Source organism: Rhamphochromis longiceps, linkage group LG23 (assembly GCF_057381845.1).
Source record: "Rhamphochromis longiceps isolate RC_006_pf linkage group LG23, R_longiceps_female_GT1.1, whole genome shotgun sequence".
NCBI lineage: Eukaryota > Metazoa > Chordata > Actinopteri > Cichliformes > Cichlidae > Rhamphochromis > Rhamphochromis longiceps.
The window spans coordinates 39,156,782-39,226,417 of NC_140578.1; the positions used below are offsets into that span (position 1 = coordinate 39,156,782).

The 69,636-nt window shown below is 40.4% G+C and overlaps 2 protein-coding genes across 2 annotated transcripts; both read left to right on the forward strand.

Moving 5' to 3' along the window:
- The first annotated feature begins 11,573 nt into the window (after positions 1 to 11,573).
- Positions 11,574 to 53,398, forward strand: LOC146642540 (FERM and PDZ domain-containing protein 4-like). The gene is made up of 16 exons (XM_085399208.1): positions 11,574 to 11,647; positions 12,713 to 12,835; positions 21,668 to 21,819; positions 23,019 to 23,121; positions 24,850 to 24,895; positions 29,438 to 29,542; positions 29,764 to 29,871; positions 32,246 to 32,377; positions 34,327 to 34,446; positions 34,975 to 35,111; positions 37,721 to 37,847; positions 40,569 to 40,658; positions 40,767 to 40,949; positions 41,082 to 41,220; positions 46,213 to 47,187; positions 49,029 to 53,398. The coding sequence occupies exons 1-16, from the start codon at positions 11,574 to 11,576 to the stop codon at positions 52,379 to 52,381; spliced, it is 5,967 nt and encodes a 1,988-aa protein (XP_085255334.1). The 3' UTR covers positions 52,382 to 53,398.
- A 2,397-nt stretch (positions 53,399 to 55,795) lies between these two features.
- Positions 55,796 to 58,816, forward strand: LOC146642541 (uncharacterized). Its single transcript, XM_085398385.1, has 6 exons — positions 55,796 to 56,182; positions 56,417 to 56,527; positions 56,698 to 56,828; positions 56,940 to 57,101; positions 57,247 to 57,473; positions 58,060 to 58,816. Exons 1-6 carry the CDS (start codon positions 56,116 to 56,118, stop codon positions 58,160 to 58,162), a joined length of 801 nt encoding a protein of 266 aa, XP_085254511.1. The 5' UTR covers positions 55,796 to 56,115; the 3' UTR covers positions 58,163 to 58,816.
- Positions 58,817 to 69,636: the final 10,820 nt, after the last annotated feature.

Sequence of the window (69,636 nt, forward strand, 5' to 3'; positions counted from 1 at the left end):
AATGCGCTGAGAGCCGAAGCATGTCGTGTTCAGATAGTAAAGCTGTATAAAGTGAGAGCACTTCTAGGGCAACTTTTAACAGCGTTCATCAATGTTTCATTTATGAACAGCGGGAAGACCGAATAAGTAGGAGAGATGAGGGGAAAGGCAGCAAATGGAATGAGAGAGGAGAGGGGGGTGAGGACGGCGCGGGAGGACATTCAGGAGCTGGAGTTATCTGGTTAGGACCCGAGACTGTGCAAACTCTGAGTTTTAATGAGTACAATCAGGAAGAGGGAGAAGCCAATTAAGAAATTTCAAGTGACAGATCGATGCCAGATCAATGGACGCTCCTGTTTTACTGACAGTAGTGCAAATCCAGTTAATTTAGATGAGATGTTAACTTGACTGCAGTGTGAAAAGCGTGACTGCAGCTAACGATTATTTTGATAGTGGTCTAATCTGCCTAATTTTTCTTCGATTAGTCGATTGGTCAACTATTATTTCAATAACTCTCATCTCCGCTTCCTGTGGGCAAACTTCCTGTTCTAGGCTCCAGCCTGCCCACCTGTGAATATCACCCTGTTACCTCATCCCACACCAAATGAAAATAATAACCCGGGAATTTGAAAATAAGCAAATGCATTTTTAACTTTATTCAATGGGACTGTCAGGATAAAAATGAAACAAGTCAAAATATTAGGTAATACGGTTCAGTTCATGAATCCAAGATTGCAGTGGACATGCTCTGGAGTGAGGCTTGCTCTTATTTTTTGGATGATGATCCCAGCAGCTGGTAGCCATGGTAAAGATGCTCTCTGTCATGACTTCAGCCCTTTGAGAGGTTCATGAGCAGGTCAAACTCATCTATACGCTCATTGTTAACACTAGTAAAACAGAACAAAACAAAATTAGAGAAGACTGTTACTAATCAACTACCTAATGTTAAGTGGCAGAGGTTTACTATTCAGAATAAACACTAATATTAATGCGAGGAAAAAAACACCTAGGAAGCAGTGTAGCTACTCCTCTTTAATGGTTGTAATGGACGTCACAGCTCCAGGGTGCCGGCATTTAAATACTCATGCACTGCAGTAGTGCTGTCGTGGAAGGAAAGCTTCGCCTTACACAGTCTGTATTTAACTTTGTTTGTTTTGTGAGGAATGCTTTTAACAGTTTTTCAAATCTTCATTTCCATATTTTTCCATTCTTCTGTTTTGCCGTTCTCGCTACACTCTGCTTCGTTAGTAGCAGAATGTAGCGAGAGTGCAGTCTTGGTAGACCATATAGGCATTGCTGCCAACATAACTTCCTGTAGTCTATTGCAGTTTACAAAAACACATTTACGTGACGTGCCGACAATAAAATTCCACATCGACGAATGCGGAATTTTATGAGATGATGTGTTTGCAGCCCTCGTGCAAACACATCATCTTTGATGAGACTGGCAGCTCTCACCAGACTTACACTGTATATTGTGCAATAGCATCTTAGATCAGGAGGTTAAGTTTTCTGCTTTGCACTAAAGGTAGATATGATATAATGCAACGAACGAGGGTACAGCTATCGGGGATAAAATGTTACCTGTGGTTCCTCAAATGGCCACTTGAGGCTGCCTTCAAAAGCCACTCAATCCTCATATGCTCCTATGTTGAAATACACATTTTCTAAATTCAAGTTACATGGTTACTGCCTGATTGTCATCTCTGTAGCTATTTCATCTGTTTAGAACAAAAGTATGGGGGGTGAATTTCATTACAACTACCTCATTTAGATGGTTTAAGGCTTAAAAGTAGACCTAACTAATGGAACAACAAGTGGGAGCAGAAACAGGGAGTGATTACTCACAGCTAATTCAAATCACTGACCTGGACCTTTTTCTGTGTTTATGCCTGCTAATTCTACAAACAGACCATCCAAGAAGTGAGAGAAATTCTACCATTTTATTAGTATAGTATGTTGCTTAGTACTAATTAGCAGGTATCTATGTCTCTGAGATGTAATCATACACTATTGATTCACCGTACTAACCTAGCTTGCTAACGTTAACTGATAACTTGGCACGCCACCGTCTTATCCAAATATGGTCAGTTCTGGCTGTGTGCTCTTCTGACATGTTATACATTTAGAGATGCTCTTCTGCATACACTGGTTGTGATGAGTGTTTGTTTGAGTTGCTGTTCCATTAACAGTTGAACAGTTTGATTAATGCTGATTGACATTAAAAACAGACAGATCAACCAAAACGAGCACCGATACACAGCTTATACAGTGGCTTGCAAAAGTATTCGGCCCCCTTGAACTTTTCCACATTTTGTCACATTACAGCCACAAACATGAATCAGTTTTATTGGAATTCCACATGAAATACCAACACAAAGTGGTGTACAGAAGTGGAACGAAAATCATACATGATTCCAAACATTTTTTACAAATAAATAACTGAAAAGTGGTGTGTGTGTAATTATTCAGCCCCCTGAGTCAATACTTTGTAGAACCACCTTTTGCTGCAATTACAGCTGCCAGTCTTTTAGGGTATGTCTCTACCAGCTTTGCACATCTAGCGACTGAAATTCTTGCCCATTCTTCTTTGCAAAACAGCTCCAGCTCAGTCAGATTAGATGGACAGCGTTTGTGAACAGCAGTTTTCAGATCTTGCCACAGATCCTCGATTGGATTTAGATCTGGACTTTGACTGGGCCATTCTAACACATGGATATGTTTTGTTTTAAACCATGCCATTGTTGCCCTGGCTTTATGTTTAGGGTCGTTGTCCTGCTGGAAGGTGAACCTCCGCCCCAGTCTCAAGTCTTTTGCAGACTTGAAGAGGTTTTCTTCCAAGATTGCCCTGTATTTAGCTCCATCCATCGTCCCATTAACTCTGACCAGCTTCCTGTCCCTGCTGAAGAGAAGCCCCCCCAGAGCATGATGCTGCCACCACCATATTTGACAGTGGCGATGGTGTGTTCAGAGTGATGAGCTGTAGAACTCTGCAGCTCGGCCAGAGTCACCATGGGCCTCTTGGCTGCATTTCTGATCAGCGCTCTCCTTGTTCGGCCTGTGAGTTTAGGTGGACGGCTTTGTCTTGGTAGGTTTACGGTTGTGCCATACTCCTTCCATTTCTGAATGATCGCTTGAACAGTGCTCCGTGGGATGTTCAAGGCTTGGGAAATCTTTTTGTAGCCTAAGCCTGCTTTAAATGTCTCAATAACTTTATCCCTGACCTGTCTGGTGTGTTCTTTGGACTTCATGATGTTGTTGCTCCCAATATTCTCTTAGACAACCTCTGAGGCCGTCACAGAGCAGCTGTATTTCTACTGATATTAGATTACACACAGGTGCACTCTATTTAGTCTATAACACTCATCAGGCAACGTCTATGGGCAACTGACTGCACTCAGACCAAAGGGGGCTGAATAATTATGCACACCCCACTTTGCAGTTATTTATTTGTAAAAGATGTTTGGAATCATGTATGATTTTTGTTCCACTTCTCACGTGTATACTTTTGCAAGCCACTGTATGTGAATACATATAGTAATGTAGCTGCGATGGTTAAAAGTTCCCTTTTGATAGACTACTGAGCCAAAGGATGATTTAGGATGATGATATTATGATACGTCTCTGTTTGCAATTTTTCTAAGTGATGCTGTCAAGCTCCAATTTCCCAGGCATCCATCACACAATCTGACACGCTCCAAAATTTATAGCACAACACGGCACAGATTGTGACCAAGATTTTATTACACGGTGCTTGCTTGCACAGTGTAAAACGCAACGAACCCACAAGCTGTTATCACAGTCTGTATGGGATTTAAGTCTGCTTCCCGCACTCCTCTTTATTTCTGAAACTTTAAACCAGAAGAAAGACAGCCAGCCTTCATCCCGTGCTTTTCTGCGGGACCTCTAAACCAGAGCCAGGGTGTTGTTAATGGAGCCTCCTGCTGAGTTAAAAGAAGGTGTTCTCGAAACATGCACACCGTTACTTCAGGCTAATTGTGAAGCTTTTGCAAAGGAGCCTTTGCGTGTTTGGTAGTGTGAAATCACAGAAAGTAAAAATACATTCTCTTTGCATGCCATCTCAAGTCCATTCAGGTGAAATACCTACGACCAGATTTTTTCCTAAATCACTTTAATAATTCTCTGTCTATGAAAGATAGATTGTGACGAACAATTTTTATTGAAGACTCGACTGGCATGTTATAACGTGAGGGAACTGAAGATGAAGGGAACTCACAAAGCTCCTCCCAACCACTTGACCTACACATCCTTGTATTCTGAGATGCATCCTGCTTAGCTTGTAAAAGAAAGAAAACAAGTCTCCCACAGAAGTGTGCTTGATCTGAAATTACCCTAGTTGTTCTATAGAGTGTAAAGTGGTGGGAATTGGCAAGGCCACTCAAGATGGGGGAGGTGGATTTTACCCTACTGACTGCAGTAAGTATTGTTATAATGTAGGCTAAAGCATCTTGGGAGAGCTTTGCCTTTGTGCAGTTTCACTCAGTCTGCCTAAAGATCTTGAGGGGATTTGAAAATGTAATATCTCCCCTTGTGGTTGTGCGTGTTGTGTGTCTATAGTCTATTCAAAAAAGGGAGGTCAAACAAAATTATTTTCACTCCATGCAGTAATAAGTAGACAGGCCACTGGCAGAGACGGTCCTTCAAATGGCCTCATTCTTGAGGCTGGATCATTGAAATGTTACAGCATCTTGTTTGAATCATAATTCTGCTGATTCGAAGTCAGAGCTGAAACTGTGTGTCAGTAAAGGCCAATGCAGAAATGGCTCAGTGACTCAGACCCTTCTTTGTACCCCATTTTCCTTCAAAGAGTGTCACATAGAGACCGATAATGTCAGGGTTTAGTGGTTCAAAGCAGACATATAAGGTAAGAGCGAATAGCAGAGAACCCGCTTAGACACGGCACATAAGCATAACGTAATTGAGAATCGAAGAGGACAAAAAAGAAAAGAAAATAACAGTATGGCTGATCTCTGATCTTAAAGTAATGCCTTTAAATGTCTTACGATTCTGTGGACTTAGCTGGTCTTAGCTGTTTCTCTTCATATAATCCCAGACTGCCTTCAGGATGTTAAGATCAGAGCTGTGTGGGGGCCATACCATCTGTTGTAGAATTTCTTGTTCTTTTTGTCGCTGAAATGGTTTTTTATGACTGATTGTTTGGGGTTGCTGTCATGATGCTGGATGAATTTGATGCTGACCAGAGAGCTCTATCATAGCATTGCTTGATGGATAAGAATCAAAACCTTTGAAGCGTCTAAAACTTTGACACAATATTGAATGTCATAAATTTCTTAGACTAGCTCGACTCTAACCCCAAGCCTAAGCCTTCAGTTTCAGGTTACCACTATCACAGATTCCAATAGTCAATAATCATTCAAGCTATTTTCTAGTGATTTTTGATTTGCACGATATTATACGAACTCTTCAACAATCATACTGGAGAAAAAAAAGAAGCATTTTAATCCAATCTGATAGACTACTGTATATAAGGCATACGTGCTGTCTGACCCTTAAGGATTATTTTACTGGACAGTAACAGCCCAAATAATCGCTGCAGGACATAAGAAATGAAACATTTGTTGAGCACAGTGTTTGGGGCTGTGCGTTATTGCTGACTGGAGCATGTGGCCGAGGAGCAAAGTCCGTGCCAGCTGGCTCTACCGTTTTCCGTGGGGGTTTGACATATGATACAGCAAAAAGCAATCTGACCAACCGCAGTCTTTGTTACTTTGCAAGCACAGACATTTATTCACCATGTGTGCAAATATATACAGGTGTAATAAGGTCCCACAAACTGATACTGTGCCTTTGTATATGTACGAGGATATAGACTGAGTCTAATAAATCACTCTTTGTTCTTAGTGTTTAAAACAGGCTAATGTAAAGACTGAGAGGATCGATATCTTTAATGAGAGTCAATGAAAGACCGGCCATAACAAATCACTGGCAGCAGAGATTAACTACAGGAAGAAAGCAAGGGGATTCTAATGCACTCAAAAATACCACCATAATCATGTGTCGATTACTTAATGCCAAATTACAAACAACTAATTAAGAAATATTCTATGTAAAGTCCTTTTAAGTACAGAAGAGTGGGGGCACTTTTAATATTTTTTTAATTTTTTCGTAACTCACAGATGACGTGAACTATATTAGTCATTGATAAAAGTAACATATATATTTACTAACAGCACAAGTTATTAGAACAAAAATACAATGTTCATTTTAGCAAGAGTGTTAAAATTTAAACTGAATGATATATTAATATATATCAATATGTAGGCTGATGTTTTTAATACATAAAAAACACACTGTTTTATTTTCATTTTCAGTGTTATTTTAAATGTAAATGTATTCTTTTTTTTCTAATAGTAAAATATGTTATCAGTAGAGTAAAAGGTAGCTGTAATTCTATACAGTAGAACTCCTGCTAAATATGGCATTCATGTTATCTAGCTAGCAACACTTCATGTGTTATCATGGGTTGTTCATGTTAGTTTTTAACAGATTACCTTGAGATAAAACTGATGTAAGTTAAAACTCACAGTCATCTAAACGTTAGGCAGCAGATGAAAAATATTGTTTTCCTCTGTTAAAATCTGTAGGTTTTGTCTTTCTAGTGTGATTTTTTTAACAGGCAACTAACTTTATAATTTGCCTTAAACTTTACTGATGTTATAAAATTCAGGAGCTTAATATGTAAAAAAAAAACAAAAAAAGTTGTTATTTTTAGCATCAAAAGTGGGTTAACCTTCTTGGTAAAATATTTATTTAAGATAAATTGGTTAAATTTGTCACCAAATATGATATTCATAATCTCCCACATGATGGATTTCAAAAACCTTTGTAGGTAACATTTTTCATTGGGTGTTGAAAAAGTCAAAACTTAAAACAAAAACAAAAAAGCTCATGGTTATCAGAAAAGCTAAATGCATTCAGACAGCTAATATTTGTTTCCATTTTGATGTAAATACAAAATTTAGAAAGTGATACATTTCTGAAGAGATTCTCAAATGGAATATCTAGAAAACAAGCTAATTGTAGCATTTAGCTCTAGCATAAAGGTGGTCCATTTATAAACATTTTACTCAGCCTAAAATGATTTAATCAATAAAATATTGTTACAGTTTAATACCGTTTTAATCCATGCTTAATGGTCTTATCGTGATAAAGTCTGAAAGTTATCTTTTCACTCAGTTGTGGCTAACACTCTTTCGCTAAATACAGTTTTTGCCTGTACACATTTTTGAAAGACTGAGAAAGACTTTGATGGAGTTTGTAAAACGACTTTGAGGAGTGGTGTGAATGACTGAGAGAAATCAATCCCTTGGATAAAGTTTTGGAGAGAAACACGAGTTGATCAATTTAAAATAAAAGACACCTTTTTGAAGTCAATACACTGTCCTTTTCAGCAAAGGCAAACCTATGAACAAAGGACCCTGCTGTCTCTTTTGAATGCATATTGGATTGACCGCAGGTTGAAGTAAAACTCTTCAAAGGAGGAAACAGGAATGAGTGGGGGCTTGTGTACACAAACTAAGCTTTACCACTTCAATTAGACAGAGACATGGTGTGGTTTCAGGGTTAATTTTTATGTAAGTTTGTACGTTTCTCCACAGACGTTATTTAGTAAGAAATACCTTCCATTTTGGAAATATTAGGAATTATTGAGAGAAGCAATAAAGAAGCCTGAATCATATGTAGGGATAGAAAACATTTCAGTGCGGTTAATAATAAAAATGTTATTTTAAACATGCTGCTGTAACACTTGTGATGCCGAACAAAGTTACGAATGGTAATTTAGTGATTGAACATAGAATTAAAGGGTTATAATTTTCCATTTTGAAAAATTATTTTGACAGATTTTGATACAGAGCAGCAGAGATGGGCAGTAACGCGTTACTTGTAACGATTACTTTTTCGAGTAACGAGTAAAGTAAGGGATTACTATTGCAAAAACGGTAATTAGATTACCGTTACTTTCCCGTAGGAATGCTGCGTTACTGCGTTACTAAAACCGTGATTTTTTGCGAGAATGTCTCACGACAGTGACGTAAGCGAGTGCGCCGTTAGTGACAACAGCTGTGTGCAGGTCAACAATGGATCACATATCGATTGTGGGAGAGAGTATGAGCGAGCGTTTAAAGCGTGGAAGTACTGACCTTAGTTTGAGTTTGATTCCATAAAAAGTGACAAAAACATTAGCGTCCATCGTGCGTGGGAAGAAAACTTCTTTTTACAGCGAAAAACCCCCTAAACTTCCAAGCAAGCACCGAGTGCGCAACGACGTAATGGGAAACTCACAGAGAAACTCGCGGATTCTTCAACTGACCGTGGCACACCTGCACCAGGGTAAACCTCCGCCTACCGCAGTCCTGCTTTACAGGTGAAAATAGAGCAACAGGACCGCTGACTCTTTGACTTTATTTATTTTCTGCTGTGTTTTACTTGCATCTATTTGAAAGAGTGAGTGTAAACACAAAAAATATTTTATTTTATGAGCTGGAATGTGTAGAAAATAGGTTTAAATGTTAAACTAATTTATTCAAGTCAGAGAATGGTGCATATAATTAAATTTTTGCTTGATTGCATAAAGTTAAAAGATTAAAACTGATAAAACAAGTTAAAAAAGATACTTTTCAATTTGATTACATTTTGTATGATGGATTATGTAGAAAAAGTAGAATTGGGCTGAAAGATCTATCGCTTTATCACCTCGTCAGGTTGTAAATCGTGTTTTTAAAAAGTAACTAAGTAACTAAGTAATTAATTACTTTTGAAAATAAGTAATCAGTAAAGTAACGGGATTAATTTTTTGGGGAAGTAATCAGTAATTAGTTACTGATTACTTTTTTCAAGTAACTTGACCAACACTGCAGAGCAGTAATGGTCCAGGTGTTACCCAGGCTGGACTGAATAAGATTGCTGGCTTTATTTTCCATGTTAGAGTTTGGTTATAAACCTAAATGTCTACAAAACTGTCTGATATACAGTAACTATGAAGTTTTTTATATTATACAGATATATGGTCCTTAATTTCAGTAACTCTGGCTTTACCTTTCCCAGCAAGTTGACATTTTTCATCTTTGAAGGATCTGAAAGACTCATTTAGCAGCAGTTGACAGTACGTATAATCCCACTTGGACACCTCCTTAGTGATTGTTTTATTTTCATTTTTACCCCCAGGTTAATTGTAGGTGCTATGAACTGCTTGGTTAGCTATAAAACGGTTCATTTGGGTTAGAGTTTCCCTTTCGTGGCATTAAGAATATGTGTTAAAAAATACCCAAATTCCCAAGGGTCATTTATAACTGTCCATGTTGTCCATACGTACAAAGTTAGTTGTAAAGTAACAGCGTAAAATGTAAGTTACTGTAACAGTTACTGAAAAGGTGTCACTAGTGTTGACAAAATTTCAATATTAGGAGGAGTAGAAGGGACAAAAGCTATCCAAACCCACCTAACCCTGTATAAAAAAGCAATTGTCCCCTTTGTGATTGTGGCGTGGGTGTGGTCTCTGGCCAGCTGCAGAAGAGGGGTGATGCAGTGAGCTCCCAGGGCGGCGCAGGGGCGGGGTGAACAGGTGTGCTGGGGACCTGTCACTGATTGTCTCTCTCTATATGTTGGCAGTGACAGTCGGAGAGAAGAGCGGACGTGACAGCAGTGGGAGAGAGCGGGAGTGTCTGTGTCCCGATGCAAAACCACAGTATTGAATAAAAGTTCTGCTGTCGCCATATTCGCCCGGCTTATGTTTCTTGGGTCCGACGTTACAGTGATTAATCAAATTTTTTGGGGAAGCAAAGTTCAGTTTCACCAGCTACACTCAGGCCCTGTTGAATGAAAGAGAAATAAGCTAAAGGATCTCAAAAAGCAACACATCAAGCGACTATCTAAAGAAACAGCTGAGAAACAAAGTCACTGACATCGATCAGTCTGGAAAGGTTTATGAAAAGTAAACAAACAATAAAATAAAGGTTTTGGAGTGGACTATCAAATTACAGACTTAAATCTGAATGAGACGCTTTAGCATGACTTCAAACAGGCTGTTCATGATTTTTAAAAAAGAATAAGCTCCAGTGTGGTTGAATTAAAACAATACTTTAAAGAAAAGGGAGCCAAAATTCCTCCACGGTGATGTAAAAGACTCATTGCCAGTTAGAGCAAACACCTGATTGCAGTTCCTCCTGCCAAAGCGCGGCATAACCAGTTATTACGTTTAGAGAGCAATTACTTTTTCACACAGGCCTGGATAGGCTTGGATTAAATGAATGAAATCAGCAGTAAGAAACTGCATTTTGTATCTACTCAGGTTATCTTTGACAAATATTAAAAATATGTTTGATATGACATATCAAAACTACAAGGAATAAGAAATGGGGCAAGTACTCATTCACAGTATGTATGTTTGACATGTTTAATACAACAGGACAGATAATACAGAAATGATACTAGTGGGGTTTTTTTGTTTGTTTTTTTACACATATCACTTTTTGTAAAGCTAATGCTGCTTTTGAGCCATTAAAACTCCTCATGCACCCCCTTAAGTCTTGGCTGTACTTTGGCCACTGTGTATTACCAGAGGTTTGAGACTAAGTAATCAAATTACAATTGCTAAATCATTATCTTTTGAGGGGTTGCATGCTAGCATTGTCATTCTAAGCACATTTAACTTCTTATGCTAACACTAGCATTTATTTTATAACTCGCTCATCTTTTTAGTTTTATTGTACGACATTCCTGTCTACTTAGGGAAAGTTCTTGGTTTTTTTTCCCCTTTTCTACAAAAAGACCAAAAGTGGCAAGTAAAGCAGCGATGGCGTCCAGGTGAACTTTCAGTTTCCTCTTCCTGCTTCCTGCCGTGTGACTCCAGCTCTCAGCTGGAGCGGCGTTTCCATACACGCGGTGCTGGTCTCCCAAAATCCTCTTACTTCCCCCCTCCACACACACACACACACACACATCCTCACATAGTTATATACAGCTGAACACGCTCACACACAGAAACACTCATGCTCACACTCGCAGACACACACAGCGTGGATTTGTTTTCTCTGTGATGAGAGGGATTATGGGATAAAGGAGACGAGGCCACAGCAGTTTAGTTCAGGTTGGACCAAAGCTGCTCTCAGCAGCAGCAGCACCAGCAGCAGCACAAAGACAAATAGATGAATGTCTGGCTGCACACTGGAGATCTGCACAGCCGTTAACGCCATGGCCAGTGTGTCTTCTGGGTGCAAGAGCTTCTGATTGGGATTCTAAAGTGGAGAGTGGATATGTTTTTCTTCCAGATGACTGAAGATCAGCAGAAACAGAAGCATCTAAGCGTAATCCGTGGAAGGAAACCGAATAGAGAGGAGTGGAACTCAAAAGCCGGAAAGTGTTGAAATGGATCTGTTGCTTCTAAGGATAACTCCAAAATCAGCTGTTCATCTTTTTAAGCTCTGCAAAATGCGAAATATTTGTCGGGAGACAGCTGAAACATCCCTTTTAGACTTTATTTAAGGCCAGCATACACCTTGAGTCAAAGGACAGTTTTCTGTTTCATATACAGCACGCTATGATATGACTGACTGATGTATTCAACCCATCAAGAGCACAATATGGGAATGGATTGGCTGGATTCGTACGGCGATAATGTCCTCATCTAGTATGCAATTTCACCTGCTTTAAAAATGTGTGTCAGATAGTGACTGAACAGCTTGCCTCAGTCACTTTTGAGAAAAGCAAGAGCGGGAACATTAAATGTGCAGAAAGCACTGGAGAATCAGCTGTTCGATCAAATACAAGTCTGCATTTTGCCACTGAAATGCCGCTAAGACTAATTCTTACCGTAGCTATGCTCCGGCAGGCATAAACTTCTCCTGGTTTGCGGCAGAGGGAGTAGTCTAAACAAAACAAATCAAACAGTAAAGATGAGCACATGCAGATGCTGCACATTATTTCCGTGGAGAGTTAGGGGATGGGTGCTTAATGATCTGTGTGCGATTAGTCACTGTAGCATGTGAGACTTACTGTAAAGTCACTGAGTCACTAGGATGATACATCCAGTTCTCATCATTTTCTTTTCTGGTATAATTCCCACTGAGGTGCCACAGTGGCTCTTCTCCCATCTCTTCCCCTTTGACTCCGTGGACTCCCACCCTCCTGAAACCCATAATGGCATTGTTAGCTTAATCTGCAATAAGAGAATCAGCTGTCACATCGGTGTGTTCCCTCACCGTGTGCGTACCGTTCTGCTGAGCGACCACCACGGAGCCGCTCGTGCGTGCAGCCATCGATTGCCTATCTGCGGAGTCGATGAGCTGTTATTTGACTGCGGTCGATTGCACTAAGCAGTGCGATCTCACACCGGGAGAGAAGAAGTCTTACTAATTGGAATGAGCAAAAATCAAACTAGAGGTGCACAAAGTGTCTCTGAGAGTTTATTTTGAATATACTAGTTTTATTTAAATGCTGTATGATGATCGCATTTTCCAAATGGAGTAAAATATGGGTAAAATTGTTACACTGTAGTCTTGAAATCCAGTAATGCTATCCATCTTACCAGGTTTTCACTGTCTTGATTAAAGATGACGGTCGCTGTTTGTCTTTATTACCCAAAACAAAAGGCCAATCGATACTTAATCGAACAGTTATTTTTAGTCTGGAATACATTATTTGCTTTAATTCTCTCTTAAAATGTGCTTGCTTTTCCTTTGCTCCATTTCTTTAGCCATAAGAACAAAACATCAGGCTGGCCGCCTCCTGGCCCAGGCTCCTGGGGAGGACTGCAGGGGCCCCCATACAGTTGGGACAGCATGAACAGCGCCAGGGAGGGACGGGAATGCCTCACCAAGTATGTATGATGATAAGCACTGGCATGCATGTGTTTAAATGTGTGTTGTCATTCTGTTTATGCACAGTTATGCACTCATGCAATAATTGTGCATAAATTATTGCATGAGTGCATCACATGTGGATGCATCATGGAAAAACTACAGTATATGAACCATAAGTGTGAAAAAAGTCATGTTCAGTGAAGTCTAAATGTTTAAGGTTTTTGCAGTGCAATTATCTTTATATGGCTAGTTGCTTTGATGACTTACACTGTGGTTAATGTGATTAGGTTAACAGATGATCCTATGTTGGCCATAGGTGTGAATGTGAATCTGACCTGTCCTGGGTGTACCCCGCCTCTCGCCCTATGGCAGTTGGGATAGGTTTAATTGAATAAGTGGAAATGGATAGTAGGCTACTTTGGTAATGCTGATATACAACATCACAATGTAACAGTTTTAGAGTAGTTTACCAAGAGTTGTGAACAGAATCATTAATATAAAAAAAAACATCCCAATTGTGAGAAAAAAAGACTAGTATGTGGAATTTATAGTACAGGGTGGGCCATTTATATGGATACACCGTAATAAAATGGGAATGGTTGGTGATATTAAAGTCCTGTTTGTGGCACATTAGTATATGTGAGGGGGCAAACTCCTCAAGATGGGTGGTGACCATGGTGGCCATTTAGAAACCGGCCATCTTGGATACAACTTTTGTTTTTTGAATAGGAAGAGGGCCATGTGACACATCAAACTGATTGGTAATGTCACAAGAAAAACAATGGTGTGCTTCAACGTAACTTTATTCTTTCATGAGTTATTTACAAGTTTCTGACCATTTAAAAAAAGTATTCAATGTGCTACCCATTGTGTTGGATTGTCAGTGCAACCCTCTTCTCCCACTTTTCACACACTGATAGCAACACCGCAGGAGAAATGCCAGCACAGGCATCCAGTATCCGTAGTTTCAGGTGCTGCACATCTCGTATCTTCACACCATAGACAATTGCTTTCAGATCACCCCAAAGATAAAAGTCTAAGGTGGTCAGATTGGGAGACCTTGGGCGCCATTCAACTGGCCCACGACGACCAATCCACTTTCCAGGAAACTGTTCATCTGAGAATGTTCGGACCTGGCACCCATAATGTGGTGGTGCACCATCTTGCTGGAATAAATCAGGGAACGTGCAAGCTTCAGTGCATAAAGAGGGAAACACATCATCATGTAGCAATTTCAAATATCCAGTAGCCTTGAGGTTTCCATTGATGAAGAATGGGCCCACTATCGTTGTACCCCATATACCACACCAAACCATCACTTTTGTTGTTCTAGCAGTCTTGGAGGGATCCATCCAATGTGGGTTAGTGTCAGACCAATAGCGGTGGTTTTGTTTGTTAACTTCACCATTCACATAAAAGTTTGCCTCATCACTGAACAAGCATTGAAATCTGCTGCAATGACCCGGTTACTGCGTTCACCAGATATCAACACAATTTCGATCCGCTCCTCACGTGTTAACCTCTTCAACATGTCAATGGCTGTGAACAAAGAGAAACTTGTAAATAACTCATGAAAGAATAAAGTTGCGTTGAAACCAAGCACACCATTGTTTTTCTTGTGACATTACCAATAAGTTTGATGTGTCACATGGTCCTCTTCCTATTGAAAAAACAAAAGTTGTATCCAAGATGGCCGACTTCTAAATGGCCACCATGGTCACCACCCATCTTGAGGAGTTTGCACCCTCACATATACTAATGTGCCAAAAACAGGACTTTAATATCACCAACCATTCCCATGTTATTACGGTGTATCCATATAAATGGCCCATCCTGTATATATAAACCATTAGCGTTAACCCGTTAATGGAAATTTGCCGCGTTAATGCGGTTATGGCGTTAACGTCATTTTAACAAGATTAACACTGGCAGCACTAATATATATATATGAACAGTTATATATTTAAATAGCTGTCAAAAAGGAATATAAACAACAGTGGAAATGCAGTATGCATGAAGCAGTGTAACAGTCCCAAAGCAGTGGGGTGGGCATTGTTTCAGCGGCCTACAAAAGTAGCCATTGTTTGAGGTAGTTTGCATTCCATCAGTGCATATGCAGGCTGTTGTCTCTGCAAATTTGTCATGCAGGAAAACACCTCCTGCCATAAGGACATGCTCAACTCACTGGCAGCGAGGTGCTGGCATAAAGAACACTATGCACATGCTCAGCTGCGTGTATAGTCTGTGGGATTCTGTTAAGATTTCTGATTTCTCTATTAACATGAGACGAGTCCCTTCGGTCTCACAGACCTAGAGACCGGTCTCTGTAACCATCTTTTAACCTCCATTCACTAGGGAAGAATGTATATTTTCCCAACTGGCTAGGGACTGGTCACTGGAGGTTGGTGCCTGTCGCTGGCTGAAATTGGTGGTAAAACGGTGCTTGTGTAGAAGATGTTATCTGCAAATACTTGTCAACTATTCAGTGAATGATAAAAAGTGTGAAGCAAAGCAGAAACAGAAAACACAAGTCTTTCTTCATAGTAAAACTGTGCCTTATTACTGCTGCCAACACATTTCAAAAGGCCCAGCTTTTACTTTTAAGGTGAACAGTCTCTGTTTGTTGTTTGCATCATACCCTTCACAAATTTACCACCGGTAAGCTAGCAGTTGGCAAGTGTTTGCAGATAACTTGGCGACTTCACAGGCAACCGTGGCAATACATTTTTCCATAGCAACCTGTAGTTCTAGTTTAACAATCAATTTAATCATTGGTTATTATGAATCTTTGGCTCTCTTCTACAGTGTGTCTTATATACTGTCATCTTCCCATCACCCCAGACAGCAGACCTGAGTCTGGATCTATCAGAGGTTCCTTCCTGTTAAAAGGGAGTTCTTCCTTCCCACTGTCACCAAGTTATTGATCAAAGGGGGGTTGTTTGATTTTTGGGGTTTTCTCTGTATTATTTTTGGGTCTTTACTTTCCAGCATTAAGTGCCTCGAGATCACTGCTGTTGACTGCTGTGATTTGACACTATATAAATAAAAATGAATTGATTTGAACTGATAGTTGCCGTGGGATCACTGACTGGTCTCTAGGCCTGTCTTACGAGGGCTTTAGTTTTCAGGATTTTGAAAACTTAGATTATTACAGTTGTTGCCCAAGAACCATTAAATACTATAATATATAAATAGCAAGCTAAACTATTTCTTAATTACATTTCATATTGTTTTTAATCAAATCTTGCCCATCACACTGGCCTTTTGCCCTTTCCTTGATTCATTTATAGTATGAGGCATTGGAAGTAAATTGGAAGTAAGTCAAAAGCTCGCCACAAACTTTGCTTTCATGAAGCGCAGCCTGTCAAGAGAAGAGAAGAGCCATGGCTTGCTCTGAGATGAGCTGCCAAGTTGCAGATATACCCATCACTCACCCATCCCTGCTGTCCTTTCCTTTGTGTTTCCCCAAAACAATTATAAATAATGTCAAAAATCCAAATAACAAATGAGTTTGTCTCTATTAGCCAGTATATACTTGCCATATTTTTGAACTGGTTTTGCAATAGTGTGTATTTTACAAACCATAGCATTTTCTATTAACTTCCAATATTAATTTGCTTTCTTTGGACAAGAGGTTTCTTTTTTTCAGTAATCAATAAGTCATATGTCCAATGACTCGATCCTAATCATTTAAACAGAGCAGAAAAACTGAATCAATAATTACACGTCTTTATAGCAGCATACACCTTTAAACTGTGTGGAACCTGATAGTCAATACTAGGTTAGCTGGGTCTGTTAAGCCTGTTATATAACTCTAATATGCTCTGCTTTGTTCTTGACTGTATTACATTTTTTTGCCCAGTTGTTGGGTATCTATTGAAATTAACTGATGAAAGATGACTCTATTGTTTAAATGCACTCACTTAAATCTGCGCTTGAAAGGAAGAGAGCCAACCATTGCTTCCAGGAATCGTGTTTTGTTTTTTAATAAACTTCTTAAATTATTATTATTATTTTTTTGCTCAATCGTTCAGTTATTTCTCTAGCATCTATTACCATGTGTCACACTAGGCTGAGGCCTAGTGGTAGAAACCTCAGTAATGGCTACCGCGCCAGTAAGGCAAGAACCTGGAATTTCTGAAACATTACCAGGATCTGACCTTTTGTTTCCAGCTTTCCCTTGACCCCGTGATGCCCTCGTCTTTCCTTCTGCGGGATTAAATCCCACCGATCCTGACGGGGAATATGAACCGGCATTGCAGATTGGAACATGCTCTGTCACGGACAGATTTACTCTGAGATTTCTGTGCCGAATGTACAATAGAGATCAATGTGATAATGGGCTAGGGAATGAGAATGTGGAATAAATGGCATAAAAGAAGTGGGGCAGAGATTCAGATTGATTGGTCAGAGATGAAGGTATACTGTGGATGCTTGGAACATGTTTCATGCTCTGAGCAGATTTAGGCAAAGCTGTAGATATACTATAATAAATAGATATATTTCACTGGTTCCTAAATAAAAGTCTCAAACCACCTGAGACAGTAAAAGAAATTATTTTTGTGAGTATTCATATAGTTGCACATAAATGTCAGTATGCACGAGGCAGAAATTTCACATGATCTACTGTATGGATTGTAGGCACTGAACAATGGGATGGATGCTGGCCAGGCAACAATAGACACCCTGTACTGGACTTTATGTGCAGACAGGAAGCAGCAGCTGCCAAGGGAGCCTTTTAAGCTGCAAAAGAGAAAGGAAGCTAGGATAGAGACAGAGAGAATGAGTTAACCCCACTGAAAGTGTGTATCAGCTCTTAATTAACAGGCAGTCTGCATTCTCAGTGTCTCAGCTGAGACAGACGTCTGAGGTTCAGCGGGCAAGAAGTAATTTAATACAGTACATTTACATTTTAGTGGTGCTTTCACCCCGAGTGCAATGACTTGCAATAAGACAAAGAAAATGGCGATGTGAAAAATTTAATATTAACCTATATTTAATAGAGGTGACCGCATATAGCCGCCAACAGCAGAGAACTATTGATTCACAGCAAGAAGATCTGGCTGATGCAGGGTGTTTCTATTTGCATGTTCTCGTGCTTCCACTGGATTCCTCTCCAAGCGCCAAAACATGCACTAAAGCCCTCCTTAGAAGTAGTGTTGGTCCTGGGGGGCACGTGGCTGCTGACTGCTGCTAAACACACAGGGCAAGTTTCTTAATAATTTCTCTTTTTTTTCTGGTTGTTTCCATTTTCAAGCTTTTTGGAGAGAATTAAATCCTTTGATTTCACAGTAAATGTGAGAAAGGAGTAAGGGTATGACTAAGTACTCACTTCCAGTACTGAAAAACTAAACCTAATGGCCACATTTTTGTATAGCTTATTTGTTGGGATTTTCTTATGGCTTAAAATCCAGGGTGTTTCTGCCTAATTAACTCATTGAACTGGACCGCTCCATTGAGATTGTGTTGTTGGCATGTTTTAAGAGCATTTTTAATATAATTATCCAATAAAAAATATGCTTTATATGTGGAGCAGACAGTCTAAGAAGTTTGTATGCTAGTTTTGGTGAGTAAAAGCTAGTATTTTATTATCTTCTTAGGAAATATTTTGATGTTAAATACCCATTGGCCCGCTGCCTTTTCTAGATGTCTTGACACGGTTGAAAGATCCCAAAATAAAAGCTGAACTGACATCGGTTCAAGTTGCTCCTTTAATATCTCCTGGATGTCATTGTTAGCAATAGAAAGCTAACATGCACTGTGTTAAAGAACTGTTTTATGCTATCTCATTACTGATTGGAATAAAATCAAATAAAACATTTCCTGATTAAAAAGAATGAGAAGAAATGAAAATCAGAGTCAAAACTTCAAACTTTTGGGTCCACCACTTATCTTCCTGAGCTAATGACTTTTATCTTTAAACAAAAGCATTTTGAGTTTGTGATGCTAGCATCGCTTACAGATGCTATAATTATAAAAGTCACGCAACAGATGAAATTTACATTTACAAAAAATATAAATAGCTTAAAAGTGTGTTTTTGTAATGCTAGTCGATGATGGGCGATCGTGGCTCAAGAGTTGGGAGTTCGCCTTGTAATCGGAAGGTTACCGGTTTGAGCCCCGGCTTGGACAGTCTCGGTCGTTGTGTCCTTGGGCAAGACACTTCACCCGTTGCCTACTGGTGGTGGTCAGAGGGCCCGGTGGCTCCAGTGTCCGGCAGCCTCGCCTCTGTCAGTGCGCCCCAGGGTGGCTGTGGCTACAATGTAGCCTGCCATCACCGGTGTGTGAATGGGTGGATGACTGGATATGTAAAGCGCTTTGGGGTCCTTAGGGACTAGTAAAGCGCTATATAAATACAGGCCATTTACCATTTTACCATTTAGTCTGTGTATGTGTGGTCACAACCATCTACTAACCACATTAGTTATCGTTGCTTCAAAATAAAACAAAGAAAGATACATTTGATCCCTTCTTTGCAACACTTATATTTCCTTACTTCCAAACAGTTTTCCACCTCAGTTATCTCTTGAGCTGCATCCGTGTGTCCCTGTTGCTTATGTTAGTTTGGAACTGGTGTTTCCCACTCCTCAGAAGGATTCAGGAAGGCTTAGGTCATCTATGAAAGAGATCTGCCAACTGTTCTTATCCTGAACAGCCTGCAGACTTTCATACAGCTTCAAAAGACAAATTGCCTCCAGACTGCAAATCTGAGCGATTAAGTGAACAGAAGACCTGTACTCTCTTCTATAAGTGGCTTTTAAGCATAAAATGTTTGAAACCTGAGCCAGAGCACTGATTTATGACCAGCTCACTGCACAGCTCATATCATTCATTCCAAGTTTAAGGATCTCTGTCTCAGCTAAAATGATTTCTTCTGTACAACTGAAATTTAGTGATTGAATTCTAATGTGCATTTAGTCATATTCTCCTAGAAAACCTTCTTTATCCTGCGGGACAGATTTGATCCCTGTAATAGTCATTGTGCCCATTATGTCATCGAGAAGAGAAACTATTTGGCAACTTATTTTATGTCACTCTTCGTAAGTAGGTCAGCAAATTGTCTGAACTGAAAGTGAATTGAAGCCAAAGTTAAAGGAAAGGCGTCCTTTTTTTTTTTTTTTTGCCTTTTTAAATAGTGTAATTAAATTTGAGATATTGAAAATTATATTATACAAAATGATATTTCTAAGCTTGTGTTTTTTGTGGGGTAGATTTACATAATCCCATCCAATCTTTTTACACCCAAACAACAAACAGTAACCTTCCTTTATTTACTCAATATAATTGCAAAGCAGGCAGCTTCGTGGGTAGCAGAACAATTTCCCCATCGCTTTTTTCTACATGGAATTTCTAATAATGCTGAACATAGAATTGACTGGAGTCTCTTGAATAAATGCTCTATTCTATTATCTCATGCAATGACCAGGGGCAGCTCTAGAATTTTTCCATAGGGTGCCTGGATGGAGGCCACTAAAAATATTGGGGTGGCACACCAAAAACAAAATTTCCAGTTTTATTATGCTGTTGTCAAATATAGGTTACTTGAAAAATATGTGAAGAAAGAGAGAAAGAAAAAATATATGCCTAGTTGATTTCCTGCTATTAATATAAATTGATATCACTGAGAAAATGGTAAATGGCCTGTATTTGTATAGCGCTTTACTAGTCCCTAAGGACCCCAAAGCGCTTTACACACTCAGTCATCCATCCATTCACACACTGTTGAAAAAGTACATATGAAAACCAAATAAGATTTTGAAACCCATAATAATCTATTTTGATTGATTGATTGATTGATTGATTGATTGATCGATTGATTGATTGATTGATTGATTGATTGATTGATTGATTGATTGATTGATTGATTGATTGATTGAAGGTCCCAACCATGCTTTAATGATTCTCAGCAGAGCTGACCAGAAGAAGCCAAAGATTCACTCTCTGAGAATGGAGTTAATGTTAAGAACAAACAAGCTTTTCTGCAACCTGATCAAATAACTATAAATAACATGGCAAACAAATGCTATCAATTACTTAGATCAGTAGTGCTTTCAGTGGAAATAAGACTTTTGAAACTTCAAACAGCACACAGAGACCTTCTTGTGTTTCAAAACCAACCATTTACTGGTTTTGGTATAGTCTTGCGGGGGGGGCAAATTTTGGGGGATGGCCAGTGCCCCCCCCCCCCCCCCCAGCCCCACCTTGGTGACGCCCCTGGCACTGACCATGGCTTCTAACTGTTAGAAAATTTAGAAGTAATGTTTATTATGTCATAATAGCACTTAGTACTAAAATACAGTACCCATGAGCCTTGACTCAATTGGATTTTTTGCTTCTCAGCCTTTAAATCAGGCTGAAAACCAGCCAGCAGCTGTATGTCTGCTATAATTCAGTTCAGTTCACTTTTATTTACTGTATATAGCACCAAATCACAACAACTGTCACCTCAAGGTGCTTTAAATGGTAAGGTAAGAGAGAGAAAACTCCAACAATCAGACCATAGCAACTTCCTTTAAGATAAAATTTCAGTTTTTAGGGCGCTTTTTAACTTTTGCACCATGCAGACATATACCAAGTTTCAGTAAATAGCTCTTTGAAAATACTTTTGTAGATATAAAAATAGTATTTTATGTTTGTCAAACTGCGTTGTTTTTGACATGTTTATAGATTAAACTGAAGAAATGGGAACGAATTGGGAAATGGGAATAGTGAGTTGGAAAGTCCAAAGAAAAACTCTGAAAGACCTTCAGAAAGCTCAAGATCATTTGCACAGTACTATACATCAATCAGAAAACTGTTTATTAGTGTTGGAATTTTACTTGAATTTCCTTGCGCTCTGTATTTTCTAGCCAAGTATCGCAGAGCAGCTCCCTGGAGGAGGTCCACCTAGATGGGGTCCCTCCTGCCCCTCGTCTGGTGGAGATGAGACGGGACCCTGTCCTGGGCTTCGGCTTTGTGGCAGGCAGTGAGAAACCGGTGGTAGTCCGCTCTGTTACACCAGGTGGGTGTCAAGATTGGCTTAAACTAACAATCTTTAAAATGAATACTTTTATTTATTCATTTGGGCAACTGTTATAATTTTATTTAGTTGCAAACTAACTGTACACTTGCCTACCCCTAACACAGTAGTCAGTGATACACCTCTACTACACAAGTACAGCTTTATTCCGTGTGGGAGTTTTGACTCTCTCTCACTTTTTCGGCATGCCTGTCAAATAATCAGAGACAATACGATATGTCTTTTTATTTTGGAATATTTGAGTCAGTTTTGATTGGATTTTACCACTTGTCTCAGCTTAAAGTGGTCTAAATAATTGATTTAATATTATAATAAATAAGAATATAAAAATAAAATCACAATAAAGCATTTAGAGCAACAAAAACTTCATTCACAGTGCAAAGTCAGAAGTCCAGTGATGGAAAGCCAGGAGAGTAGTCCTCAGAGTCACTACTTACAGAAAGCAAATCTGCCTCTGCTAAGATTTGATAAGAAGGCCAATAATATAACTTAGAAACAAAATAGGAAAATGAGCCATCCAGCTAAGCTAGTGTAGTGTGCAGATTGACTTATTTTGTTAGTTCTTTCTCCCCATCTGATTGGTTCTGATCAGCACATCAAATAGCTGCTGCTGTAGGAAACCGTGCGCTCTGTTGGGCTGTGTTTGCCTCAAGTAAGCAGCCACAGGCAAGAAAAAGCATGAACACAAATTCATGTTTGGAAGTCTATTTTCCACTAAAACTTTGATTTGACTGGCAGCTTGCCACATTGCTGCCAAACAAACAGTTCACAAACCCTTATTAAGTGTCAGCTTCATTGGCTGCACGGACACAGACAGTGATTAGGCATCTCAATAATCAATCAGTGCTGAATCCTAAGCAGACAATTGAACTGATGAATATTCTATTTACAATGGTTGGCCAAGGAAGGAAACGCATGTGCTAGCAGAGAGTAGATTAATGCTTACACCTATTACACGTGTCTAGACGAGCACAAACAACAAAGTATTTGCAAATTAGCTGCATATTTCACATCTGCAAAAATCACACACACACTCATTCGCCTTGTCAATTTAGCTGTAATTACTCTTGATTTTATTTGCAGGTAATCTTTGGCTGGCTAGACGACATCTGTCTGCCTGCTGCTTTCATGGAGCGCTTTGATCAGCTGTTGCTTGTTTGCGTGTGTTTGTATGTTGGTAGGTGGTCCATCAGAGGGGAAGCTGCTGCCAGGTGATGAGATCATCATGATAAACGACGAACCCGTCAGTTCGGCTCCTAGAGAACGAGTCATCGATCTCGTCAGGTAGATACAAAATCCAGATTGGTGAAAAATAACATTTAGAGAACACTTTTCCCCCTCACACTTTATCCACTGCTGCTTTCCCTTGCTTCTTCTGATTGGCCGCCCCTCTTAAATGACAAGTCTGAACAGCCAGTGGGTGGGGCTGTTGAGCCCAAAGTTCGAGCGGTTTTCATTGGATGACTTCTCTATTTGACATCACACAGATACACCAGTAGAAAATACTGTCTGAAACCAGTGTTTAGAGTAGACTGGGATGACTTTTTGCGATGTGGGACTTGCTGTTTGAAAAATTGCTCATGTTTTTTGAATAATTTATATGAGCATCAACCAGGGTAATAGTGTATATAGTCTCACCAGCCACTTTGTATGGAAAATAGCTCCAAAAAAGATTAAATATCCAGTGAGCCACAGTTCTGTAGCTCACTGGATATGGCCAGGCTGCTTTGAGCTGACAGGAAGGCAACGGTAACTCCAGCTCTAAGAAGAGCGTCTCTGAACATAAAACATGTTGAACCTTGAAGTAGATGGGCTACAGCAGCAGAAGACCACATCGGGCCCCAGTCAGTGTCAGCTAAGAATAGGAAACTGAAATCTGTACAAGATCACCAAAATTGGAAAATAAATCTCAATTTCTGTGACATTCAGGTTGTAGTGTCAGAATTCAGCATAAACAACATGAAAGCATGGATCCATGTGGGTTTGTGTTAAATATTCAGGCTGCTGCTGGTAGTTTAATGGGGTGGGGATTATTTTCTCGGCAAACTTTGGGTATCTTAGTACCATTTGAGGACCACAAATTGCCTGTTGCTCACCATGTCCATTGTGTTATGACCACCCATCTGCTTCCAGCTGGATAACGCACCATGTCACAAAAGTCAGATCATCTCAAACTGGTATCTGATAACAAGTTAATTAAACTCAAATGGCCTCCACAGTCACCAAATCTCAATCCAGTGTATAGATGGAGGTATGGATGTGCAGTCAACAAATGTGCAGTCTTATGTCAATATGTACATAGACAGATAGATAGATCACATTGTTGGATAAAGTGAGTACAGTATGGGAGAATTTATACTGCAGACATGTGACAGAGTCACACAGAGTAGCGTAACATAATGTCACATTAAGCAACAATCTGTGCACTAGATTGCCCAAAAAAAGTAATTGAAACAAAAAGATAAATAAGCTCCAGGTAAAGTGTTTAGGGTCCCTTTAAATGGCAGGTTGAAAAAACTAAAAAGTTAATTACAAAAACACAACAACATTAGTGAAACGAAAGTCATAATCATTCATTTGCTTTTAAAATTATGAAGTTTATTTCCAAGTGTTAGCGATGCTTTCCACTCGCCTGCTCAGTAGTTAGTTAACTCAGTTCTGCTTGTCACCCCAACATATTCTGAATAAATAACAAGAAAAATGAGAATCCTTTTGCTCTTTCATTGAAAACAGTGCGCAACGAAACAAATCGTGTTTCACTTCACAGGAAGTACAACCCCTTTTTTTGTAATTAAATGGGGAAAGTAATGAGTGTCTGTGTGCTTTTGGTTTTAACTGTGTCTGTTGTAAGCAGTGTTTGCCCGAGGCGTTCAATTCCATTTCACCCAGGCTAATCAAGATCGTGTTGTTTATTTGCCGTTATTGTTGAGTGGAATCATTGGGTTTTTGTTGTTGTTTATTTCTTTTTTCATGATTTTGATGACTTTACGGTTTTCTGTCTTCTTGTTCCAGGAGCTGCAAAGAATCCATCATGTTGACTGTTGTCCAACCTTATCCTGTGAGTAGATCTCGCAATATATACAGATACATTTGTCAAAATGTGTTGGGATGATTTATAAATCTAGAAAAATGTTCTGTTTTTGGTGACACATACACAAACCACTTTTTCCATCCATTCGTATTTTAAAAATGTGTTACTTTATCATGTGTTAAATTTTTTTATTGTTTTCATATATATAAATATATATATATATATATATATATATATATATATACACACTGTATATGTAATAGTAGAACATGAACTGTGGTTTCTGCATTTTATTTTTGAAGGACTTTTTGTTTACTTTGTTCAACCAAATAAAAAAAATATTTAAAATCACACAAGACATCCTTCTGCAGGCCTCTAAAACTCACCTGCGTTTAAACAATAAGGTGATAGTGATATACAATATTTTTATTGCTGACAACAAATTACATAAAGAGACCAAAATCAACAGTGAAACGACAACACAGTGAAACCAGCTCCTGTATATAATTATAAACACCCATTACAGTATGATTATGAGTAATTTAAGTGCTACTTTAGTGTGTTCCTGATTCAGATGTGTTGTTGCTATGCAAAACAACGCAATGTTGGATGGTACCGGGAGAGAAGATTGGCTGTTATTGGCTCTTTTCCCCATGAAGGTCTCTCTGCTGCCCACTGTGTGTGTGCAGAGCCAAATTAAGAGAGCCATTCTATTTCTTATTCATCCAATTTTACCAAAATTGGCTACAATTCAGCCAAGGGCATAGAAGAGTTGCTCAGACGATAGTCTTCAATTAATTGGAATGAATGCAGAAAAATGCCTAAAATCGGCAATACTGTGCAAAAGTCTTGAGCCACCCATCATTTCTTTTGATGCAGGGTCATTCTGTCTCAAATCAACCAAACCTTCTGTCTCTAATGTGCATACAAATTTCATGGTAGGAAATCTTTATACTTTTTAAGATATTTTTGAAGTATGGTCCGGTAACACACTTTCAGGACTTTTTCTTCTTTTTTGCACATTGAAATCTGAGGCACTGCTTAAATATGAATATAAGCAGTGAATATAAAACATAAAAGCCTGAAAATTCTTTCTTTCTTACCAACAAAATGAGTCAGAAAATGGAACTTGAAACAGATAGATAGAAATGTTTACGCATCAGCTGGTTAAAATATGAAAGAAAAAAATGTGTCATTCAACTTTCATGCTTGGAGTTCATGAATTGAGCAAATATAACAAGTTGTATTGCAGAAAAAAAAAAGATTCTACCATCACAGATTCTGACCATTTTTTCCAAAAGAATATATCATGGAAACTATCTGATATATGAAGCTAAAAGTTCACAGCAGATATTATATATAATCAGACTTTGTACCATAACATTTTTGAGACTGAATGATCCTGCACCAGTTTATTCAAACATGCGCTGTCATGAATGCAAGTATAGTTTTTGTCTAACGAGTTACAAAGTCACTATTTGGTATGAGCAACTTTCTTCTTTAACACACCCTCAATTCTTTTAGGACACCCAGATATGCTCTTTCTGGCAAGTTGTCTGATACATGTAGACACAGCATTGTTTCATACTTTGAGTTAAGTGTTTCTTCAGTGATTCATAGGTCAGTGTTACGTAGCTTAAAAGCAAATCAAGAAAAACATTCCTCTGAAAATGTCCAAAGACAAACTTTGATAGACTTTGAGAAAGCCTGGAGAACTATTGCCCAAGACCACCTTAGTTGTTGGAAGCAAACTATAAAGAAATTATCATGGCTCAAGTACTGACTACCGCCTTCTAGACTTTTTCCAGAAGGGCTTTGTTCCCTTTAAAGCAATTTATTTTAATTGTCATTGGTAGAAACAGCATCACTGACTCAAACAGGAATGACAAGCGAACTAGCCTGATGTGCTTTTTTCTTCTGGCCCCAGGTCAGTCAAACCTTGTCTTTAACAGTAGAGGTTTCCAGTGTGTTACCTCAGCATAATCAGAAAATGAAGTCATCCCATTTGTCTGTGATTGCTTAGGGCCACATTTACAAATGTCTTGCACCAGCACAAACTGGGCTTTGGTACTAAAAAAAGTTGCTGGTATTTACAAAAAAGATCACAAAGTGCTTCACAAGGAATGACAGAGTATAAAGCAAAAACAGACAAAAGTTAACAAAATGTAAATTCTAAAAAGATGTGTTTTTAGTTGTCTAAAGTGTCACTAGCATTGACAAAATGGTAGTATTTTATAACCAAGTAGAGAAGAGGAGTCGCTCTGCAAGCTAACAGCTTACAAGCTAGCAGTTAAGTAGGCCTATAAAGTTCAGGAGTCTTCCAAGAAGAAATAAAAGTGAGACTTGTGGAAGAAAATCAAATTTTTGTGCGAGATTTTTGCAACTTACCCTGTTCTATGTGTATTTCTGGGAGTTTCTCTTTCAAGATCTAAATCATTTAGAGAATAATTTACTGCTATTTAACGTGGGGTTTTTTTGTTTTGTTTTGTTTTTTGGTGTGCTGGGACTGCACCTGGGTTTAGTGCAACTTTTTTAAAACAGTAAATCTGGCCCATAGTTTTTTAATTCCACTACCTAATGGCAAGAATAAACTTCAGCTTTCAGCCACTATAGAGAAAAAGTCCTGTAAATACAGTGTATGAATGTTTTTGGAAGTAGTTTTTAGTTTGTTTTTAGTTTTAGCTATTTTAGGGGGATATCTGTGTGTGCAGGTGACTATTACTGTGCATAATTATTAGGCAACTTAACAAAAAACAAATATATACCCATTTCAATTATTTATTTTTACCAGTGAAACCAATATAACATCTCCACATTCACAAATATACATTTCTGACATTCAAAAACAAAACAAAAACAAATCAGCGACCAATATAGCTACCTTTCTTTGCAAGGACACTCAAAAGCCTGCCATCCATGGATTCTGTCAGTGTTTTGATCTGTTCACCATCAACATTGCGTGCAGCAGCAACCACAGCCTCCCAGACACTGTTCAGAGAGGTGTACTGTTTTCCCTCCTTGTAAATCTCACATTTGATGATGGACCACAGGTTCTCAATGGGGTTCAGATCAGGTGAACAAGGAGGCCATGTCATTAGTTTTTCTTCTTTTATACCCTTTCTTGCCAGCCACGCTGTGGAGTACTTGGACGCGTGTGATGGAGCATTGTCCTGCATGAAAATCATGTTTTTCTTGAAGGATGCAGACTTCTTCCTGTACCACTGCTTGAAGAAGGTGTCTTCCAGAAACTGGCAGTAGGACTGGGAGTTGAGCTTGACTCCATCCTCAACCCGAAAAGGCCCCACAAGCTCATCTTTGATGATACCAGCCCAAACCAGTACTCCACCTCCACCTTGCTGGCGTCTGAGTCGGACTGGAGCTCTCTGCCCTTTACCAATCCAGCCACGGGCCCATCCATCTGGCCCATCAAGACTCACTCTCATTTCATCAGTCCATAAAACCTTAGAAAAATCAGTCTCGAGATATTTCTTGGCCCAGTCTTGACGTTTCAGCTTGTGTGTCTTGTTCAGTGGTGGTCGCCTTTCAGCCTTTCTTACCTTGGCCATGTCTCTGAGTATTGCACACCTTGTGCTTTTGTGCACTCCAGTGATGTTGCAGCTCTGAAATATGGCCAAACTGGTGGCAAGTGGCATCTTGGCAGCTGCACGCTTGACTTTTCTTAGTTCATGGGCAGTTATTTTGCACCTTGGTTTTTCCACACGCTTCTTGCGACCCTGTTGACTATTTTGAATGAAACGCTTGATTGTTCGATGATCACGCTTCAGAAGCTTTGCAATTTTGAGACTGCTGCATCCCTCTGCAAGATATCTCACTATTTTTGACTTTTCTGAGCCTGTCAAGTCCTTCTTTTGACCCATTTTGCCAAAGGAAAGGACGTTGCCTAATAATTATGCACACCTGATATAGGGTGTTGATGTCATTAGACCACACCCCTTCTCATTACAGAGATGCACATCACCTAATATGCTTAATTGGTAGTAGGCTTTCGAGCCTATACAGCTTGGAGTAAGACAACATGCATGAAGAGGATGATGTGGACAAAATACTAATTTGCCTAATAATTCTGCACTCCCTGTAGCTCCTAACAGCTGCACCATTTCTTTCTCTTTAAAGAAAACATGTCCTCCTCCTTCCACTGGAGGAAATGTGCTCTAGGTGGAATGCAACAGAAAGGTTATGATGTCAGTGTTTTCATGGCATTTGTTACTGTCACGAACAAAGGAGTTTAAGTTTAATCGTTTAAAGGAGTGGAAGTGATGATCCTGTATTTCCTAACACTTCAGAATTTCCTCCTGGGTTACATTTCTGCTAAATAAAGTATGAAGAGTCTGCTATAAAAGTGCTGTTTTTGATTGATTTGGGGGGGGGGGGAAGAGTCAAACATAGCTCTTATAGTCCATAAACTGGGACTGAAAACAGTTTTTTTTGTTTGTTTGAACATCGATTTTCCTGTTGATCTCTTTCTCTCCATCTGTTTGTCTCTTTCTTCCCTTCCTCTCCTCTCTTGCTTGCTTTCTCTCTATCACTTTTTGGACGCTTGCCTCCTAGTCCCCTAAATCAGCGTTCATCAGTGCAGCCAAAAAAGCCATGCTCAAGTCCAATCCGGTCAAAGTACGCTTTGCTGAGGAGGTCATTATAAACGGCCAGGTTCCGGTCAGTTCTACCACACAAACACATGCACTCGCGCATACACACGAGCTTGTATGACCTATATAGGCAATGCCAGCTGGTTTCCACTTTAGACAGCGATTTCAATGGATGTAAGACAGTCACATAAATGAGTTACGACATGGCACTTTTATGAATTCCTTCCATGTATTGAACCCACGGCACGTGCACAGAATGAAAAGACTAATCCTGTCCCTCCTTTGCAGAACCCGATGAAGGACAACTCTCTTCTGTTCATGCCAAATGTCCTAAAGGTCTACCTGGAGAACGGGCAGACAAAGTCCTTTCGCTTTGACTGTAGTACCTCCATCAAGGTATGCGTGTGCAACAACTTAAGGCTTACGTCATGAAATAAGCAGCTTCTGCTGCATTTGTAATTACAGTAGGGGGATGTAGGGGGCAGGGATAGCTCAGTAGGTAAAGTGGTCGCCCCATGATCGGAAGGTCGGCGGTTTGAATCCACTTAACGGCTACCCTGAGGTACCCCTGAGCAAGGTACCGTCCCTACACACTGCTCCCCGGGCGCCTGCTTAGTGGGCTGCCCACTGCTTCACAGAGTGAATGGGTCAAATGCAGAGAAAAACAAGTAATTTCCCCATGGGGATCAATAAAGTATCCATTATTATTATTATTATTATTATTATTATTATCAAGAGTCCAAATTAGTGAGTCTTAACACACGCGCGGACTGTGAAATTCACTTCCATTTGTTTGAGCTCTTTAGTTATTCAGTCAAGGCGACAAAGAGCGTATTCTCATTTTTTGACTTGTTAATTCTTATTCAGCTATGATCCTCTGAAACTCCCAGAGCGAATTCAGAAAGCAAGAGGCATAATGACTTTCTTTTCTCTCAACCTCACAGCAAAGGATGTCATCCTAACCTGGACAGAAATTGCCTTTTATCTTTCTTATTCACCGCTCTCCAGTGGGTGGGACAGAAATGACCAGTAGAATAAAGCTGCCAGGTGATGCCAAATGATCAAGTTGGGGTATACAGTGAATAGGAGACAGCATTTACTGACTAAAGAGATTTTCGGGATCAGAATGAGGTGCTGCACCTGGTCAAAGTGGACGATTCTTTGATGAACTCAGTCACAGCTGCTACATTTTCTTTTAACCTGAGCTCACCTATTTGATCGCTGCACACTGCTACTGTTTGAACTGCTGCTGTTGAGGTACACCTCATGCAAATGTGTTACTACCAAAGCTCCAAAAGCAAGCAGCAATCAGATGAGTGACAGGCCTGCTGGAAGCAAGACACCTTACTTACTAAAACATGCTTTGACCTTTTTATATAAAGTTACCACCAGAATAAGTTATCCTGCACTCCACACCGCTTTGTTGCTTCTGTCATTTAGTTTATGTTACAAACACAGGAAAAATAACAGTTTTGCATAAAATTCAGGCGTAATGCCATCATATCTTCCCTGCATGGAACTGTAGTCATGACCTACTTAAACACTTAGATATGCTTATATTGTAATCCAGTGCAGAATATGTTAAGGAATTAAGAGGGTAATTAGCAGCATAAGTGTTGCTGATCAGATGCTAATCATCACCAAGTATGAGCACTTCTATATATTCACTCCAGAGTCAGGCCTTGCAATGATTCACCATGCACAAGACTTCAACAGCAATTTCCTTCGGACAGATGAGACCAAAATGGAGATGTTTACCATAATGCACAGCATCATGTCTGGTGGAAATCAAACATAACACATCAGCCCAAACACCTCATACCAACTATCAAGCACGGTGGTGGAGTGGTGATGATTTGGGCTTGTTTTGGAACTACAGGACCTGGGTATCTTGCAGTCACTGAGTCAGCCATGAACGTCTCTGTCTACCAAAGTATTTTAGAGTCAAATATGTATCTGTTCAAAAGCTAAAGCTTGGCCAAATTGGGTCATGCAACAGGACAATAAACCCAGGCAAGGCAATAAATCTATAACAGAATTACTGAAGGTTGAAGAGTTTTCTACAGACTTTTCTTCATCACTCAGTTTAAGACTGTTTTTCTTCTTTTGGCTATGTATGATGTCATAGAAAGTAATCTCAATAAGACATAGTTTTGGGTATGAGTGGAACCCTCACCCTTTAAATTGCTTTAAATTGTCTGATTGGCTGACTCTCACAAACAGGCAGCAAATCGGAAGATATTTGTCCTGAAGGGAAGGATGATAAAAAAAAGACATATTTCAGACTCGCCAAATTAGTGAAACCTCTCTTTCTGTCAGTGTGAAGAAGTTTAACAACACATTTAAATTCTGAAATATAATATAAGAAAAAGAAGTGCAAATTCAATAGTATGTGTAAAACATATGAAAACACAATTAAAAGTCCAACATTTATGAACACCTTTGATCACCTTTGTCATATTTTGCAATACAGTCCAGTGGGTTGGACTGCTGTCTTTGTCTGGCCGATTATGGCCCTCATGCCTTATGTTTGACTGTCATGGGTGAAGCCCATGAGAGTCCCAGTATAAGAGCAGTAGGTTTTTTTGATAGCCAATGAAGAATAAAAAGTTTCAGTAGAACCCTAGACTTAAAATATTAAGTTGGAAATAACCGTAATAGGTCCCTTTTAAGTGTGCTTAAAAGTCTTTTTTATTTTAAAGGTATCCTGAGGAAGGTTTTCAAGAACAGTTAAAATCTGTTATTGTGAGTTTTTCTATTATTCTTTCAGGAAGTTATCCTGACCCTGCAAGAGAAGCTGTCAATCAAATGCATCGAGCACTTCTCCCTGGTGTTGGAACAGAGGACCGAAGGCTCTGAGAGTAAACTGCTTCTCCTGCACGAACAGGAGATGCTTACTCAGGTCGGGGATGTTGCCTTGTTCTTTTCACTTTCTTTGCCTTCTTTTCTGTCTTTCACACACAACAACTGGCACACACACACACACACACACACACACACACACACACACACACACACACACACACACACACACACACACACATTCCTGCTCAGTATTCAAGCAGCATTTAGACCCCAGTGTCATTTATCAGCACTTGCACAGCAGTGGCGACAGCTCACATTACACCTACACAACCACACACACATACACAGTGCCCAGTATATTCTAATAGGGTTCATCACAGGAGGACAATATTAATATTCATGCCACACAGTTCAGATGTGAAGAGCTCTGCACGTGGCACACACAATGGCTGAAGACTCTTTGAGAGTCTGAAAACCATTCTCTATACTGTAATACACCCGAGTGTCACTACTGAGGACAGGTGTGTTTGAGGAAGCTGGTAACTCTTGAAGTGTATAGATTAAAAGAAAAAAAAAACTCTTGCCCTTTCTACACGACGCAATATTAAATAATTTACAAAATATGATCAATATTTAAAAGACGATGCCAGTCTTGTGGTTTTGTCTTGAATGGAGGATGGAAGCAAATGCATGAACAACCACAGCAAGCAAAGTGAGGTTTTTCTAGGTTACTGCTGCTGGATTGCACAAGCATGTCTTTAGGTTGCAAAGTGGTCTTAATACAACTAATATGGCTATGAATATACAAAACAAAACAGTGCCGCTGCTGCTGTCGTTGCTTTTGTACCATTACTAATGTTTCTGCAGCCAATGCTATATATGTTCACCACTGGTCATAAATGTATTCATAAATTTAAGACTTTTACTTGAAGATTCACATTTTTGGCAGTTTGATTTTGCACTGGTTTGACACCCATAATAAGTGGTTATTTTTCAGAGTTTATTTAGTTTAATTGGTTTTTAAAATACGACGCCTGGTAAAAACTAGTTAACTACCCTATAGGTTGTCACAAAATGAACCTGAGCTTTTAAGCTGACATGCAGTCATTATTAATTATTAACTTATTTTCTCATATAACTATTTATTAACTTCATTTCTTTGAATTAGTTTGAGTTAGTTTTTTACATAGACACAAATGCCATTTTTTTACGTTCTGTATTTAGTAGTGACTCGAACAAAAATTTAATCGCAAATACAAATTTTAGTAAATGTGAAGTTTTGAACAGGTGACATAAGTAGGACATTTGAATCATATGGAAAGTAACATAACATTCACTCGGTTATGATAATGAAATAAACTAAAAATCAAAAGGACTGAGATTCATGATAACTCTTTTTTAAGAACATATAGATCTTAGTAATGTATGTGTGATGATGTCTGTGAAAGGCTTGCTTCAGATTGGCCCACCCATACCTACATACATATACAAACACTAAGATAACAGGACGTCCGTGCATTCCCAAAATCCGGGAAGTAGACTTAATTGGAGTGTCATCCTACTTTTTCACTACTTCTCTTTGAAATTGAAAGAATATTTGAGCAGCTTAGGCCCCAGTCACACAGGCCTAGAAACCAATGATTGACCCTTTGAATCTCCTTTTAAAAATGACCCTTCTTCTCACTTGAATGAATACAACAATAAGACTTTTCTTCTTGGGTTTATGATCTTATTTAATAAGACGTGAAGCCAGTCTTATTAAATCAAACTAGCTTCAAGTCTTTTTTTTAATTAAAGGATGATGTTCATCTTTGTCCCATGTAAAAGAAAAAAAAAGGCAATAAAATGGGACATGATTTAGGGTGTTGCACTTACTGAAAAACCCCACATGACCTCTGATAGTGATTGGTACGATGACTCTCAAAGCTCGTAATGATCCAACATGAACTTTTGAAAAACTTGAGTTTCTGCATATACTTACACATAGCTTGTTTACTGTGTTTTCACATGTTCACACTTCTCTTTGTCTGTGCTTTTCAACCCCAGGTGACTCAGAGACCCGGCTGTGACAAGATGAAGTGTTTCTTTAGAATCAGCTTTGTTCCCAGGGACCCAGTGGAGCTGCTGCGGAGAGACGCTGTTGCGTTTGAATACCTCTATGTTCAGGTGAGCGGTGGCAACAGTAGCAGCATGAGCACGAGGTGAGACTTGTCGACTGTTAAATATAAATACATCCAAATCCTCTGCTGCCAGATGGTTTGGAAATTATTTTTCATGATCTACAGACTTACTTAGTTTTGTGGAGAATTAATCCTTTCAAGACAAAAATCCTCATTTGCAAATAAAGTCTTTATATCAACTGTTGTATGAACTACTTCCCTCTGAAATAATAAATTGCTTCCTGAGGATTCCTTTGATAATTAGTCAAGTGAAATAGCCTGAGAGAAGCCAAGTTAATCATCTTTTTTTTCTTTCTGTCAGAGTTCACTATTTTGTGTTTCCGAGTCCTTCATCTGGGACTGGAAGCTACAGCGCATCCCTTTGAAGGGATCTCTAGCCACAGAGGTTGTGAACAACTTATTACAGCTCAGTGGGGATGCGCTGGTGCTCGAATAGCTCTTTGTAGAGATGAAATGCGCTTCACAAGCCCCAAAAAACTTAAGGACTCTTACGTAACTTTCTCCTTTGCTGCAGAGTTGTAACGATGTGGTCTTAGAGCGGTTTGGCCAGGAGCTCAAGTATGATGCTGCGCTGCGATTGGCTGCATTGCAGATGTACATCCTCACCATGACAACCAGACAGAGTCAGAAGGTCTCCCTGAAATACATCCAGTAAGTGTGCATGTAAATGCAGCTGTGGGTACGAGTGTGTTTTTGACACTCTTAACATGTCTGTAAATGTAAAACTCTTGTACAGGCTGCAGCTCATCATTAATAATAAATAACAGAGTTTTTTTTCTAAAAGTTTTCTGATGGTTTTGCAAAAGTTTATCTGGCATTATTCGAATTCGTTGCCCTTGTTCCCTTCTTGGATGAATGCATCTTTCTGGCTAAACAAAAAAAAATCACATAACAGAAAGAAATGTTTCCTTGAATAGTTTGCTGACACTGTCAGGCTGTTGTTAATGGCAACTTGAGAAAATTTATGGCATTCTCAGATGTGCTTACATCAAAACTCATGGCTGATTATTAGTTTGAATATGATACGGGTAAAATAAAACTCCAAATAATACAAAAATATTTTCGAATAATCTTTGTACATGAATATATGACTAGCAGTGAGCACACTGTGTAGGGTTAGAAAATATTCGCCTATAATGAAGAGACTTGAATTTAAAAGGTAATATTTTCTAGTTTCTTAAATTATGTTTTTTTCAGTATTCTGCAGTTCAGTGTTGAGATATTAACCCACCTCTAAATCGTCATCAGTGATTAAGTGATCAGCATTAATAATCACCATTGATGCAAGTTTTGCTCTAAAAAAGTTATCTTGTAAAAACCTGATACAGTTACAGTTGAGAATTGTAATCGAAGTCCATTCAATTACCAACAATTTGGACCCATTAGAAATACAATAGGAAGATGTAACTTAATAGTAGTCATACCCCATTGTGTATGTGGTACAACCAATATTGTCAGCTATTTATGTTGATTGTTATAGATATCTTTTCTGTTGCATGATCTACCCATAAAACCGTAAGAGCTTAATTACTACTAAATGACTGCTAAATGCATACCTGAAAATGGCATAGATTCTTGAACCTGCCCTAATCATGCAACTTCTATATCCAAATACAGATAAACAGAAACAGTTACTTTTTATGTGAGATAAATACTTTAATCAATCACCATGTTGATGTTATGGGGCGATCGTGGCTCAAGAGTTGGGAGTTCGCCTTGTAATCGGAAGGTTGCCGGTTTGAGCCCTGGCTTGGACAGTCTCGGTCGTTGTGTCCTTGGGCAAGACACTTCACCTGTTGCCTACTGGTGGTGGTCAGAGGGCCTGGTGGCGCCAGTGTCCGGCAGCCTCACCTCTGTCAGTGCGTCCCAGGGTGGCTGTGGCTACAATGTAGCTTGCCATCATCAATGGGTGAATGACTGGTTGTGTAAAGCGCTTTGGGGTACTTAGGGACTAGTAAAGTGCTATACAAATACATGCCATTTACCATTTATGAATCTTGGTACCCAAAGTAGTTTTTAGGCCAAGTTTAATCAAGATTGAGCCAGTTCTGGGAGGTCTGGGAACGATTATACATACATACATTGTAATAGTAGGATGATGATGCATCCAGAGGCACAGGTAAGGAGTGCCAAAGGAACCACGATAGAATAAAGTTTAGTCACCCGACACAAGCAAAGGTAAAAGAAATCAGTGCTCAGTACTCGAAGAGGCGGGGTTACATGGAGTAACTACTGTAACCACTACCCACGTAGACAAATTTTAACACTAAAGACACCTTTTTAAATGGTAAATTTCCTGTTTTTTGACAACAGTTAAACCGTTATTTTTAGTGGTGGATGCTCATATTAAAGATGGCCAAAGGATTAAATAATAAAATCATCATATTGCCCAAATGGGCTGAAGTCAGGTTGCGGCTGGATTTTATATGCCCTTTCACTCTGTTTCACACTTTATTTAATGTCACTCAGTGTGGATATCCCTAATATGAATGTTTTAAGGAAGCCCCACCCATCAATTAGAAAGCCAATTAAGAGAAACCTGGGTTAGAGGCAGGGTGGCCTTAAAGGCCACCAGTGTGTGAATGTGAGAGTGAATGAATAGTGGCATTGTAAAGCACTTTGGGTGCCTTGAAAAGCGCTATATAAATCCAATCCATCATTATTATTATTATTATTATTATTATTATTATTATTATTAAAGGGAGAGGAGCTAAAACAGGAGACAGTGGCTCAGTATGAGAAAAATGAAGAGTACTTCGAATTATGAAATATGCAAAGCTACCCTTGTAGAGTCTAAGTACAAAAAAATAGAGTTGTAAATGAGCATAACCGGTCACCTTTAGAAGAAGCATGACTTTAGCAAACAGTCAGGATGTTTGTTTGTTTTTTAATCAATTGAGAGTTACAAGAAAATGCTGTTATTGTACTTTTATATGGCAATATAATGTTGACACATCTGTTTCTGTGCAGTCCCAGTGTAAGTAAGGGAATCCGCCTGGCTGCCCTTATTTAACTTGTCCTCCAGCACTGAGTAAAGCACTGTAAATATTAGGGTCTCAGCGCATATAGCTCTCTCACATTTTTAAGGTCCTGTTGAGGAAACACTTTCCCCTTTGACAAAGCTGTCCACCTGAAAGTCAATTCATCGTTTTGTTGTTACTAACAGCTTCCCTCCCAATTTGTAGCTGTTTTTTAACCACTGTGGAAGGATTTTTTTTTCTAAGGGCTGCTTTATGCTGAAATCAATCTTCTCTCGACAGAAAAGAGTGGGGTTTGTCACTGTTTCTGCCTCCTGCTGTGCTGTCCAGCATGAAGGAGAAAAACGTCAAGAAGGCTCTGACACACATCCTCAAAACCAACCAGAACCTCGTGCCTCCAGGGAAAAAAGTAACCAGCTCTCTTTGTCTTTCCTTGCCCTTGTTAATAAGCTGACACACTCTGACACACACACATGCACGCAAACACACTGCCTCTCCGTTTTCTGACGCAATATCCTAAAATAGCATCGCTGCCATACTCCACCTTGTAAAGGTTCTCACCCTTGTCAACCTAAGACCCTTTGTCAAGCTAGACCTTGAATGCTAATGTGAATAACAATGGATTGTCAAACTTTATGCATAATAAGATATTTAAATTTAAAAGCGCACACATGTTCCAGTCAGGGGAAGCTAATCAAACTTGGGCTGAACTTTTTAGCTTTTTAAAAAAACAAACAAACAAACAAAAACTGTTTCAATGATGCAAGCAGCTGCCAGTCTTCTCATTCTCCAGCACCCATATTAACTTTGACAAGTACAAATCAGCAGCCGACCCTTGCAAGAGTTTCAGCGGCACCCAGTGATTTACAATCAGCTGTCATGCAAATTCTGTTAGTGAATCAGAGTTAGATAGAGTGTATTCATGGTAAGCCATCGGCACTTGTTTGTGAGTTCTTGCGGACTTTAATGTCCCATAGAGTCATGGGATAGGCCATGGGCTCACATTTCTGAGCCTCGCTGCGTAAATCAACTCTGGACATGTTGTATTTGATGCATGATGTAGGAAGTAGATATTATTTCTTAAATTCTAAAAAAGCTCCAAAACAATGCTGTGAAACAGCAAATTGAGCATGGCATTAGTTCAGACAGACCACCAGCTCAAGTTCAGCCACAATCCCAGCAGATCAGCTGATTTCGATACTAACCCATATCAGGCTATGGCTTCTCTTCTACACATAGAATGGACAAATCTCACATAGTGTGCAGCATTTAAGTTACACTGAACTAGGCCATGCTGTAGCTCATTTCTATAAATAACAAAAGCTAAATGTATTCAATTAAAAACACATGGATGAACCACAGCATTGCACTGATGGAAATTTTCATTTATTGCGATGAACATATATCCCTAATGCTCACAGCTGATCTCACATGCATAGTCGAGTCTCCACAAATGCTCACTGGAGCACCAAACATGTATTCATTCCGACTGAATATTATGTATGCACAAGTTTCTCCTCGAGGATACACATATTTCATACCATTTTACGACCCCACAAAACAAGTCTCATATTGCAGCCGAGCTCTTGATCATTCATTTCTGTTATTTGCTATGAAATATGATGCATATTTAGAGTCAGATTCTCAGTTTTCTAAACTAATAAATGAAACCATTTGCATCTGACAGACAAATCAAAGCAAAACCTGAGCCTTTGACTCCTATAGGAAGGGGATTTAATGGCTGTCTTGTGCTATGGGATCATTTTGTGCTAACGTTTTAGGCCCAACTGTCATTATCTAAACACAAAGTGAGGCAATACCTAGAAGAATAGTGCGTCATCTGTCTGGATCCGTCATTTAATCCAGGGATGTCAAACTCATTTTACACGATGGGCTGTATGGAGCCCAATGTGATCTTAAGTGGGTGAGACCACTGAAACTCCCATTTTCCAGAAGTTTAACTAAAAAAGTACAATTTTAACAGCATGTCTCAGTTTTTCTACATGATAAAGAAATGCTGTAGTAAATGAAAGCACTCTGACAGCTTTGGGCTTAAAGTGCAATAACTAAATGTGTAAAATTGTAGAAAAGGTCCTGGTACTTTGTTGTAATATGAATGGTGATGTGGGCCACCTTTATCAGCAGGAAATGCTTTAAAACTTCAATTAAGCAAATACAAAAATTTTCCTAAAGCTATCCAGTGGCCTGGATTGGAGTCTTTGCTGGGCTGATTTTAGCCCCTGGGTCATATGTTTACCACCCTTGACCTAATCCATCAAGAACCAACAGTAAGGTGCAAAGGCTATGTCCACCATGATTTTTTTTTTTTTCCAAATGACCCCCATTCTCCACTCCAGAACACATCATAAGCTCATGTACAACTTCCCGAGCATGTTGAAACATGGGCTGGGTCTCAAAAAGCACCAAGCCAGGCACAGTGCCTGTGCTTATTTGATTTATAACACGTCTGTACATCATAATATACAAAGAGCCACTCTAAAGCAGAAGTGGGCAAAGAACCTGAATGCTGGCGACATCAATTATCAGCAGGCAAACTGATATTACTCCAGTTTAATTGTCCAGTTTAATCAAAGTAATGCAGCTTTATGTTGTAGGTGATGAATGTATATCAGTTGAAACACACCAAAGCTTCAGCCCATGTGCATAAGGCCAAGCGGCTCGATTGGCACTAGCTAATCAAATGTATTCACAGAGATCAGACGTTCCCATTAGCATTTTCTATGTGAGGCTGACTGCACAGTAAAATATTGCTGGACTACACTTTGGAATTAAGAGTGAAGGGATAAAACCTCAGGTCATGAATGAATGAACACTGGAGTAAAATGAAAGCAGCTGTAATGTTTGGCATCTCGAGTTTAAATCACACTCACAGGAGAGGCACAACTCCACAAAAGCAGGGTGTAAAGAGTGGCACTGCTGTGGAGCAGCTCTTTGGAACCTTATCAGATATAAATGACATGATGGGATATAATGGAAAATCAGCGGGCCAGATCAAAATAGTTTTGAGAGTGCTTTACATCCTGACATTAGAAGACAAATTGCATTTGCTTGTGGTGGAAGCTATTTCCTTTTCAGATTCTTACTAATGTCCTTGCTCCTCTCTGCACAGTTGACCGCTTTGCAGGCCAAGGTGCATTACCTGAGGTACCTCAGTGAACTCAGACTCTTTGGAGGGAGGGAGTTCAAATCAATACTGTTGGTAAGCCCATTTGATCCAGGAAGCCTTGTGAAAAATTTGAGAGTAAATGTCAGTTCTTCTTGAGCTTTTCGCTGATTTTAATTTGTTTGTTTGTTTTGAAATCCGTAGCAAGGTGAGAAACAGACAGAGGTGACGCTGTTAGTGGGCCCACGTTACGGCATCAGCCACGTCATCAATGCCCGCACAAACCTGGTGGCCCTATTGGCTGACTTCAGCCATGTGAATCGCATTGAGATCCTCACTGAGGATGAGACCAATGTCCGGCTGGAGCTGCATGTTCTGGACGTCAGGGTGAGAGCAGAGCACAGCTGTCTTTGAAAACAAGTCTCCCCCCACCCCAAAAATGCCTTGCATTAATTTTAGCATCTGTTGTTTTCTTTAACTATTTTTTTTCTGCACATCCTCCCTTTTTTGTTTTCACAGCCCATCACACTGATCATGGAGTCAAGTGATGCAATGAACCTGGCTTGTCTAACAGCAGGATACTATCGCCTCCTAGTGGACTCGAGAAGATCTATTTTCAGCATGGCCCACTGCAATAGCACAGGAGTGGATGACCTTAGTAAGTATGATCCATGTCTGGGTGTAGGGCAGGGCAATATGGCCAAAAATATTTATCACGATATATATTTGAAAATTTGCGATAACTTTATAACTGACGATATAATTGACACTAGACACAATACTTTGCAACTCTGCAACTTTATTAGTGCAAAAAAAAAACAACAACAAAAAAAGCAAGCAGCTGTTTTTTAATGTGCATTAAAGCTACATAAAAATTTAACAGTGAAAATGCAAATTCCTTGCTGGCAGTTTAGCCAAAAGGCATTTCCAGTGGAAATTGGCCGACGTATCCTCAGCATAACCATGGATAATATCCACAAAACTTAAAAATGAGGTTATACACACACAATACGGTAATATTGAAGCACAGTACGTATCACTCTGCAAGGTTCCCGACTACGATAGCTGTAATGCTCCGACAATCCCTCAAGCGGTGTGGCTTCGTAGCTTAGCAAAGTCGTACTAAAACATTTTTTTACAGATTTTTGAGCGCCGTGTACCACAAATCGGTTCGAGGTCAGTAAGTACAACCAGAATTCATACAGAAGAATTATAAGGGGCACTGTCGATTTTTTCAGAAAATCAAAGGATTTTAAGAGCAACTTATTTTCCGAAAAATACGGTAATAACAACCAGTGTTGGGTAAGTTACTTTAAAATAGTAACTTAGTTACATTACTAGTTACTTCTCTCAAAAGTAACTCAGTTACTTCAAGTTACTCGTTACTTTCAAAGTAACTAGTTACTAGGGAAAGTAACTTTGGTTTTACTCAGAATTCTCTTGTTAATGTGTTGCTTCCATAACTTTGCCAGTCTTCTAGCTTGCTTACTTGCCACAAGTGCACTGTGCCACCTACCAATAGAAAGGAAAAGATAATGTGCATATTTCCACGAGAGAAATCCCACGCCTGGACCGTCATTGACTGCTGCCATGATTCTAGCCTACGTCACAGAATCATGTGCGCCTTTTACATCCAACACAAAAACTGCAGTCGTGGTGCTTTCGATTGTACTCAGAACTCGGAAATTCTGCCTTCTGAATAGGAAGATGTAGGTAACACCAGACTGCAGATGAGCTGCATACAGAGCTGGACTGGGACAAAAAAATCGTCCCGGGCATTTTGACTAGAGACCAGCCCACCATTATAGGAAAAATCATAAAGCCTTTGAATGAAAATAAACACTGTTGTGACAGTGATGTACACTGTTTTGATGGTATATACAGTGGGGCAAAAAAGTATTTAGTCAGCCACCGATTGTGCAAGTTCCCCCACTTAAAATGATGACAGAGGTCAGTAATTTGCACCAGAGGTACACTTCAACTGTGAGAGACAGAATGTGAAAAAAAAATCCATGAATCCACATGGTAGGATTTGTAAAGAATTTATTCGTAAATCAGGGTGGAAAATAAGTATTTGGTCAATAACAAAAATACAACTCAATACTTTGTAACATAACCTTTGTTGGCAATAACAGAGGTCAAACGTTTACTATAGGTCTTTACCAGGTTTGCACACACAGTAGCTGGTATTTTGGCCCATTCCTCCATGCAGATCTTCTCGAGAGCAGTGATGTTTTGGGGCTGTCGCCGAGAAACACGGACTTTCAACTCCCGCCACAGATTTTCTATGGGGTTGAGGTCTGGAGACTGGCTAGGCCACTCCAGGACTTTCAAATGCTTCTTACGGAGCCACTCCTTTGTTGCCCGGGCGGTGTGTTTTGGATCATTGTCATGTTGGAAGACCCAGCCTCGTTTCATCTTCAAAGTTCTCACTGATGGAAGGAGGTTCTGGCTCAAAATCTCACGATACATGGCCCCATTCATTCTGTCCTTAACACGGATCAGTCGTCCTGTCCCCTTGGCAGAAAAACAGCCCCATAGCATGATGTTTCCACCCCCATGCTTCACAGTAGGTATGGTGTTCTTGGGATGCAACTCAGTATTCTTCTTCCTCCAAACACGACGAGTTGAGTTTATACCAAAAAGTTCTACTTTGGTTTCATCTGACCACATGACATTCTCCCAATCCTCTGCTGTATCATCCATGTGCTCTCTGGCAAACTTCAGACGGGCCTGGACATGCACTGGCTTCAGCAGCGGAACACGTCTGGCACTGCGGGATTTGATTCCCTGCCGTTGTAGTGTGTTACTGATGGTGACCTTTGTTACTTTGGTCCCAGCTCTCTGCAGGTCATTCACCAGGTCCCCCCGTGTGGTTCTGGGATCTTTGCTCACCGTTCTCATGATCATTTTGACCCCACGGGATGAGATCTTGCGTGGAGCCCCAGATCGAGGGAGATTATCAGTGGTCTTGTATGTCTTCCATTTTCTGATGATTGCTCCCATAGTTGATTTTTTCACACTAAGCTGCTTGCCTATTGTAGATTCACTCTTCCCAGTCTGGTGCAGGTCTACAATACTTTTCCTGGTGTCCTTCGAAAGCTCTTTGGTCTTGGCCATGGCGGAGTTTGGAGTCTGACTGTTTGAGGCTGTGGACAGGTGTCTTTTATACAGATGATGAGTTCAAACAGGTGCCATTCATACAGGTAACGAGTGGGGGACAGAAAAGCTTCTTACAGAAGACGTTACAGGTCTGTGAGAGCCAGAGATTTTCCTTGTTTGAGGTGACCAAATACTTATTTTCCACCCTAATTTACGAATAAATTCTTTACAAATCCTACCATGTGGATTCATGGATTTTTTTTTCACATTCTGTCTCTCACAGTTGAAGTGTACCTCTGGTGCAAATTACTGACCTCTGTCATCATTTTAAGTGGGGGAACTAACACAATCGGTGGCTGACTAAATACTTTTTTGCCCCACTGTATGCATCAATCTATCAATCGTTTGTTGTAAGATTCAGATAATTATTTTTTAAAAGCTAGACATTTTAAATGAGAATAAGAAAGAAAAGTATTTCTTTGTGCCCCCCTTTCCCCGTTAATGCCCTACCTGCCCCCCTGGCAACACTTCACTAGATCCCCACCTGCACAGTTACCAGCTGTCAGCTACCTAAAAAAGGATCCTGGGGTTATTTGTCTCTCAGAAACAGTTCATAACTTCCCTTCAACTCATTCATGTCACCTAAAAGGTAAACCTGTTTCTCCATCACCTGTTCAGCTCTCATGATTCAGTAAGGACATCTCCTGGTTTCATCTTCATGTTTCCCTCTCACCAGATAACCAAACCATATCATGACCAGCAGCTTTTGTGCAGCTGTTGCTCCAGCAAACATCAGCTGATACTAGAAATTAATATTAAATAAATTCTAACAACAGCTGATCAAGCTTAAACGTGCTGCTGTTGTTTAGCGCGACATCCGCTGGTTTCCTCTTTCGGCGCAAAGTGAGCGATAAACAAACAAGAGAGAAAAGACGATCAGCTGATCATTGATCAGTTTTCATGATTGAAGTAGAAACGGGAGAGGGAGGGGGAGAATGAAAGAAGAGGCAGCTGTGCAGCAAAGACACAGAATAACTGCAGCTTTGTGCCTTTTTCATTGTAGCTGAATTACGGGACAAACTGTTCCTTTTCACCTCAATACGAAACGCGTAATATTTTCTCTGAATACCAGACGGGACGGTTGGCAACTCTAATAACTTATGAACAAAATAAAGTTCAACATCATTAACTTCATAGCACCCACCCAGCTGTATAGAAACTCCGTCATGCTAGCTAGCACGCAGTACGGAAAAAGTCAGAATAACGAAAATAAACTCCACCTAAACTTGGTTTATATCTGACCCAGATAGACTGCAGGTCATAACTTCTTACCTGAAGTTCAGTTCACACTTGGACCGGCGGCCGCCTCGGGTCTCTTTTCCTTCTGCGTCCCCTTTCCTTCATCCACCTGCTGGCCTCCACCACTTGCTAATGTTACTGAATCTGTGGAAGCTCCGCGATAGCCACCACACGAAGTAACGAGTAACGACCCTATCTAAATCCCAGTAACGAGTAACGCGTTCCTGGTTTTGGCATAATAACTAGTTACCGTGCTCGTTACCACAATAATAACGTAGTTACTGTAACGCGTTACTTAATAACGCGTTAGTCCCAACACTGATAACAACGGCCCGCTTGCATGCGCTACCAAAAATTGTGCTTTGGTGTGTATCTAATGGACGAAAGCCAAACCAGTTCCACACCACTGAAGTTGCACCATTTTAACAAACCAATCCTGGTTCATCTGTTTCGTTCAACAAACCGCTTCTGTCCTTCCCATTCTGAGCGATCGTGGCTCAAGAGTTGGGAGTTCGCCTTGTAATCGGAAGGTTGCCGGTTCTCTTGGACAGTCTCGGTCGTTGTGTCCTTGGGCAAGACACTTCACCTGTTGCCTACTGGTGGTGGTCAGAGGGCCCGGTGGCGCCAGTGTCCGGCAGCCTCGCCTCTGTCAGTGCGCCCCAGGGTGGCTGTGGCTACAATGTAGCTTACCATCACCAGTGTGTGAATGTGTGTGTGAATGGGTGGATGACTGGATATGTAAAGCGCTTTGGGGTCCTTAGGGACTAGTAAAGCGCTATATAAATACAGGCCATTTACCATTCTCCGTTGCCGCCATGCTTTTTCTGCCATGTGCGTCTGAAAACAAAGGCACTGCGCAGGCGCGTTTTAACCATATTCCATTGCGATATTTCATTTTCTTATCGCCTAACATTATACCGGTATTACCGTGAATAGGATATGGTATGGTATGATATGGCCCAGCCCTGTCTGTGTGTATGTGACATAATATGGATTACAAGCCATCTGTTTAGGACAAATTGGTGGATATCTAAAGTTTCACTTGAGTAGTAGATGTTGATGGTCTGGAAAAATACTCCACATGAAACTATGAAAACTTGTTGCGAGGTCACACATTTAAAAATTGACGTTTTACAGTGCTGCATAAACCCTGCTTTGAAATAGAGTGCTTAACTGAAACAGGTCTTTAAAGTTGAATCAAAATCAAATACAAAACAGGTAAAGCGATAAAATCTTGTGTTCCTTGCAGGTCAGGAACGTGTCCTGGAGTGGCCTTACAGCACATCTTTTGGGGACAATGAGGAGCCTGGTCAAGTAGAGATCTACAGCAGAGACTCTGAGTACTCAGACAATGGGCAAAGGGAAAACAGCATTTCTCCTTACTTCCACGAACCACCAAACCCTGACAGAGACCTTGAGAACCGAAGGAGTCCGTTGCCCCCTCCTCTGCCTCCAGCTACCAGACACAAAACTCAAGACTCACCTCGGAGCGCCAAAGTGTCATTTATTTTTGAGGGGAACCCACCCCTCAATAAATTTAAGAACTTACGCTATGAAAGACTGTTAGAGAGCCCGGAGGTACCCAACTACGGACCGCCCTACTTGCACAACAACACATACTTTCAGCAACAGGACAGAGAGCCATTTCAGCACGTCTATAGTAACATCATAAGCGAGGAAAGTAGTGAGGAGCTAAGGGAACTAGTTTATCGTGGCAATACAAGCGATCCAGACGAGGATTCTTGTGAAGAAGATTCCACTGGGGGGACGCCAGTGGGTGATGAGACACATGATGGTATCCAAGGGGAGGGCCTACCCACAGCAGCCGGCAAAGCTACCTTTCTCACACTTTCCGGTTCTACGGACGACATTATCGACCTGACGTCGCTGCCTCCTCCCGAGGGCGATGATGGTGTTGACGATGATGAAGACGACACCCTGCTGCAGACACTCAACCTTGCGATCGCAGCACCACCACCAGGCTTTCGCGACAGTTTGGATGAGGACGTTGCACCCGAGGGAAGGCCTCTAAGCACACGTGAAAATGACGATATTCCGGTTTCACTAATCGATGCCATTCCAACGCATGGGGAGGGGGAAGGGAGCAGGGGAGGGGAGAGAGGACTGGAAAATGCGGTCATGAATACACTGCAAGCGCTGCAAGCTCTCTCTGTCTCTGAACAGAAGCCTCCACCACCGCCACCACCCAGCGGTAACAATCCAGGTCTGTTGAATACTAATGCAGCAAAGTAATGTTGATGCCTTTATTTAGCACTGATTTTACAGCACTTTAACTTGACTGAGCCAGTGGTTACCAACTTTTCTTTGTCTTAAATTCTCCCTCCCTAGCTCTGTCAAATGGACTTTAAACTCATTTTAAACTAGATCTGAATTGCTTTCAGCTTACAATTTAGTCTTAACAATTACATATTTAGCAGCTATGGTCTGTAAACTGCCTCAATCATTAACCATAACTACTAGCTTGGTCAACATTGAGTAGCAACTAGTGGAGTAATTCAAACATTAATCCACTAGTTTTAGTTACAGTTCCACCCTAACCTTCAACATCCATTTAAGCTGTTAATTATGTTTACTGATACTTTCAAAAGTGTAACTATTACTTGTTGCTAAAAGTTTCATATGTTCATCTTCCGTTTTAGCTCAGTTTCAACTGCTGGCTACACATTTGCTAATTAAGGTTTTGCAGACAAGTGACCACGTGACATTAACTTGCCCACCATTTTGGATGTGTGACAACCATGTTGACACTGTGGGATCAAGCATGTAAGACAGTCGCAAAGGTCTAAAGACTGGTCCAACCCTCTGAAAACCACAGATTATGAGGAAAAAGTTTATATTCTCAACTGGTCACAAGGAGCGGCTGGAAGTTAATGGCAGTCTCTGAGAAAATTATTGCTAAAGTACTAGTCACGCAAGCCTAAAGACTGATCAATGACCTCTTGGCATCCACCTGTCACTAAGGAAAAATGCATATTCCCTAACCAGTTGGCAAAAACAAATATCTAGTTATGTCTTTCTAGGTTCCCAGTCATCTAGGGCATAGTAGTCTTGAGAGCTTGAAAAAGAAGACAACTGGACAGTTTCATTAGTTCTTAAAAATGATGGAGTGTCAACCTTCAGCGACCCCAATATGTTGCCTCAGTGATCTCCATAGGCCACATGATGGATTGGGGCAAGGTCTTGCAGTGGTTTCACCCATAACCCCATGTGATGATACTCATGCCCTTTTTCATACCTCAGCTCATGTGATGACTCATATGATCTACAGTGCTCAGGACTACTTCCAAAGGGGACAACTCCCACTAGGGGTTAAATACCTGAGACTCTACACCATTTTATAGAACTCAGAAAGGTTCTGGGATGAGAGGTGAAACATCTTGTAGAAGTACACTTGCCTTCTTTTTCAAGCTCTCAAGACTTTTAGCTAGGAATTTCGACAGTTAGCCATACCTTGGCTTAAAAATTAAAAATCAATCATATTCCTATTTTCAGACATCTATGTCAATTTCTAGTATATTTAGCTTGCATTTTATTTTTTTAACTATACTTTTAGCTACTACATCAAACTACTTCAACCATTTTCCTTACTTTTTGACCACTATGTATCTATTTACATCATATATCAGTGCAAACTATTTTAAATGTTTTACCATTTGCTTGCTTTTTTTTTCTTTCATATTTAGATTTACGACAATTAATTGCTAACTTTTAATGCTACCTGCCAGTCAGGGCCTTTGTTTAGGAGTCTATGGAGCAGAGTTAGCTGTTAGCCATATCAGGTACATGTGTTGTGCATTGTGCCTGCTAAATAGAATTAACAATATGTTTAGCTTGGTTCTCTGTCACTACTGTCTAAGATTTCATATTAACTGCTACTTCTGCACAAAATTGTTTTGGTGTAGATTCACAAGTTCATTTGGGATTCACTATAAGCTATGGAAAAAAACCCCAAAGATGTTCAGAGTTCTAACTGTCAAAGCTTTCAGCAGCAGATAAATTGAGATTGAATGATCTACATTTAACTTTGTATCTCTTATCACCTAGGTGTTTATATATCTCATGGCTTTAGTCCAGAGTCATCCTCAGACTCTGGTAATGAGACCAACTCCTCAGAGATGACTGAGATCTCTGAACTAGCTGCTACTCACCGACTGAGCGAGAGCCACATGCGTCTTCTGGTGGCCACAAGGGAAGGATACCAACCTTTAATTGAAGAAAAAACTGAATTTCCTGTCTCCCCCAGTACCGGAGGAACAATACAAAAGAAACCTCGCAGTCCAACACGACACCTTCATCCTCCAGCAGTTCCTCCAAGACGGAGCCCTCAATTAAGCACCACATCATCACGGCCGGACAGCTCAGAAGTAAGGCCCCAGACTAATCTCTCAGCCACTCTTCAGCGCCCAAGCTCCACCACACCAGGAGGCAAGCACCATAAAAAATCAGCAGACTCCAGCGGAAAGTATAACACCTTCAGCACAAGGGAAGGATATCGAGGAGAGAGCATTGGGAGCCGCAGCCATCTTGACTTGGACCAGCGCACCTCATTCTGCGAACGAGAAGACAGCCAAAGAAGGCAGGATTCTTTTTTAGCAGAAAACTCTGTAGCCGAGAGCCATGGAGTCAACAGCCTCCCTCGTGATCATCATAGAAGTCCCCGCCCTTCCTCCATTATCTCTGACCGCTTCTCAGATGTTGTCAACTTGGGGGGCTGTGATGCAGATAACGGAGCTTCAGCTGCTGAGCAAGATGAACATCTAGTTGTAGCATCGTTGCTATCCCCAACCAAAAAATCTAGATCAGGGGGATCAGACCAGGGATCAGACCTACAGAGTGACCATCAGCCCATTTCGAGACAACAGAGTGTGGCCCGGCTGTGTGAATACCATCTAGCAAAAAGGATTTCAAATCTGCAAGGAGAAGCACACAGTTCACTGCAGGGCTCTCTGTGCTCATCACTGGATGCTGGTGGCAGCACGAACAGTAGCGTTTGTGCTACCCCAAATGATTCACCCCTTGGCCCTGGTGCCATTGAATCAAAACACCACCATCTGCAAAGGCACCCGCTTTCTAGTTCCTCCTCCTCGTTACTCAGGGTGTTAAACTATGAAGATAACAAACCCGGAACCCCCTTTGGCACCCCTGCCCAGAGTACTCAGGGAAAAGACCTCCACCCTCATGCAGATCCTGCCCTCCTTCGGAAAATGCTGCCCAATATTCACCAACCTTCCCCTGGGTCAGAACCGGGCCGGCCGTCCTCAGCCACACCATCTAAGCATAAAGACCCTTTAGGAAACAAGCGACTCCAGAATGATCAGCATGCTAAACAACAGGCCTGTCTGAAAGGGCTGAACCAGAAGGAAGGCAGCGAGGCCTACAGGCAATTGATTAACTATCTAACAGTCAGCCAGATGCATCAGGGAGGGAAGTTGCAGAGTGCGGGCATGGGAGGAGGAGTTAAAAAGGACACAAGGCGTTTTATTACTAGCAACCCCCAGCTTGTTGAAATGGCTAAAAATAGGGGAAACACCATCGCTCGCTGCCCGTGTATGCCTTCATCCATATCATCTCCATTCCTCAGCCCAAATGTAGTTAACCCTAATGCTGCTGCCATGCAGGCAGCAAACAAAAATGCACGGTCATACTATTCTGCAACACTTCCTACCAAACTCAAGAGAAGTCCTGATATGCATGCTCAGAGAAGGAATGAGACTTTAGATTTCAGGAAAGCTACTTCTGAGAGGAGGAGCTCCTTTTCTGGCCTAGAAAGTGAGCTAGAGAGGAGTGGTCTGGACCCAGAGCACTTTCTGTCCCTCTATAAGAGAGAGGGCTGTAACAGCCGCGACGGAGGACTTGCTACAGGCGGAAACCGTGAGGGGGGAGGTACCACTAGCCGTCATCCACCTCGATCAAGAAGCCAAGTTAGCAGCAAAGAGGAATGGTTCAGATCAGACCTGAAGTCAAAGCATGCAGTTCGTCAGTCCCGCCCTAACGATTCTCTTTGTTTCTCTGCTGCCCCCGGTGGTCAAAGAGCAGACCTCAACACTATCTCACTAGGAAGGGGAGACCACCCTTCTGCTTTTGTCAGGCAGGCATCAGCTGGTCCAAGAGCTTGCATTACATCTCCAACACCCAATCCTCAGAATCCACCTCCCCCACCACCTCCCCCACCACCTCCTTCTTTTTCCCAGCCTGTTCAAGTCAACACTAGTTCCAGCAATTCAGGATGCACACAGGACCCCAATCATTCTGTCCAGTCCCGGCCGAGTCAGAACCACATTCAGGCTGTCACCCCGACGCTACCACACACAGATCCCTTCAGTAGCCTGCAACGGGGCCGGGAGCTTAAACGGAGCTCTAGCAATGTAACTGCAAGTTCTGGTAGTGTTGAAGCTCTATTTGAGAAGCCCACCCGAAGCCGGAGCCAGCAGCCCCTGTCACTGTCTCTGCCCCCGCAAGGTGACACCAAAGTCCAGCGGAGACCAACTAGGAAGAGGCTCTCCAAGAGCTACTCCCAAGGCTCTGTGTCTTCCCACACCACATGCTGGTCCACAGGCAGTAGGGTAGACAGTAGAAGGGCATCTGTGGCTTTTCCATTGCAGAAAGATGCGAAACAAATGAAGGGCTCTCAAAAACTGGACACAAGTCCCTGGAGATGTAATGGGCCCTTTAGTTACTGTTTCTTTAAACGTAAGAGTGAGGGCGAAGAGGATGAGATCGAATGGGAGAGGCCCAGACGAAGTCGCAGTGGACCTGATTTCGAGGATAACGGTGCTGCTTCAGCCATATTCCCCTGCGGTTCCGCACTGGACGCTGCTGGCGAGCAGCTGTATGGCGAGGTCCTTAATAACATGAGCTTCAGTGACCGACTGGCACGAATCAACGCCCTCAAAGACCACATGTACGGTTTCCCTTCCGGCTTCACTGATGCCCGCCGTGATGCCAGCGAGCTCATCGCATTAGTGAGATCCAGCATAGGTCGCTGTGAGCGCGGCATCCAGATGCCTAACCAGGATGTATCACAGTATAAACAGCTCCTCTCCGTTGAGTCAAAAGAATTAGGCCGGGCGTGCCGGAGGATGGCACAGGCCCACAGCAGTCCAGAGGAAATGCTGCTAGCCGTGACTTGTAGCTTTCAGGTGCTTTGTTGTCTCTGCGAAGCTTGCATGTGTCTGGTTAGGGGACTCGGAGCCTCAGCCTCACACCAACAGAGAGAAGTCGTGGCAAAGGTTGACGAGGTTGTTATGAACTATATCTGTTTGCTCAAAGCAGCTGAGGCTGCCACTGTTGGAGCGCCAGGGGAGCACAGCATGAAAGCCCTGGTCCGCCACTCTAGTACCATGTCAGCCATTGCTAACGCACTCACCCGCTCCCTTAAAACGCTGCTTAGCAAGTAGAGGCTACTCCTTATGATTTATAGTGTGGCCTCTGCTGTCAGCGGGAGTATGTCTTTAAGCGTCTTGTCGTCTTTGAGTCAGCTGTAAGAGTCATGTATTTTTCATAAAGGTTTAGAGCTGTCTCCATATCAAAGTTTAAAAAGCAAAAGGCAGGAGTTAGACTAAACATTAAAGTTACATAACATTTACAATGAATAGATGTATAAGATGCTTAAAGAGTCCTCTGACTGCACTTGCTTTTTTTCTGATGACAATATTGTAATGCATATTTACAAAGCCATACTGTCACAGACCTTTGTAATATGATATGTACCTAATAGAAATTATACCCTTTTAAGTGTGCATTATGTAAGTTATTTAGAAAATGTGTATATAATGTACATAATTAATTATCAAATTTACTGTAGCAGTTTCAAGAAGCCATCGAGTATTCAGTTTAACCCTCTCAGGCTCAGATTAAACTTTTTGTTGCTAATGCACAACCAAGTCCTGCAGTGGTACATCTGAGTAAAAAAAAACTCATAAAATATGTATGTGGGGTAATCAGGTTGTTAGTTTTTAAATGTTGCAAATCAGCAACGCCTGCCTGGAGAGGGTTAATTTGCTTTGATACTGTGCAGGGCTAGGGGTGACTTCACTTTCAGTTCAATCAGTTCACGAGCAGCAGTTTTACAATAACTGTATTTATTTTAAAAGAAAATGTACCTCTAGACATGTAAGTAAAAAAACAAGTTTCATTGTCAGTCCAGTGAGGAAGCGGTATAGTTATATTTAAATGCTCTAAAATGACTGTGTAACAGTGAGCTGATTTTAACAGATTACATTATGATGCTTGTTTTTCTTTCTTTGGTTTTTGTTTATTTTACAAGATGACTGGAAAATTCAGTAAAAGTGTTGAACATACAGGTTACACTAAACATTGCACTTCATTCACACAACCACTTTGTATTCTACCACTAATCTACTACCACTTAGATTATTTTGCTATATATATATTTAAAAAAAGAAATATATAATTTCCCCCAACATCAAATATAAACTTTGCTAAACTTTTGCTAACTTAGCAAAAGTTTAGCAAAGTTTATATATATATATATATATATATATATATATATATATATATATAACTTAGCAAAGTTTAAAGGCATATTTCAGATTGAACACACTGTGTGGATTATATCCGATTACTTTTTTAGTTTGTTTTTTTATTACCATCGCTTTTGGAATGAGTTTTGTGCGTGAATGATTTACTAAACCACGCTGTGTATCAAGATGTGGTTATGTCTCTCAACAAAGAAGAAATCACTGCTTTTTTTCAGCAACCCACCAACCAACCTATTAAAAGATATTTTGCAGAAAAACTTGTCTTATTCCATGCAGCTTTGGTTTGAATGAGTTACTACAACATGCAATCATGCTGTGATTTGTTTTGTAAAGTTTGCCATCCTAAAATCAACAGCCATTTATTTTAATGTCTGTTTCATAAAAGGTACTGTCTGTCAGTTTACATGCGATTTATTGGGGGATATATTAAAATACCCCCCTTTTTAAACTGACAGTGAAATGTGAATCTATTTAAACTAATGTCTAGTGTAAAACTACTCATTTTCCTGATATTTCTCTCACACAGTGGAAATTTTAAGTTGTCTTTTCACAGTAATATTTCAGTCTTTATATCAGTTGAGGAGGTATGGATTGGGTGTTAAAGCACATTGCTATATATTACAGGTAATTTGACATACATGCATTAACAATCAACTGGTACAGACAGGAGAGGATGCTAGGGATAGGGTGAATGGATGCAGATGGCTTGCTGTGTTTACCCTTAAGGGGAGGAGCCAAAAGAAGAAGAGGAGTGTTATCTTAATGCATGCTCAATCATCCAGGTAAGTAAATCTCCAAAAGTTGATTCTGTTCCAGGTAGGAACGCTGGTTTGAGCAGGGAGTCAAGGAGGCCATTTACGTGAAAAGGGAAAGACCATCTCTGAATCGAGGAGGGGGCTTAAGAGTACATCTTTTGCCATCTTGCAATGCTGTGATTGCAGCAATTCCCCCACTCTCTGTGAATGGTATTCATGGCCATTGATCAGTGGGCTTTGATCAGTGGGCTTTGATCAGTGGTTGTTTATCAATGGTCATGAGAATTTGCCCATTGTTCCTTCAGTGGTGCTAGTTTCAGTCATTATGCAAATGTACTGTTTATAAGATTGGGGAAACCTGCAGTCAGCTGAGACTGACGAAGTCACTTGGATGAGTGACGAAACGTTTCTCCCACTGAAAACACTACATCCAGATGAATAGAATCAACTCGGGAGAAGAGGAGAGATAGTGTCATCCTGCTGAGACAGACGGACCTTCCAGCAGAGAACCCAGGTTAATGTGCCTGCAGTATCCTTCTAGTCCACTTTGACTTTGGTCAAAAGCAGCCTAGTAGCATTAAAATGAAAAGATATCCAAGTATAGTTTAGGTAGTTTTAAAACTACAAATCTGGCGATTTGTAACTGTAACTGTAAGGTAAGAAATTAAGTATCTAACTACTTCTGACAATCATACACAATCCTAAATGAAGAGATCTCTGCTAACCAAGTGTCTCTATTAGAACCCCATAGCAGCAGCTGGTGTTATCGGTACTGACCCATAAATGGAAATTAAAAAGTAAAGAAGAGACAGGAGAAACACCCGTCAAACATATGGTGAGCGTTGACCCCAATTGTTGCATAGTTTGTCCACTAGAGGTCACTCTGCAACTTCCTAGTTGGTAATACAAGTTTGTAATACTACAAAAACAACAACCAGGCGATCAGTATGTAAATAACTACAGATAAAGAACAGTCGGGAAATCTACTTGTGTTTTGTGTATTGGAAAGAAAAAGAAAATCGGCCAATATATGGGAGTATCCAATTTTTAAATCACCAAATATCGGCATTGATGTCAGCCTTAAAAACCCTATTTTGTTTGTACTATAGTCTCTGTAACCCTATGTCTGTGTGTAAGAGAAGAGATATGACATTTAAAAATACCAATAATAATAATAACCAAATGGAAGTTCGGGGTCGCCATGCAAAACTATCCCCATATCAAATGTTCGAATCTGCAAGATTCTTACAGGCCTACAAGTAAGCATTGCCTCACATATGCTATATGTACTGCACTTCCTCTCTCCGTCCATGGCAGAGATGTATCATGCACGCGGGTCTCAAGCCATGCAGTTTACTACCTAAAGGGCTCTGGGTTCAGCCACAGCTGGCTGTTCGTTCACGTGATGTTTTCCCCAAGAGCCAAAGAGAAGTAGAGAAGAGTACGTGCAGGACGGAGAAGTATGTTTAATTTGCATACTGGGCGCCTGTTCTGAGCATGTCGTGACGTCTAACCAATCAGGTCAGCGAATCCCACAAACCACGCCCGCGCGGTAACTCGTGTCGCGCGCTTCACAATCAGCATTGTACTAGTGTGCAAGTGAAAGAACCAAAAGTTACAAGCGTCTTTTTGTCACCGTTTCAGCAGGTTTACCTGACAGGAGGACTTTTTGTGTAGCAAGTTAAACTCAGGCAGAGCTCAAAGAACTGCGAGGACGTCTTCGGAACAAGCTCGTGGCTGCCGAGTTTAAACTGCTACCAGCGTGGAGAAGTTATTGTTCGCCACTCCGTGGGGTTTAAATTTCGGCTAACAGAAGCGCCCCAGGCCGAAGCAGGTTGTAAGCCCCGAGTGTTATAAACCGTAAGTTAAGTCGCAATGGCAGCTGTGTGCCAGCCACGACGGGCCTTGGCGGAAATACCTGCTCCACAGCCCAAAATTGCCGGTGAGTTTTTAGCTTTTCATTTAACATGTGTAACTTGTTGTTTGGAGAGAGGCGCCACCCTGCTCGAGCTATCGAGGCGCTCGCGCCCACTACATGTCGATAACAGCGCCAAATTTGAAAAAACAAAAAAAAACAATTAAAAGTATTTCTGGTAGTTTCGTATCATGCTGTGAGTGTAAAATTATGTTAAATATTTTAACAATGCAACTTTTAAAAATATTAAATTCTTTACAGCTCGAATGAGGAGGTCCTACTTGGAAATATTAAGTTCACGTATGGTCCCGACCCCGTCCCCACTTCCAAGAGGAAGAAACACAGCCGCAAGCACAAAGCGTATGCAGTCATGTAAGTTACGCTGTTAACCTTAAGTTAATTGTAGCTATACTTGCTGAGCTGATATGCGGTTGATTTTGTGATCTGACCTTATTGGAAGCTACATGGCAAAAAACAAAACGCGCTTGATATTAGAAAGGGAGTTAAGGGCTAACTTTGCTTGGTGTTCCCTGGTTTTGCAGTGGACTTGGCAGTTGGTGGAGCGTGGAGAGGAAGGCTAGAGGAGCAGTGTGAGAAGATGGATGAGCACCACACACCGCTCTCCAAACAGCAGCTTGTGCAGCTCATTAGATCCCTCATCTTGGTCGAACAGGTATTCATCAGTGGACAATTGAGCTTATAGTAAAGCTAATGCGGCAGTGTTTTTGAAGAAACGCTGCGATTGACATAATTTAACAAGGCGTGCATTCCTGTTGTACCCTAGAGCCAAGAGCCCAGGGTCATGGCATCAGACCTGAAGTATCTACAGGAAGACCTGCAGCTAAAGAAGGCCAATGTTTACAGGTCCATACCTTACTCACGGTTTGGATCCAACAGGGACGCTCACTGTTACAGAAAGGCATACCCTCACCTGGTGGCATTCAAAGTGAGTCTTTGTCATGCACAGTTGTGTTTTTAGGCCTTTAAAAGTAGGTTCTTTAAGGCTGCTATTTGTGTCCAGTGGAGATCTCCTTTTGCTATTCTTAAGTACATTTATGTCACATTAAACACCTCCTCGTCTTCCACCTCAGGTTTCGTGTCAGGAGTGGGGCCAAGTTCTGCTGAGGAACAAAGATTGGGACGCCGTGTTGGAGCACTCACTGATGGCGTGGCGTTACACCAGTGAGCTGCCGCAGTGGGACACTGCGAGCCACAACGCCCTTCGAGAGCAGTGTTACAGCATCCTGGTGGCTCACAGCCTCACCGCTCTCCAGCACTATTCCCCCGAACCCAACAGAGGACGCGAGCTGCTCAGAAGGTAACACTCATTTTGCTCTGATGCGGGATGCCACGGCACCCACCCGCCCCCTTCCTTGTAGTGAGGTTTAGGCAGAGGATTGCACTATAAACACCTCAGTTTGGTTAGAACATAATACTTGTACATGCATGTGGGTGGTGTTTATATACACCAACGGCTTTCCGCAACCTCTCTGCTGATGGGCTGGCAACAAACTATTGACTTGAATATCAAGTTTAAGCAAAGCATCATGGACATCCTACTGAAGTCTGTCACCTGTTGAGTGCAAGTTTACACACCTTTCAACACCGATTCACAGATCACGAATGTGTTTGCCTCTCCACTTTCTTCCATGCGCCTGTCAGTCATTTTAGCAGCTAAAGTGAATTGAGCTTCACTTTGTGTTCTCAGGTTCTTGCTAACATTTGCTAATGTTCTGTTGGCACTGTGTAGACTCTAAATAAACTTGGTGCAAAAAAGCTTTTATTTATAGATTTAAGATTATTTAAGAGCAAAAAATAATATATAACAGGGAGTTATTAGTGCAAGTGTGACTAGATGTTTTTCAATCAACCCTAACAGATGGCTCTAATCTTTTTGTCTCTAGAATGAAGATGGCTCAGCTGTATAGCCAGTCAATTGTTCCCTGCATACAGGAGTTGCAGAGGATAATGGAATGTCTCGATGACTCATCCATGGATACAAAATGAAAGGAGAAACCGGCAAAAGAGTGCAAACTGTGGATGACCAAAAAAAAAAAAGTGCTTTATGTGTGGTGATGGGCCAGAAACATTGAACACATTAGTGTTTGTGTTAAACCACTACAATATTCTTCCAAAGGGCACGGTGGCAAGTGCAAAATGAACAAAATGAATAATGCCGGTTTCAAAGGGTAATAAATAATACTTCCTAAATGGCTGAAAATGGCATTTTAACAGCATGTGGAAAGTGTTATTTTAAGAGTTGTTGCACTGCACAATGGCAGAGTATTAATTAATGTAACAGTTTGTTCATACATTACCAGCCTATATGAAAATGGAGAAGGAGCATTTACATTCCGAAAAGCATCCACTTGGTGCTTACTGTTAAAATGTTTGTATACTTTTAGACATCATATAGTTTCATGTGTGTCGAGGGCTGAAATATAAAAAGTATGAAATTTCCCCTGCTTGTTGTTTTTGCAGGGTAGTGTATATATGTTCTTGTTACTGTTTACATTACTTGAAGCTGTGGCCTTTGTCTTAGACTATAGTAATCTATCTTGTGTGTACAGATACTCATCTGTCAATGATTGCACTGTTGTTTGTCCTGAAAACTTGAACAATTTTGATAAGACTCCTAATTTAATTAAAGACGTTCTTTAAACTGCACTCATGTGTCTTTGTTTTGTGCGAGTGCTTTGCATGCATGCCAAGCACTGTGAACCTAGACGATCTGAGGACAGTGCTGTTTTCATGTAGTAACTCTAAAGTTTCTAAGTGTGGTGTGTTTTGTTTTTTTGTTTCTTTTGGTTTTTTTTGTTTTGTTTTGGGGGTTCCCCCCCCCCCCCCCCCCCCCAAACCTCTCTGTTTCTATGCCCACAGTTTTATCTGAAATGGATCATAGGCTGTGGCTTGTAGGCTCCGAGAGTTGATTTGTATTGTTCAGTTTGTAAAGTTGATTGGAAACAGTTTCTCAAAGATAGGCCATTATAGAATTAATTGACCAATAAGTTGATCGTAAGTCTATCTTGGCAGTGTCAGAGTTGTCGTGCTCTTTGAGTTCCCATTTTGTACCACTAGGTGGAGCCCATGTAGCACGATTCTCCACAGGTGTTTGTGTTTCCAGAGTCAGGCTTGTGACTTCAGAGGAGAGGCAATATTAATGCCACTGGAGAAACAGCTGTTGCCATGGCACTCTGTAAAGTGAATATTAAATAATTTTAAATGCTATTTACGGTTTGAGATAATGAATGGGCGGATGATAGGGTGAGAGGCTGCTGGATGACAAGCAGACTTCCTGCTGCAGCAATGTTATTTCTGTTTGGAGAGTTGGATCTCCTGTTATATCTTCAGCTTTTGTAAGAGGATATCACAAAATCCAAGATTAATACAATTATTTGTCTCCATGGTGTTGCAGAGTGGAACCTATTAATATTACTGCCTATGGCAACTCATGCAAATGTGGCTAACCCACTCACGTAACTTTGGTGTTAATTTATTATCCGTAGGCTGGAAGTGAAATGGCTAGGCTCACGATAGTCCTGGTTCTGTTAACATAGCCCACATACAGACCTCCAACCTACAAAACAAATAATACCAAAGAAGAGAACAGTGCCATCCCAACAATTTAGCTTTCAGAGACTGCACTGATAGAAAAAAGAAAAGCTTAGCAGTAATACAGAAATTTCATGTTGTGCATTTTGTTCAATCTGTAAGCGTTGAGCTTTTTCACAAATACCCTAAAGGCATGATGGGGTTCTCACCTTTCACTAGCACTACAAGAAAATGGGTCTCAAAGGATCTCTGGAGAAGCCACCATGAAATCCTTAGCGAGATCAGAAACTTGGAATCAAATGCACAATGTTGAATGTGTGTAATATTCTGTGATCTTGTAGAGGAAATATTGTTTAAAGAAGTCCACACCGATGCAGTGCACACACACACAAAAACAACTATCAGTGCATTACAGCTCCCCTGTGCCTTGGATGTGTTTTTGAGGTTGTCTTCACTACAGTGCCAGCATCACAGAGGTTTGAGCTACAAAGAAAGACCTCCCTGTTTGCTTGCCTCTCTGCATAGCAGTAAATTCTGTATTTTATCTCCACACTATAAACACCCCAAACAGTGCCCGCTTATATCCCCAATAGATTCTGTCACTCGAGGTTAGTCCGAGAGGGAATGAAAGAATATTTCACATTTTCAATTATTGCCTTCGAATTCGGGCTTAAGGAGCCGCATTACTCTACGGAGCTAAGATTTTTATGTTTATGTTGAACTGTTTCCAGTGTGTCTCTTATATCAAATTGGAAATGCAGAGTACTTTGTTTTCCACAGCAAAGGAAACATCCACCCTGAAACACTATCTGTACCTAGTCTTCATGGTTCTGGTGTCTCATCTTACAAAAGATAATAAAGCTAAAACAAAACAGTGAAATATTGAAATATCTGTCTTAAAAGAAGCACAAATTAGTGTATAAATTTATTTCTACACATGCATGGGTGTCTTTTAAACAGGAAGTTTTCCTTTAAAAAAAAACCCATCTTCATCCATAATGATGTCAAGAACTTGACAAAGAAAAGTCTTTTATCCCTAACTGTACAGAAATGTTTCCATGTAGGTTAAAGGTGTAAAACACACAGAAAAGCTAAGCTAACAAAAATACCCATGTATGTGTGTACAGGCCATCAGGTAACAGGAGTTAAGATGTGCAGTTATATTTTAAAATAAAAAAACGTTTATGGAGGCTACAGTAGCAACACTAAAGTAGGAGTAGCACTGCTAACAAACAGCTAACAGTATTGTACAACAGAGTACTGTAACTGTTTTAACATTAAAAAGATGTAATGTTGTAATTTAACACAGAAAATTCTTACAGTACCTGCTCAAACATAATAGAGCCATAATAAACAGTGTGTCTGCTTATGAGATGGAAGAGGCAGTTCCTCCAGTATTGCTGCTACTTTTGTTCTTTCCACCTGCACATTCAAACCAAAGCTGTGAGGCTCCAGGTCTCCGAGTGGCATAAACGTGTTATCCTGGATGGCAGGTACTAGCACAATTTGTTATTTAAATTGGAAGGCTTGTTGTTTATACTAGCACATACTTGTAGCCAATCTGGAAATAAGATACCCATATGCTATTTAAATTTTTAGATAGCAACATTTACCTGAACTGACCTTTAAATACGGACCATTCATTAGCTTAAGGATTAGGGATGGGTACCGGTGTCCGGTGCCATGATGGCACCGGTTCTGACATAAACGGTAGTAACCAGACCGAAAAGCAGCGCACATTTCGGTGCTTTATTTCGGTGCTTTTTTTTCCTGAGCTGTGATACACTTCTAGCCAATCATTTTACGTTTCCCAGGATAGTAGGCGGGGCCAGGTACGTACGTTCTGTTAGAGCAGAGCTACAGATTAAAAATGTCCAAGGCGAAGCGGTCAAAAGTCTGGCTGCACTTCACAGCAAAATATGCAAACTCAGCAGCCTGCAACAAGTGCTTTAAGCTGATACTGTGATACTGTCAAAGGAGGAAACCCCTCAAATCCGATGAAACACCTGGCGACGCATAGCGTTTTTTTTTAAAAGCCGAGAAATGCGCCGTATTTGATAGCTTGCTGCGAGACCTCACACTGTGCACGTTGGGTGGGTTGCCAGTTATCGGACCCGGAGCAACATCCCCCAAAAACCCGAAGAATAGAGTCCTGGCCCCTAGCCCTGCCAGTGTAGCAGAAATGATGAGGATATTGATGCAGCAGCAGCCGTTCTTCTCTGCGTGAGTCGCTTAATGTTGTTCAAGTGTAATTTACGTTGAGTAGGCTAACCACGTTATTACATTAATGCATGTAAGGTGAACTAGCAAACATCATCATAGCTACATGCGGCTGTCTTCTTGTTTGATGGCAGATACTCCCTTCACCCTGGACAAAAAGGCTAAAATGACCAAAGAAAAAGTGGGAAACAGCTGAACATGAGAGGTTTTTGGACAAAGTTTGTGTTTTTTTTACCATTGTTTAAGCACTGCTTCCAGCCAAGAGTGATACCATATATGCCACATAGCTGCTAACATTGTTATTTTTTTACAAAAAACAAACAAACAGCTGAACATGAGAGGTTTTTGGACAAAGTTTGTGTTCTCCATTCTTTAAGCACCGGTTCGAGCACCGTTTAAGCACCGGCACCGTTTCAAAAGTACCGATTTGGCACCGGTATCGGATAAAACCTAAACGATACCCATCCCTATTAAGGATTAACACCTTTTTGCTATATGTAGCGCCTGAATTAGAAAAACAAGTAGCAAATTTGTAAACCATAAAAAGAAATGCAGCATAAAATAAATACGCAGGATAAAGAAAACTGAATGTACCAAAAGAAAAAAAAGCTACAACACTTCATCCTAAAATAGCTCCTGCAATGCCCTGGACATCACAGATGGATTGTGCACCCAAGGAATGACTAATTCCCGCTGCTAGAATGTCAGGTTTGCATTGGTGGGTTTTATCTTCTTGCAGAGCTTCTTTTCATTCCTCTCTAGCCGTCTAATATGGGACTGATTTACACCTGGGATGCCAGGTGAGTGTAATTAACAGTAATTAACTAGCTGTGAGGATGGAAAACCAACACCCGTGAGTCCCAAGGAGTTACAGAAGGGGCTCAGAATGAGCGAACACAGTGACAGAGTGTTTGCACATGACTTCAATAGTCCTAACATAGCTAAATTCCTCTCATAGACATCTGCACTCGCATTCAAACATCTGTCACTTCAGCTTGGGCAAATAGAGCTGGAAGGGGGGGAGAAAGAGCACTTTGGATTTATCATTATAATTCCAGCTACATGGCTTCAAAGACCTGAGCAGGTACCAAGGACGGTGATAAGAAAAGCAAGGACAAAACCTGCTGCCTCAGTCCTAGAGATGCCCTTTACAGTCTTACACCGTTCAACTTTAATAATGCTGTATAAGTGTAGTCTCCTTCAAAACAATAAACATTGTCTTTTTTTCTCTTCGTGCTAGCAGAGCTATGAGCTAGTTTTTCCTGTTGCTAGTAATCTCTGAAAGGGATAAAAGTTAATAACTCAATGGGTAAAAAAGAAAAAAAGGAAGGAACACCATGTACAATTTTGAGAACCCTATGAGAATTGAGCTTTAAGATAAGTTTTCAGACCCTAATTAGCCTGTTAGGGCTATGGCTTGTTAACAATCATTATAAGGAAAGGCCAGACTATGAAAGTTTCAAAGCAAGTGGTGCCGAATGTCACGAAAAGATTATCTTTCCTAGGTTTAAGCATGGGGTTGAATCAGTCGGGCTGCTGGCTTGAGTTGCAGCCTGTGGCAATGGTAGAGAGAAGGATAGATTCAGTTAAAAACCAGCAAAATTCTGGAAGGATCTCATTGTGATAATGATCCAAAACAGAGCCAGGAATCTTCCATGGGCTACCTCAAAACATGCAAGATCAAGGTTTTATCATGGCCGGCAGGGGCAGTCAATTCTTTCTCTTAGTTTTTTTGAAACTATGAGTTGTTGCTTTAACTATTTAAAAAGTCATCTGGCATTGTATAATACAGATCGCCGCTAATTACTGTTTGCAGGGGAATATTATTGATTGTCGGAATTTTAATGAAATTCTTACTGAATGTTGATTTGGATTTGAAGCTAATCATTTCTGTCTGATAAGATTTAAAGCGCTGAGGCTGCAGCGCTCACAGGCAAAGGTGTTTGAAATAGAACAAAAATAAGCGAAACCGTTTTCTATAAATGGCGTGAACTCTGAATCCTGACACCTGAAACATTTATTTTTTCATCTTTGGTCTAAATTATCTGGTAAACCTTTCTCCCAGCAAATATTTTGACATGTCACAGCAGGAGAACGTGCAGGTAACAACAACAGGGTTTCATTCCATTGAAGTTACCCAGGAAGCTAATTGTGCTTTTCCAGCAATGTTAAGTCTTTTTTAAGACAATGCCTGCTGTGTTACTCTGATTTCATATGACATATTGTTGTGTTGCATAACACATAATTCTAAATGGGGTTCTGATATATATTAAAAATATCTATAGTCTTTAACCTTGGCTCCTCCACGAGAGGCCCGTGGAGGGTCCTGTGAAGTATCTTAGCTGTTTCTAGGACTGAGCTCTTCTGGACAGAGATCTTGGATGTTGTTCCTGGAATCTGCTGGAGCCACTCGCCCAGCTTAGGAGCCCTGAGTACTCTGACTACTCTAATTACCATTGTTGCCTCCAGCCTATACATCTTCTCTAGCTCCTCTCTCAACCCTTGGTATCTCTAAAGCTTCTCATGTTCCTACTTCTTAATGTATCTGGTTGGTTAGCCATCACCAGTTTGTCCGTCTGTATCTCGAAGTCCCACAGGATCTTAACTTCCAGGCCATACTCGGTACAAATGTTCCTGTACACTATGCCAGCTGCTTGGTTATGGCGTTCCCTGCCTGCTAGCATCTTGCACCCTGTTGTTATGTCCGGACTGTCTCAGAGGGATCTTTGCACAGCCTGCATCTGAGATCTAGACCCCGTGTCTATCGAACTTGTGTTTGGACCTTGATCCTTTGCTGCCACGTTTGGGGCCTTTGTTCTGGCTTTCAGTCCAGTTTTGCCAAGCCACTAGTAGGATTTTTCAACATCACCCACTCCTTTTATCTGCCAGTGGTACATGATGTCTGTGTGTGCACACAAAATAAAAAAATGAAATTCTGTATGAGAATTAGTGAGCTTATTACAGTTGCCAGTAGGTTTTGCTACCTTTGGAGTCAAGCTTGTATTGATTTTCTTACCTTGTCAGTTTGTGTGTGTGTGCTTTGGTGGTAAGTAGCTTAGAATTAAACTACATACAAGTGCATCAAAAACTAACCTGATAGTAAAAACATGCGCTTTCTGGTCTAAGAGAAACATCAAGTCTGACAGGTGAAGAATTTGCTTGCAGACTTAAGCAGTTTCATACACTGCTGTGTGTGTGTGCGTGTATATGTGTGAGCATAGCAAAAACTGAGCACACCTACTGTAGGGGAACTACATCAAAGGTGGTTGTTGGTGGAGTTCTTCGGCACGTGTTTGTAGCTATCAGAGATTTAGGCAGTGAATATCTCTTGGGCGATTGTCCATTTTTAGACATCTCGTAATGTTTGTAAAATATCCTTCACAACTAACAATCTCTGATGTACCTTACCCTCAGCTTCATCTCAGTTTTCATAAAAAGCATAATAATATGATCAATAATTGTTTGAAGAAAACAACATCCTTGATTGTTGACCTATTGCCATTGCTGTCAACAGCAACCTTTTTTGATGCTAGACAGAGCATTGCTGTCGCAAAGCTTTCTACTAGGTGTAACTTCAGTCGGAGAGTATAGCAACGGTTAAGGATACAGTCATGAAACTTTACAGGTAGCTGAGATCAGACTTAATGAGTCACTTCTTTACAACATACGGGATCAATCTCCCACTATAACACCCCTTCGGATTCCATTATCCCGCACCATGCTCAACCCTGGGGCATAAATGAGCACCACATAGTCAAACCAACTGACAAGGCACATTTACATATAGGATGTCCTTTAGCGTGTGTGCCGTCATGCCCTGGATTATGATATAAAGCTGAATTTATCATTATGAGATGTGCCTTCACACAAGTGGCTGACACTGTTGCCAGCATTCACACGATGTGCTCCTCTGTTGTTCATTAATTTTGTTGCCAAAACACTAGTTGTTGGTAGATTTTGTCTGCTTGAGTTAATTTATTCTCTTCCAGTCAATTAGAAACATGGAGTCAGAAGAATCAGTCAGCTTGGTGTGAGCTGTGTTGATGCAATGTGTAGTTACAGAAGGTAAAAAAAAGTATTGAACACGTCACCAAATTTCTAAGTAAATATATATTTTAAAGGCAACGTTGGTAACAGCCCATCCAATCCACACATGCAAAAAAAAAAAAAAAAAAAATCAAACCATAAATGTCTATAAGGGAAATAGTATAGAACACGCTTACTGAGATTTATTTATTACTTAGTACAAAAGCCTTTGCTGATGACAGCTTTGAGAATGCTGAATGCATTGTTCAGGTGTTCTTCCACACAAACAGTCTTTCATTGGTCCCTTTTGTGAACTCTGAGCTTTAGTTCCTTCTGTAGCTCGTTGGCTGGATTCTGGTCAGATGATTGGCCCGGCCAGCTTTATTTTTTATCTGAAACTAGTTGAGTTTCCTTGGCTGTGTTCAGGATCGTCTTCTCGCTGAAACGTCCACTCTCATTTCATCTTCATCATCCTAGTTGATGGAAGCAGCTTTTATATTTGGTGTGGTGCTTTTGGAGTGACAGGCAGTGCCTTTTGACCTCCAAACACGGTGTGTATTATGGCATCAAAGAGGTCGATTTCCAGAGTTTCTAGTACTCTTGCCAGGACTGACTTCCCTGCCCCCCAGGTTGCAGTCATTTCAGATCAGTTAGAATCTGCAAATGATGACTTTCAAACTGTGGTTAAATTAATCAAGCTCACATAAACTAGGGAAACACTGAATGCGTTAAGGTCGCTACACAAGACAGCCCCTTTATTTACACGTCCTTGCTAAGATAAGCTATCCAGCTTTGTGTCTGGCTAAACACACACATAATAATGGAATCAGTCTCCTCGTTTAACTCATGACAGGAGAGTGAACAAGCATTTTTTTCTTTAAAATGAATGAAACTCCCTCTTTAATCAAGTCAGAATTACCATAGAATGACAATATCATGACTTCACGTTTAAAAAAAAAGATATCATCATTTTTTTATCTTTTCCAATGGTACTGCAGTGTGGTGTCCAAACATTGAGATTAACATGCAAATGTAATCAGCAGCCTCTCTGTCAACTGCACTTCAAAGCACAATGGAGCACTTGAATCACTCTTTTTTTTAATCAATACGCTAATTTTGATTTTATTGTTGTTGAAGTGTTTGGTGTCAAATTTTTTGTTCTTTTTTTTTCTTCTCACATGTACAAAGCATTCAATTTATTTTATTTCCAGATAGTAAACCCAGTATTTATGCGATTCGATTTTTTTTTAGAGAAGAATCTTTTTGTGGCAAAAGGTCAAAAGAAATTAGTCTACTTGGAATGAAAGAATGTGCAATAATATGTAGCTTCACAAAGAGATCTGCTGCTGTGTTTTACATTGTTTTTCTGACATTTCTTCTTTTAAAGAGTCTGCACAGCAGAGAGAAGCAGACCAAAAAAAAGGAGGATGAAGAATGTAACAAAGGTCAAAAGTCTTGTTTGTAGTAAGGCTCAGGCTCAGGCTTACTTGGCTTATATGTAAGACTCGGATGGTTACGTGACTCGAACACTAAGCATATTAAAATGTCTTTGACTACTGACAAAGAGTGAGCATCATTTGGCAGGATGTGTTTCAGAGAGCATAAATGACCACGTAATGGCACTGTCAAAACGAATCATGTCAAGCTGTTTTAGATCTCTAAAATGTTTGACTCCCGCATCTAGTCTCTCGACTGCAAATGTTTAAAATGCAGGTTGATTCTGCGCAGCCCTCAGGTCAAAGGAAGCAGGTGCTCATGAATAAAGAGGATGGTAAATATGCGTGAAGTTATTAATTACAAGCCTGATATTTTTACAAGGCGTCTCTGTATTTTCACCTGGGCCAGTCGGGCACGGTTGTCAATACAGTTCTTCTTCTCGTGCCTTTTGTGTGGCTTGTCTTCCTCCCTCACCTTTTCTTTTTGAAGCTGGTTACAGCCTGCTGTCAGGTCTACAAAGATGCAATGTCCCAGTGCTAAAGTGGCACTCAGACTTTTCCTTTGGCACAAACTGTGATTATTTTTGTAAAATCTGTTTTAGCTTATTCCTGTTTTATGCAGCGCCGGTCAGTGAGGAGCATTTGTTTAGTGCCTGAAGCTAAAATGATAAGATGAGGATGCAAATGCACCACGACACATTCAAAACAGCTGCACCAAGGATTGTCAGGGTTTTCTTTACTGACCTTTGTTTAAGACATTGAACAAAGTTTCTCGCATTTCCTCTGTTTAGCCGACATTTATGTCCATGATTTACTGGATAAGTGAGTATATTTTGCTGCATGTCTCAGTCACAATTATCAGTACTGACCTAAAGAGTCAATGCTCACTTTCAATGAAGGATGACAATAATGCTAATCATTGGTGTGGTGTTGCTGTAGCGCACTACAAAAATGCGCCACCATTTTTTTCTCAAGAAATGGAATATTCACTCAATAAAAGGTTAATGTGGTTTAAATTCATTCACCACCACAGCAACTAAATGGAATGATCAAAGCTGATGATTTTTAAGGTGTTTTGATTGATTAACAACCCCAACTCCTGCACTGAGTAAAACAAAAGAAGACATTCCACCTTAAAAGCTACACCTTGCTTTTTTAAAATCTCTTGCCTATATGTTAATTTTGAAAGATAAAAAGGCGTCAAAAGAGGGGAGAGAACATGTAACTATCCCAGTGGAACAGAAGAAGGCAGGACACTGGGATTTGAAGGTGGTGTGACAGCAGAGATAGAGATGTGGCCAGAAAGACAAAGAACTTTCTGAACTATTCAAAGTCTGTCTAACATTTCATCGTGTGGTCAGCTATAGTTGACTAATAAATGTGAGGCTGGGTTGCTGTCCTAAGTTGCGTTAGATGTGGCTGTAATGATAATACTGAATAATTGTAACGACATGAGCACAAAACACAACACACCAGGATGCTGATTTCATTTCCATAGAAAATATCCTGATAATAGCATTTAGATTGATGTTGTTGCTTTTGGAATATTTTAAATCAGAAGTGTCGAACATAAGGCCTGGAGGCCAGAACTGGCCCACAGAAGGAAAATTCAGTTTTACTTATATAGCACCAAATCACAATAACAGTCACCTCGTGGTACTTTCAATTATAAGGCAAAGACACAACAATCAGACACTCGCATGAGCAATGTTCCCTCTAATTTTTCATGTGTCTGAGCAAACACACAAACTCCCTGAGCGATCTCATGGACCACTGTGAGCGACATCAGACGTGTGCACTGTGGTCACACGTCTGACGAAGTTACATGGTTTATTAAAATAATCAAATTACAGCATTTACATTTATGTTAGACTACTTTTAATTAACTGCTTTAGCCCACTTACAATAAAAAATTTAAAATCTTGTTCATGACCTGTGTAGTATGTCAACACTATTGGAAGTAAAAAAAACTTGAACTCCAAATTTTTTTTAAATAAAACTGACTTGTATTATGAGTCTGTGGTCTGGGAGAGAGTCCTGTAACATAAATGTATGTTATGCCTTGTATGCAGACTATACGTTTCTCTGTCTACAAAATACAGTATATAATGACCAATGTTAGGCAATTAATTCTATAGTTACTCAAAAAAGTTACTGAGTTATGCAAACAAAGTTTTCTGCAGCTGTTTACCTAAAAATGCAGCCAAGGCGTTTTTAAATAAACATTTCAAACTATTTACAGAACAA

Coding starts and splice junctions, on each gene's coding strand:
- LOC146642540 (XM_085399208.1), top strand. CDS start 11,574: ATGTATTCAACCCATCAAGAGCACAATATGGGAATGGATTGGCTGGAT. Junction 32,378..34,326: donor AACAGGAGATGCTTACTCAG/GTCGGGGATGTT, acceptor TTTCAACCCCAG/GTGACTCAGAGACCCGGCTG. Junction 40,659..40,766: donor AGTTCAAATCAATACTGTTG/GTAAGCCCATTT, acceptor TGAAATCCGTAG/CAAGGTGAGAAACAGACAGA.
- LOC146642541 (XM_085398385.1), top strand. CDS start 56,116: ATGGCAGCTGTGTGCCAGCCACGACGGGCCTTGGCGGAAATACCTGCT. Junction 57,102..57,246: donor CTCACCTGGTGGCATTCAAA/GTGAGTCTTTGT, acceptor CTTCCACCTCAG/GTTTCGTGTCAGGAGTGGGG. Junction 57,474..58,059: donor GGACGCGAGCTGCTCAGAAG/GTAACACTCATT, acceptor TTTTGTCTCTAG/AATGAAGATGGCTCAGCTGT.